Source organism: Nicotiana sylvestris, chromosome 11, assembly GCF_000393655.2.
Source record: "Nicotiana sylvestris chromosome 11, ASM39365v2, whole genome shotgun sequence".
In the NCBI taxonomy this organism is placed as follows: domain Eukaryota; kingdom Viridiplantae; phylum Streptophyta; class Magnoliopsida; order Solanales; family Solanaceae; genus Nicotiana; species Nicotiana sylvestris.
The window spans coordinates 148,698,531-148,770,619 of NC_091067.1; the positions used below are offsets into that span (position 1 = coordinate 148,698,531).

General features: G+C 37.3%; 6 protein-coding genes across 6 annotated transcripts; 1 reads left to right on the top strand and 5 right to left on the bottom strand.

The window, feature by feature from the left end:
- Positions 1 to 11,627: 11,627 nt before the first annotated feature.
- On the top strand, positions 11,628 to 13,478 carry LOC104227120 (dof zinc finger protein DOF2.4-like). The gene is made up of 2 exons (XM_009779278.2): positions 11,628 to 11,955; positions 12,152 to 13,478. Exons 1-2 carry the CDS (start codon positions 11,905 to 11,907, stop codon positions 12,980 to 12,982), a joined length of 882 nt encoding a protein of 293 aa, XP_009777580.1. The 5' UTR covers positions 11,628 to 11,904; the 3' UTR covers positions 12,983 to 13,478.
- A 12,932-nt stretch (positions 13,479 to 26,410) lies between these two features.
- On the bottom strand, positions 26,411 to 28,156 carry LOC104227122 (uncharacterized). Its single transcript, XM_009779280.1, has 5 exons — positions 27,863 to 28,156; positions 27,686 to 27,814; positions 27,418 to 27,580; positions 26,708 to 27,282; positions 26,411 to 26,602 (listed from the first exon to the last, which is right to left on the bottom strand). Exons 1-5 carry the CDS (start codon positions 28,154 to 28,156, stop codon positions 26,411 to 26,413), a joined length of 1,353 nt encoding a protein of 450 aa, XP_009777582.1.
- A 2,635-nt stretch (positions 28,157 to 30,791) lies between these two features.
- On the bottom strand, positions 30,792 to 31,813 carry LOC138881825 (GRIP domain-containing protein RUD3-like). The gene is made up of 3 exons (XM_070162107.1): positions 31,659 to 31,813; positions 31,236 to 31,460; positions 30,792 to 31,143 (listed from the first exon to the last, which is right to left on the bottom strand). The coding sequence occupies exons 1-3, from the start codon at positions 31,811 to 31,813 to the stop codon at positions 30,792 to 30,794; spliced, it is 732 nt and encodes a 243-aa protein (XP_070018208.1).
- An 83-nt stretch (positions 31,814 to 31,896) lies between these two features.
- LOC138881826 (uncharacterized) lies at positions 31,897 to 32,418 on the bottom strand. Its single transcript, XM_070162108.1, has one exon. It carries the CDS (start codon positions 32,416 to 32,418, stop codon positions 31,897 to 31,899), a length of 522 nt encoding a protein of 173 aa, XP_070018209.1.
- A 9,247-nt stretch (positions 32,419 to 41,665) lies between these two features.
- On the bottom strand, positions 41,666 to 48,536 carry LOC104227121 (U-box domain-containing protein 13-like). Its single transcript, XM_009779279.2, has 4 exons — positions 48,048 to 48,536; positions 44,726 to 44,842; positions 43,850 to 44,299; positions 41,666 to 43,231 (listed from the first exon to the last, which is right to left on the bottom strand). Exons 1-4 carry the CDS (start codon positions 48,318 to 48,320, stop codon positions 42,080 to 42,082), a joined length of 1,992 nt encoding a protein of 663 aa, XP_009777581.1. The 5' UTR covers positions 48,321 to 48,536; the 3' UTR covers positions 41,666 to 42,079.
- A 6,286-nt stretch (positions 48,537 to 54,822) lies between these two features.
- LOC138881827 (uncharacterized mitochondrial protein AtMg00860-like) lies at positions 54,823 to 55,848 on the bottom strand. Its single transcript, XM_070162109.1, has 2 exons — positions 55,774 to 55,848; positions 54,823 to 55,272 (listed from the first exon to the last, which is right to left on the bottom strand). Exons 1-2 carry the CDS (start codon positions 55,846 to 55,848, stop codon positions 54,823 to 54,825), a joined length of 525 nt encoding a protein of 174 aa, XP_070018210.1.
- Positions 55,849 to 72,089: the final 16,241 nt, after the last annotated feature.

A 72,089-nucleotide genomic window follows, 5' to 3' on the forward strand; every position in this document is an offset into this window, starting at 1 on the left:
ATCTGGGAGAGATACTACACTGATATGCAATAATTATTTCAAATAATGTGAGCAACAATAGAGCATTTAATAACAATGAATAACAATAAATGGCATTTGAGTAAATAGAAGGAGTGATTCGCCCAATAAAGGATGAACTAGGTGGTTGTTCCTCCTGATAATGATGAGTGACAGACAAATCCTTGAATCTTCGAATTATTCTCGGATCTGATCGAAAGCAGGGAATAATTCGGACAAGAATCTTGATGAAAAGGTCATGCTTGTTTCTTAGCAAGAGAGAGAATATTTAGTCAAAAGTTTGTTCTTACAGATGAATCTCACACCCCCATCCTATTGGCCCCTCTTTGTATATATATGAGACATATTTCTAGCAAACCCTAATAGTACAAACTGCAGAAAATATTTGCTAGAATATTCCTTTTAATATCTTATTTAAAAAACTAGCTACAGCTTCATCAATGATGCTCGACCTCGACCATTGTCGACATCTCGACCATGGATCCCGTCGACTCTTCGGCTACGAGTATTTCTGTTTCCTGGCCCACCTCGGCTAATGACGGCTCGAGAATTCTTCCTTCTAGGCAATCTTATTTTGAATATTATTATGCAGATTTCGACCCATATAGTTAATCCCTCCGCTTATTGAGGCCGGCCTTAGGCGGGCTTTATGAGCGGATCCTGTTTGTCATGGTCGAGATGATTGGACGAGTGGGTTGGGTTGTGATGTTTGAGGCAAGCTGGAAACGCGGCCTTTCATGAGCCGCACCGTTTGGGATTACGTTGTTCCTGGATAAAGTGACGTCATGACGTCATACGTCATTATGGTGCGCTTTCCCGATGCGTTGTGTTATTTCGCGTGCTTTTCTTGGTTGGATCTGCTGCTTCGATAGTGGTGCCAAGTAATGATGACCTAATTTCTCGGTTTCGATGCCCGAGATTCTATAAATAGGGTTGTGAAGATACATACTCAAGTTTTATAGATTTCCCATATCGAAACCTTGTTTCTTCTTCTTCTTCTTCTTCTTCTTCTTCTTCTTCTTTCATTATTGTGCATCTTTTTTCCCTGCCTTAGTGATCCCTGTTATTTTTAACTCCCCGTTACTTTGAATACCTTCTCTTTCATTTAAACTATGTCTAACGCATTTTCTGGTCCCGACGAGGAAAGTTACCCGGTTCCCTTAGTGATGGTTTCCCCCTTCATGCAGAGGGCGTCTCCGCTGTCATGGAGGATGAGAATATTCGTACAACGGAGGAGATAATTCCTTCTAGTGAGAAAGTCAGGTCTGATTTTACAAAGGCGCTTGAGGCTGAGCCCAAAATCTCTGAGTCGGGGATGAAGAAGGCCAATTTATTAGAGCTTAGGGCTAAATACGACATTCCTACTCACATCGAGTTGGTCCCTACCGGGCGGGAAGTGGTATAAATCCACCGCCCTGGGTACTATGCGTTCTACACTTACCCCTTTTATGTCGGCTATACTTTTCCCCTTCTTCCATTGGCAAAGGAGTTTTACCATTTTTATGGTGTTTACCCGGATCAGATCGCACCTTATTTCTATAAACTCATAAGGATGCTTACTAAGTTTGTGGGGTTATCCGGGGTTGAGATCACACTTCGACATTTGATGCATTTATTCGCCCCCAGTTTTTATAGGGGACGATATTAAAACTTCGCAATTGGGGGGCAAGTGCCTGGTGGTGAAGATGGATAACAAGGCTAACCGCCAATTCTGGTGGCATAATTTTTTCTTCGTAAAAACTAAGGACGTGGTTTTCTCCTGATCCTCTTTTTCCATGAGGATTTGATTATAACCTGAATAGGCATCCAAAAAGCTCAGTAGTTCATGCCTTGCTATTGCATTGATGAGTTGGTTGATATAGGGTAATGGGAACGGATCCTTGGGGCATGTTTTGTTCAAATATGTGAAATCCACGCATATCCACATTTCCAATTATTCTTTTTTATCATGACCACGTTAGCGATCCACTGGGGGTACTTCGACTCCTTGATGGAGTCGCTCTTCAACAGTTTTACTATCTCTTCACATACTGCGTCATAATTGCGGAGTTAAACTTACGTTTGAACTGTTTTACTGTGGGCGGAATAGGTTGATGCTCCGTTTGTGAGTGGCGATTTCCTTTGGGATACCTGGCATATCTACATGGCTGAAAGCAAACAAATCTGCGTTAGTAGTTAAGAATTGATAGAATTTACAAGGTTCCTGGAGTTTGCAACCGATGTAAGCTTTCCTTTTGTGGTCGTTTAGGTCTAATTGAATGGGGTCGAGTTCTTCTATGGTCAATCCTACAGCTTCGACCATATCAGCGTCTCTGATGATGTCCTCACTATCGTCACATATCGACCTCAACCCTATTGATTGCTATGTCTCCTTTTTTCTTTGTCCTCCATTTGTTGAGTGACTGTGCTGTCTAGGGCGATGCGGTAGTATTCCAGGATGTGCGTTGTTCCCCTCATATGCTGAATATTCCCCACGGGGTCCGGAACTTGATGGCCTGGTATAAGATGGAAGGGGCGGCTCTTATAGTATGTATCCATACCCGCCCTATTATGGCGTTGTATACTGTGTCTTGGTCTATGATGTGGAACATGATTTCTAGAGTGATGCCACCGGCTATAACATGGAGTATGATTTCACCAGATGTTCGCTCGATTGCATTATTAAAACTAGTTAGCGTGATGTAACGTGATACTATCTTATCTTCGAGTTTTATTTGTGCAAGTATCAAGGATGGATAATGCATGCCCCACTCCTATTGTCTACCGTTGCATCTCACATCGGTATATAAAATTTGTAAAGTAATAACAAGGGCATCATAGTGAGAGAAAGCCAAACCATTGGTATCTGACTTATTGAAGATGATACTCTCTTCGAGTTTGTCATACCATTCGTAGGTGATTGACCGTTTGAGATTGTGGGTAGTAGTGAACTTCATGCTGTTGATGGAAGCATCATCACTGCCACCGATGATCATGTGGATAGTGCGAGTTAGTGAAGGCGACTTTGGTGGTCCTTGGTGTTGTTCGCATCCTCTAGCAAAGTTGGTCATTCCCAATTGCTCAACAACTCTTTGAGGTGTCCTTGTTGTAACATGTTTACGACCTTATACCTTAGAGCAATGAAATCTTTTGTTTTGTGCCCTCGTTCTTGATGGAACTCGTAGAGGGCGTCTGACTTTCTAGTGCTTGGATCTAGCCTCATCTGCTGTGGACACTTTATCTTTGGTCCGAGCTTCTCTAGGGCATAGATTATTTCTGTAGATAACACACAAAATTTGTGAACGGATAATAAATAGGGCATACCTTTTTCATTTCGGTGAGTCCCTGTCCTTGGTCTAAGCGGTCTTTCTTCGTGACGGGAGGAGGGTGCAACGGTCGTCCTGACATACGGTTAATGTCGTTCCTTGTTAGATCGCGGAGCTACGAGATATCTCGTGGCATCATTTCTTCGATTTTTCCTGGATTCGACTTGTACCGAGGTCAGTTAGTGAGTCGGTCCATTGAGGTTGTCCTTATCTACTCGGACCTCGACACAATATGCATTGTGTATCTCGTCCCAAGTGGTTGGAGGGTACTTCATCAGTCGACTTAATAACTTTCTTGTCGCCTTCGAACCATCCCTGCTCAGCCCGTTCTAGAAGGCTGCGACCACCATCCCTTTCAATACGTTCGGTAGGGTCATCCTTACTCAGTTGAACTGGGAAAGGAAATCCCTCAATCCCTCTCCCGAAGACTGTTTGATAGAAAATATGTTGTTCACTCTCGCTTAAGCCTTCTTGGCCCCATCATAGACTGTTACGAACTTATCAGCCATCTTTTTGAAAGTTTCAACGGAACGCGCAGGTAGTTGTGAATACCATGTTAATGCTTCTCCTGTGAGGGTTTCACCAAATTTTTTCAACACATTGGAAGATACTTGTTCTTTAATTTGGTGAAGTTATTGCCTTTCACAACGGTGACGTAGTGAGTCACATGATCTTCATGGTCAGTTGTGCCATCATATATCCTAAGGTAGGGTGGAATTTTAAAGGTTTTTGGTATGGCATATGGGGGCGGAATCATCACTATACGACTGCTCGACGAACCGTCCGACATCTCTCTTCGGAAAGAGCTTAGGGGCGCCTGATATCTTATCGACCCTTTCTTTGTGTTCTCTCATTTGGTCCTGGAGTGCTCTGTTCTTAATTTCCATTTCCTTCATCCTTTTCAGAATGGCTGCGATAGTGTCATCGCCTGCACTATTAACGATATTGTGAGTAATACTTGTCATTGGAGGAGGAGGAGTTGGTTGTGTTGCTCGTCGGTTGGTTGTATGACGCAAGTTATTGCATTTTCTGTAGCCGTGTCCTGAGTGGGCTTATGGAGGACGCTGGTGAGTGTGTCAGTTAGCCATGCCTCAAGGGGATTTTTTATGGCTGGTGGTGTTTCTTCCACCACAGATGTGGAGGCTCCCTTACCGAGAAATTTTATAATGTTGCAGTGAGGAGGAGGTGATCCATATTATCTAGGGGAGGCATTAGGCGTTGCGTCTTCGTCTGCTATTTCACAGCTTTCATTGATGACGTTCATGAGGTTGGTTGGGAGGTCACTTATTATTCTCGTCCTTTCTTCCCTGTTACCTGCCATATTGGGATTTGTGTACCCAAAGAAAGGAGATATTGGTCCTGCTTTTGTTTTTTATGTTAGTGATCCGTGTTAGTGATAGATCTAGAAGAAACTAAAAATTTAATTAGGCTATCCCCACAGAAGGTGCCAAATTGTTTGACCAAAAAATATTATCCTTGGTTCAAATAATTGAATTTACGATATAAGAGGTTAAATCTAGTTAACAATAATTTTTCTAGATGCGAATTCTGAAAGTAGGGTCAATGATGGACATATCTGGGAAAGATATTATATTGATATGCAATAATTATTCCAAATAGTATGAGCAAAAATAGAGCTTTTAATAACAATGAATAACAACAAAAGGCATTTGAGTAAATATTAGGAGTGATTCACCCAATAAAGGATGAACTAGGTGGTTGTCCCTCTTGACAGTGATAAGTGACAGACAAATCCTTGAATATTCGAATTATTCTCGGATCTGATGGAAAGTAGGGAATAATTCAGACAAGAATCTTGATGAAAAGGTCCTGCTTGTTTCACAGTAAGAGAGAGAATATTTAGTCAAAAGTTTATTCTTACAGATGAATCTCACGTCCCCCCATTATTAGCCTCTCTTTCTATAAATATATGAGACATATTTCTAGCAAACACTAATAGTACAAACTGCAGAGAATGTTCCATTTAGTATCTTATTTCAAAACCTAGTTGTTACAGCTTCATCAATGATGCTGGACCTCGACCATTGTCGATATCTTGACCACGATTCCCGTCGACTCTTCGGCTACGAGTATTTCTGCTTCCTGGCCCACTTCGGCTATTGACGGCTTGAGAATTTTTCCTTCTGGGCAATCTTATTTTGAATAATATTATGCAGATTTCGACCCATACAAGAGTTAGACTCATCCCAATCAAAGGCGGATCCAGGATTTTAATTCTATGAATTCAGCCTCTACGGTTCTTAGTATGGAACCTATTTTATTTTGAAAGTTATGGGTTTATACCCACTATATATATGTGCAAGTTTAGTGAATTTCTATACTAAATTTATACTTCATATGGGTTCAAATATATCCGGTACTATAACACCACATACGCCTCTAATCCCAATCATAATTTACTAGATCAATGTTGGACTTCTATCTTGCATTACCATGCTCTAGATGTCCAATCAGGAACGTACAAGAGGTGTTGAGTTCCCATATCGGTGAGTGACGAGTTATTTGGGCTCCGTATATCATCTTGAACAATTTTCTCATGAGCTAACTTTTGAGATTAAGTTATATATAATATCCATTTTCTTAATACAAGCTTTCATTGTTTTATTATTTAGTTAAAATTTATGTGAACATACAACTAGCTAGTTGACTTACAATAATAGGTGACTCTCTATTGCAAGCAAGTTGACTTACAAAATAGGTGATTCTCCATATTATAATTTCTCCATGCAATTTCTGATTAATTGGGCCACTGAATTCCAACCGTGAATGGTTAGAAAAAAAGAAGAAGGGAAAAGCTATAATAAAACGCAGAAACTTATACATCCCTCTAATAGTCACACACACACACACACACACACACACATATATATATATATATATTTATGTGTGTGAGTGTGTGTTAACCACTCATGAGTGTTAAGCACTCATGAGTATTAGAAATGATTTTCTGTAGAGAATATTAAACATAGAGATTAGAGAAAATTTTCTATTTGGTCGAGTTGATTCAAGTAATAAGCCATGATATACTGAAATTTTTATTTTAAACTTTCTAATTCTTATATTTTTTCCTATATGGCATAGAAATTTTCTTCACACACGTAATTATAAAAATAAAAACTTTCTTATACTGCTTTTGGTGTTTAGAGCAATGTATGATTCATCTTAGTTTAAGCACACTACTCAAATTCTACTCGATACCGAGTCAATAATTCGGTACCAATTTGATCCTATCGAGTTTTTTATGTATTAATACAACAAAATATATTTAAGCTAATTAATGAAGTCTTTTAGTTTGCTTCTTAGCAAAATAAAAGATAGAAAATTATTGGATATGCAAACTATTGAAGATAATGATCAGGTTACCAAACCAGATAATTATGCGATCACTTAGCCTCAGTTTACAAGAATTAGGACTCTTTGTATTATCTATCCTAGAAGAGTCCTACTCTATGTTGTATAGCTAAAATATAGGATCAATATTCTGTATAAATACATATGACACATGTAACCGAAAATATATCAATACACTGCCTTCTTGATATTGTCTTTGTAGCATAATTTCACATAGTATCAGAGCTTCTTTGAAGCCAATCCTACTGCCAAAATTCAGTTCTTACTACACAATATCAACTTTGTCCATATGGCTTCCAACACCTTTTCAACAGTCTCTCATCATCATCTCATTGCTTCATGTCTTGTGAGATTGAAGCCCTCTAACTATCTAATATGGAGAACACAAATGATGCAACTTATCCAAGTAATGAGGTTGAATTATCTCATTGAAAGAAAGCCATAAATTATAAACATAGAAGGCACCAATGAAAGTAGTGATAAGGACAGTGGCAAGGGAGTTGACAAAGCCAGTAAGAAAAAGGCTGATATTGTTGATGACTAAGTTGAAAAAGATGTCTTGTTAAGGAGCTAGATATGTGGGGAAATGTCAAAATAGAACATGTATCTCATTGTAGGATGCATGACTGCTAAACAGATGTGGGAATACCTGAAAGAAACCTATCTGCAAGCAACAAAGGCAAGGAATTCCAGCTGAAGCAACAACTTCAAATGATCAAGCTTGGCAGTAGTACCATCGATGAGTATCTGAAGAAATTTAAAGGCATTTGTGATGGCTTGACTGCCATACACAAGCCTGTAGATGATGATAGCAAGGTCATCAACTTTGCTAGAGGTTTGGGTCCTAAATATAAAACTTTTAGGACAATGATGCTTGAAAAATCACCTTATCCAACTCTAAGCCAGTTGGTCACTTCCCTAAAAGGCTTTGATCCCAGAGAAGATGAATGAGATGATCCACAACAAGTGAATCACAATATGGCATTTGCAGCACAAAGGACATACGACAACAAAGGTAGAGAAAGTTTCTCAAAGAGGTAACATGAACTACAGTTCAAGAGGTAGATGCTTCAGGACTACTGGACAGAACAACAATCAAAACATTCAAGGATCTGGAAATACTGCTAAGGGACAGGAAACCATAGAATCATCAGCCTGCCAGATATGTGGCAGGAACAATCACACCGTAATAAAGTGCTTTTACAGATGGTACTTCTCTTATCAAGTACCAGAAGATTTGCCACAGGCTCTTGCTATACTCAATGTGAATAGTCAGAGTGGTGGAGACAATGCTCACTCTATGGATTCTGGAGCAAGCACTTACATGACCAACAATTCATGTAACTTATCCTACCTTAAACCTTACAATGAAATGATAAAATTGTAGTAGGAAATGGACAAGAACTGGATATCACACATGTTGGAAAAGGAACAATTTTTGGTTTAAGGATGAGTGAAGTGCTAGTAGTTCCTAAGCTCAAAAAGAATTTGTTATGTGTAAGTAAGATTACTAGAGATAATTGCTGCTCCATTGAGTTTGATGATTCATCTTTTGTTGTAAAGGTTAAGAGGACAGGGAAACTGATGGCCAAGGGTGCTAAAAAGGAGAGATATATGCCTTGAATGTGGACAACCTACTTGCTTTGAGTGCAACACAGACAACGAGAAGCTCTAGTGATATTTGGCATGCCAGACTTGGCATCCAAATTCTAGATCCTTAGAAGTACTTAGTAACAATAAGTCTATCAATGTCACATGTTAGAATAAAACTCTTACAGTTTGTGTTAGTTGTCAAATGGGAAAAGGTTGTAAACTACCATTCAAGTTGAGAAATAAAGTTTAGAATGAACCTCTATTGAAAATTCACTGTGACTTATGGGGTCCTGCTCCTGTTGAATCTTCCCAACATATAAAATACTATACTTTATTTGTTGATGATCACAGTAGATATACTTGGTTGTATCCTTTAAAAAGAAAATCTGACTTCTTTGTAACATTTGTCAAATTTCACAAAATGGTTGAGAAATAGTATTCAAAGAGTATCAAGATTTTTCAATGTGATGGTAGAGGTGAATTTTCAAGTTCTGAATTTGTTAAGTACTTAGAAGACTTTGGCATCGTAAGACATATTTCATGTCCTCACACTCCTGAGTAAAATGGTATGCAGAAAGGAAATATAGACATGTAGTGGAAATAGGATTGACACTACTACTACATGCTAGATTACCTTTATATTTATGGATTGAAGCATTTCTCACAGCATTATTCTTGATAAATAGATTGCCATCATCTGTGCTTAAAAAGGAAACACCATTTCACAAATTGCGTGGTTCACACCCTGATTACAATAGTTTGAAAGTGTTTGGGTGCATGTGTTTCCCTTACTTAAAGGGAAAACACAAGTTCTCGCCTAAGTCCTATTCATGTGTGTTCATTGATTACAACAATTTGCATAAAGGCTATAGGTGCTATCATCGAACCACAAGGAAGGTCTTTGTGTCAAGACATGTTGTCTTTGATGAACTAACACTTCCCTATGTGCAGGAAAACACGACAGACAGTGCACCAAATGACTCTAGTCATATGGCCACCTTCTTTGAATTTTTCTTAGAATCACAGGCTAAGTCTGGTTCATCAGACCCCACTCCTGCAGCAGAAGTGTTGGGAGCTGAACATGATATTGTTGCAGCTGGTGTTTCAAATAATCAAAGTGCTGTGTTGGGAGCTGATCATGATGTTGTTCCAATTGATATTTCAAATGATCAGGATGATGATATTACTGCTCAAACAGTTGTTCCAATTGCTGATCACAGTGATGTTGTTGAGTCTGATCAGGATGAGGTTGTAGAGGTCACAAATAGTGTTGCTCATCCGTCTGCAGACATGCAAAACTTAGACACTGATGAATTGCACTCAGAAAAATTCTATTATGGGTCTGAACATAAATGAACTGCAAGATCTAAAGGGCGCAACGGACATTTTTCAAACAATAACAATTGAAAGAAATCTTGTTTAAATTTTAATTTTTTCGGTTAAATAAATACATCTTTTTATCAAACAGTAATAATGACTTCAACCGCCTGAAAATTTTGACTCTTTTTCGGATCTTCCTGTCTCCTGATATCACTATGAGTCTTGTCAAAGGGCAGGATGCAATATTCTTTACGTATGTTGATATACTCCTAATATATTCCTTATAAAGTCAAATATAACCTTATATTATAGTATAGTGGGATGATTGTGATTTCTTCATCCTTAACAATTTCAGGAAGATTTCAAGTTTGATCAATTTTGGAAATGAAGAACTTTTTGACAGGAAATACTTTATTGATCCTTAATAGGTTTATCTACTATGAATTCAAATTACCAGATCAGTGAACTTAGGATACTGAATGATTATCTAAAGGAAGAAGAAATTTGTCTAACCTCATATCATCCTAGGCAGTGTTATACTAAAGAATTAATGATAAATACTGTTGAAGTGTATTATTATTTCATTTAAAATCTTAAAGCTATTAGAGAGACTATTTTTTAATAATATAATTATATTTTTGACATGCTCCCTCACGCGCATGCCTTTTTATTTTTCATCAGCCACACATCTGAAAATACTTTTGATAATGAATGTCGGTCAGACTAGAATTCATGCCTCTTCCTGCTCCAATACTATGTTAAAGTGTGTTACGTACCAACAACAACAACAAAAGTTTAAGTACCATCTCATTTAAAAAGTTAAGTTGTTAAATAGAACAAACTTTTTAATTACTTAATTATATTTTTAACGCAAATAAAACATAGATTAAATTAGTGCAGCCGCATATAATAATGATATTCTTGCTCAATATCATGGAAGAAATGATCTCTAGCTCCTCTCGTACTAATTAAGAGTTCAATGAAATGAAGTTCACGTAGTCGAGACACTTCTAAAAAAAACACTTGCTACTAGAATACTCTATTAAATATTAAAAAATTCCAAAACGTCTCTCCACGACTCCACGTGTTAATTGAAACCAAATTGCATGCACGTATATACAAATCGAACGTTTAAAGTAAATTAAAGCTAGCCATCAACTTAAAAAGATAGAAAACAGACAAGAGCAAAAAGAGAAAAGAAGAAGATGAAGATGAGAAGAAGAAACCTAAACAATAATAGTGGCTTAGCTTTTACCATTGTACCATAAAAAAGTAGTATAGTACTATAGTAGTAAGGTAGTAATAGCCATTACTTATCCCAACACAAGGCAAACACAAAGCTAAAAAGGGGGTCCAAAGAATATCACTCTCTTGATAATTGTAAAGCTTCTATGATTTGTTCACTACCCCATTTAGAATTTCTATTACGTAAGAGGATCCCACCATAAACAAATTGATAATGTGCACATTTTTTATCTCTTTATTCATGCAAGTGAGGAGTCACAACAAATAAACAACGATTGAGGTGGAATGGATAAGTTACTCCTTCATTATTAACCAGAAGTCTATAGAAGTCTAGAAATCGAGTCTTGGATACAGATTTGTCTTTGTTAGAGAGCGTTTTACCTTCCATGTAAAATTTTTCGACACAAATCTAAATTTAATCGGGTTCCAATATAAGTATCGAACACCGGATAAAAAACTAAATAAGTAAGGAGTCACAACAAATAAACAACGATTGTGGTGGAATGGATAAGTTACTCTTTCATGCTTAACCAAAGGTCTCGGGATCGAGCCCTAGACATGGAGTCATCTTTGCTAGAGAATGTTTTACTTTTAGTATAAGATTTCATATTCGAATTTAATCGAATACCAATACAGATATCGAACAACGTATCAAAAACAAAAAAAGTGAGGAGTCACGACACTACTTTTCTCAAGCACTATTATGAATGTAGTAGTCCAAGGGCATCAACAAAGAAAGCTTAAATACGAAGGAACTTCGCCCACTCAAATTTACATTACAAAACCCTAAAAAGATAGTAATAAAAACAAAAAGAGAAAGAGAGAATGTGATGAGGGAAAAGTAAATTAAACTAAACAAAGTTCTCTTCAATTCTCCTCTGTATCTTTAATTCCTCCATTTTCTTTCTTCTTTTTCATCCTTTCTCTTTGTTGGGGGGCTCTGGTATTCCCTTCTTCTCTCTTTATTGTGATTCTCCACTCATATATTTCCAAAAAACCCATCAACCTTTATAAAAGATAAAGAGTAAAGAGATCAAAGAAAAAATAAACCATGATTTTCTCATCTTTTCCAGTCTATTTAGATCATCCTAATTTGCAACAGGTATGGCCTTAATCTTCAATTTCCACTTTGATACATCTTCATCCTTTAAAAAAAAAAAGCAGATTAAAAAAGAGTAATATTCATATTCCTTTTTTCTGCTAGTCTTTTTGTTGAATATACCAAATATATATATGACTACTTGAGTTGTGAACAAGTTTCCTAACTTGCTTCTTTTTTCCTTGTTTTTTTTCCTCAGTTACAACAGTCAGATCATCAACAAGGAAACTCTGGCCTTGAAAATCCTCAGCTCCCACCACACCAGCTACCCGCTCAGGTGGGTGGCGGGCTGGGCTCGATCAGGCCCGGTTCCATGGTCGATCGAGCCCGGATGGCAAAAATTCCACTGCCAGAAGCTGGACTAAAGTGTCCTAGGTGTGATTCAACAAATACTAAGTTTTGTTACTTCAATAATTATAGCCTTACACAGCCACGTCACTTCTGTAAGAGTTGTCGTCGTTATTGGACCAAAGGAGGTGCCATGAGAAACGTGCCAGTTGGAGGCGGCTGCCGGAGGAATAAAAGAAGTAAAAGCAGTAACAACAACAGCAACAATAATATTTCAAAATCAACCGGAGGACAAATGGGTAATTCTAATGTTATTATTTCAACAAGTGCAAGTCCTTCAAGTTGTAGCATGGAAATTATTGGCCATCAATTTTCACAACCATCTACACAATTTACACCACTTATGGCTGCTTTCCATAACCTAAATAATTATGGAGGAGGATTTGGTACTGAAATGGGATTTCAGATAGCGAACAACAACAACAACAACAACAATTTATTGCCGTCTTTGGCAGCTAACTTTGAGCATACAACAAATTTATACTCTTTTCAAGTTCAAGGTGAAAGTACTATTGAAGCATCAAATGGGGTTTCTCAAGTTACACCACCAGTGAAAATGGAGTCAAATTCTACCAAACAGTTTTTGGGTAGTTTGGAAAATAATCAATATTGGGGTGGTGCAAATTCTTGGATAGGGTTTTCTGGTCTAAATAACTCTTCTACCACCAGCCATCTTCTATGATCTCTTAACCTTAATCCATATGTTAATTAACTTCATTAATCTTGAAGTTTCTCACTTTGTTCTCAATCTAAACTGGAAATGACTCAATGGAATTATTAACTACTCAAAATGTTCAACCCTAATATTATAAGAAAGTGAAGGTTTTCTTAAAGCTGGCGCTTGCTATGTGGAGGATGCAGTGGAGATACATATTTATTCCTGGTAGGTTTTGTATTAATCTAAATTAAATGTGTATCTACTGTACTTAAGTTTGTTATCTTTGTTTTTAATTATCTCTAGGTTGTTGTAATTTTTTGGAGGTTCTTTTACAATGTGTGTGAAGTTATATATGTGTGTGTTTTCTTTCTGATTATTATGCTATTTTGTATCCATTGGAATAGTTATAGTTAATTAATTTGTAATATTAACTTATTTCCCAAGTCTCAGCCCTAGCTGCTGCAAGTTCACTAATTATATGTTTAGCATTGGATTTACGATATAATTCTCGAGTTATATATATGCTCACCGGCCTCTTTCATGCAAGATGATATCAGAATCTTATAAGAGGGATCCAAGCTTTGAACTAGGTGATTTCTTCCCGTCGGTTTAAGTTTTAGTGGAGCCTTAACGCAACTGGTAAAGTTGCTACCATGCGACCAGGAGGTTACGGGTTCGAGCCGTGAAAACAACCTCTTGCAAAAATGTAGGGTAAGATTACGTACAATAGCCGTATAAAAATATTTACACGATCAGGTTCTTTATTAGGTAATTTCAGCTGGTAAATTTTTCGTAAGCATTAATCCGTAATCTGGTAAAAAAGATAACTTATCACAACATAAAATTTACCGATAGTGTTAGAAAAAGCTTTACGCTGTATCGTCAATGCATATAAGTCAAATCTATTTTTCTAAGAGTTTAAGTGCTATGCATTAATAATGCAAAAAATATTTAAACAATTAGTTCATTTACTAGGTAAGTAAAGGTGAATCTCTTGATGAACATTAAATTGATAATTTGGTAAAATAAAAATTAACATGATATCACATGTTAAAAGTTATTGATAGTATAAACGAAATTTTACATAGTGCATAACTTAAATTCTTTCTCTAAATGGCTTAACTTTTATAGATTGATAATGTAACATAGTTTTTAATTATGCTATCACGTAATACAGAAGATAACTAAAGATAATCATCCATTAAAAATGAATTAGGAACCTGAAAAATAAGAAAAATTAACTACTGTAACATGTTAAAGTACACACATATTATAAGAAATCTATATTTTCCACATGACCATATACGTATGTTAAATGTGAGATCCTCTATTGCGATGCAGTGCTTGGCTATAGTCAATTAAAAGGACAGTCCGATGCACAAAATGTTTCGGATTCACGCAGGATTGAATTACACTCTAAGAGGGCGTTAAGTAAATCATTGATCTACCCTAATATAAGCATTAATGGCTGATTCTAAGGCTCGAACCCATGACCTGTAGATCATGCAAAGCCAGTAGTCAATTAACTGAATTAAAATTCGGAAAGGAACAGACAAGAAAAAAGGTAGTTGTCAAAGAAAGAAAACGCCAAAGTTCCACTAAAAACCATGCTAACTATTTAACTGCAGGCAACCATAAAAACACAATGAAAGAAAAGCAGGATTTCTCATCATATTCCGTTAAAAGACAGATAGAAGAGAATAATACAGTAACATGGGTTGTAGTGGGATGAATAGGATCCCTCCACCCTTAACCAGAGACCTCGGGTCTGAATCCTAGGTATAGAAAAAGTCTTGTTAGGGAGCGCTTCCCCCTTAAATGGATCTTGCACAATGCGAATCTGGCTATAGTCGGGCTCCAAGGCGAATACGAACACAGGGCGGGAACCAAAAAAGAAGAAGAGAATAATACTATCATGATATGATGACACCATCCCCTTCCCCACAAACCAAAAAACCTACGTCAAACCTCTATCTCTCTATCTTTCTCGTTTTCAATTCCTCTTATTGTGTGTCCACTTCAATTAGTAGTAATATTAAAGCCTATACTAAAGGGATAATTTGGAGGCCAAAATCTTCAAGATTCATGATTACATGAAAACATCACAAAAAGAAGTGGTAGTCTAAAAGAGAAAAAGAAAGGACCAAAGAAGAGGATCTTTACTTTTTGCAAGGACCAATGTTACATCTCGAGCAAATAAGGGTTTGATTAAAGTGATAGGAAACCTGCTGTATAAATGAGGTAAAAATCTAAAGCTGACACTGTTAAAAACAATAAATTAAAGCAAGTCCCTAGCTCCTTTAATTTAATCCCAAGCACCCACTCCCCAAAATACTGTGTACCAAAAAAAGAGAGAATAAATAAAGAGAAAAAGAGAAGGGTTCTACGCTTTTCTTGTCTGTTTATAAGACTTGAGCAGGGAATACAGTTAGCATTTGGAAATTGTAAATAAACTAGAGGTGGAGTTGTTACTATAGCTTGGTTTAATGTTGCAAGTACAAGTGGATAAGTGACTTTAAGTTATAGCATTATCAGCGGGTAATTTTGGGCTTTGAGAGGCGTGCCAAATACTTAGAGCCCGTTTGGACATAAGAATTTTTTTTCTTTTTTTCGAAAATTTTCCACTTTTTTTCGAAATCAGCGTTTGTTTATAAAAAATTTAATTTTCACTTAAAGATGCATTTTGGAAATTTTTCAAAAATTTGAAAAACTCCAAAAAGTTGTTTTTCAAAGTTTTAACTCAGATCACTCACAAAACTTCAAAAACAACCCAAAATTATATTTATGTCCAAACACAACTCTAATTTTCAAATACCATTTTCACTTGAATTTTTTTTTTAACTTTTTATTTTTGTGGAATTTTACAATTCTTATGTCCAAACACCCACTTAGTTTAAGGTATTAATTGCCCCCACTACAAGTCGATTGCGATTGAAATTGGCAATAAACCTTATAGGTAAGGGTATTCATGGTTCGATTTGGTTGATTTTCCCCTAAAATAAAAGTAAACCAATTAAGTTTATTTTTCAAATATGAGAACCAAATCAAATTAATTGAGTCGATTTTTATCGATCAGATTTTTGTCGGCCTTTTTTGGTATTTATGAGTTTTTTTTCTCAAAATATGTTACATGGACTATCAAACACATATTCCACCAATTATATTATAGCATAATACTATCAAGCCATTTATTTTTAAGAAAAGTTATCTTCTAATATATCTTGATGAAAATTAAATTAAAATGTGATAAATATTTTAAGAATACAATTAAAGATAAGTTATTTTTAACATGAAATATATTCTTGAACTTATCAAAATAAAGACTATAAATAAAACTAGAGAGTAATGGCAAATATCTTATAAATTACTATAAAGATAAAGAACTAGATTATAAACTAATAGTACAAAAGATTAATATGTACTGTAGAATTATTCAAAATTTATATAAAAATATTCATATATATGTGTAATTAAATATTTTAAATAGGTATTTATATAGTCCGTTAGTTTTGATTTTTTCGGTAATTTTTTTCTTACACCCTAAATCAAACCAAATAAATTAAAAAACCAGAACCAAAGCAAAATAAAATAAAATATATTGACCGTTTCCATCAATTTTAGTCGATTTTCTATGTGCACCCCTACATACAGGATACAACACAGCCATATCTGGAGGCAGTAATTATTGAAAGTGGAGAACACAAATTGATTAAAATTTGTAATTAAACAACCGCATGCTTATAAGTTATAATGCCAAAGGGAGGAAGTTAAAATTTGAATTGCAATTATTCAGACTAATCGCCTTATATGTTCTTTTAAATGGTAACTTTTCAGAAAACAAAGTTTGTTAATGAAAGTTTTTACTTTTTCTTTCAACCAGAGACCACCCATGAAATTCAAACATTTTCTTATATATTCTTTATCGTGCGTATTTATTTATAAGCATTTACTTGTAATTATCATATAAATGACCTAATTATAGTAAGTATTTTCTACAAGGTGAATGCACGAAATTTAAACTCAAAAGGTATTATGTGCATGTCTGTGTCCATGCATGAAAGAATATACCCCACCTCCGCCCACGCAGATGCCTGAAATGTTTTGATTTTCCAGCTTTCGCTTTTTCTACCAGCTCTCTCTCTCTCAAGGGAGGCTGGCAAAGGACAGGCATACAAAGCCCGGATCTGAAGTTTATGGGCTGTGGACTTGTCACTACATATATACTCTTAGCACTCATTTAGTTACTAGGTATGCAATTAAATATTTGTACATATTTAATTGATTTTCAAGATCACTACTAGAAAATCGTAAATTTTCGTCTGGAATATATTATCGGCAATTTCCGATGGAATCCGTCGGAATTGTCAAAAAAATATCAACTATATATTTTCAAAAAATTTTCGACCATATTTTCGACCAAATCGGCCGCAACAACGCACATGCAAGTATACGCGATCGTCAAGTAATAAAGTGACTAGAAGTCGGATGTCGAACCCACGAGGACTTGTGATTAACTATTAACTAAATTAGACTATCCTAACTATCTAAACAAGAATTAAACCTAGAAGTATTTGATTCTAAATTAATTAAAATAAAGAAAAACAAATAGTAAACTCTCAACAAAAGGATAGCAACTTTTTATATTATGATTGTGATGAAAACGATCAAGGGTTATGGGCTATCTAATAATCATATTGTATTTTTCAATTGAAGTGACTAATTAATTTATCTGGTTTATAGGTTAACAGGGTTAATATTGCTCATAAGAATCTGTCGAGTTCTTACTCGCCTATTCAAGCTAACCTAACACCTATATGTTTATGGAGTTAGAATTAACAAGAACGCATTTATAATTCCTGTAAATCAACCAAGCAAGGCAATTAGGTATATGTCTATCCTAACCGCGAATCCATTCCCCGATGCCCAGGTTCAAGAACTTGCTCAACTCAATCCTATATGCAATCTAGAATTCCCACTTTCGAGTTCAATTCAAGATTCGTAAATAGTATTCAATTGGTGATCAAACAATCAAATAATTAAGTGCAAGATTGAATAAATAAACCAATATGATAAATTAAGAAGGCAAAATCAATATCCGAATAATAATAGTCATGAAAGAATCACAACCCTAGAACGTGAAGTTTAGCTCCACATAGACATGGTAGCAAAACAACAAATCATACAAAGAAACATAAAAATTACTAAGCTTGGTGGAAGAAAAGATGAAACTCGGCCTCCACAGCGGCTCTGTGCTTGTGTTTTCCTCTCAAAATGTTCTCCCTTCTCTCAAAATAGGTTTAGGTTGGCTTTTATATGAGTTGGGAGCATCTTAAGGTCAAAATGAGTCCTAGTCGAATTAGGACGTGTTTGCGTTTTGAGCATCCAGGGCAGCATGGGGCCCTGGCCCTCAACTTTTCAACATTATGTTTTGTGTGCCACAGGTAGCGCCCCATGCTGCCTGTGACCCTCAAATTCGCACTTTTGCCTTTTCATCTAATTTTCACTCCAATTCGCGCACTTTTATCCCAAATTGCATCTAAATAATTCCTACACATAGAAATACCACAAATTAGCACAATTTATTATATTATACATCTCAAATCTACGAGACATGAGTAAAATGTGAGGCAATATATATCAAAATATGCATACATTAAGCTAATCATCAACACCCCACACTTAAACGTTGCTCGTCCTCGAGTCAACCAATAAATAACTCTATCTTTGAGCACTCTACACCAATTAACATGGTTGATAACAACAATTAAACTCTAGAAAATACAATCACATACACTTCCCTTTACTCATGTCATTCTTTAAAAATATTCAAACAAAGACAACATACTCACAACAATCCCTAAACTCAAAAACCGACTCAACGTCACAATGCACTCATTGCTTGAACATCCAACGTCGTAGAGAAGTCTAATAAAGTTACCTATCCCCCGTGGAATCATGTGCCCTTACAACAAGAACAAGAACAAGAGAGCAAGTTCAATCCACACATTCAAATCTCATGATCAAATATTTTTTAATGACTCACATATATCAAAGAAAATCGCTCACTTTCACAAAGAAGTCACATGCATGCAATTGGTACCATAAGCTTGCCCTTAATGTAAATCTCTACTAATGTAAGCTCGCTCGATCTAAAATCAATTAGGACTTTTTCATGATTGTAATGTGGGCTAAGGGAAGAGTAAGATATATTTAAGGAATAGTGTCTCACCATCCTAAGGACTTTAACACATCACCAAATAACTTAAGCGCAAATTCTTCAACACCACTTCAATTTCACAAATAATATCACCCCCCCCCCCCCAAAAGCGTTCCCTTCTTCTTTAAGCACTACTTTACTTCATACCCACTAGCAAGAACAAGACAACAATTTATTCGTCTACATTTTTCCTTTTTTTTCCAAATTTTTCTCTCTTTTTTACCAACTATTTTTTTTCAATTTCCGCTAGTGGTGTATTATTTTACAAAACAAGTGCACATTTCTTCCTTTCATTGGTTCCACTCAAAAGTCACCCCATACTTAGTCCCTTTTTACTTCTTTTAGCGCTCATTTCACAATCAGAGTGCTTTAAAAGGTAAAAGGATCAAAACAATATCAATTAAATATAAAAAGGTAGAGGCTTGTAATGTGGGTGCCAAATAAAAGTCTATAGGCTCAAAAGAGTTAACTAGGGATAAATTTTATTTATGGTAAGCAATAAAGCTAAAAGAAGATCAAAGAAAGCCTAAAATTATTTTTCAAACCGAGCATCACCTAAAATTTCGCTTCAATTCACATACCGGGCAAGTTCTAGACACAAGTATAATACATAGACTACACAAAAACCTCACCACACATGGAACATGACTCACTAAGGATTCACGGAGCCATGGGATGCAAGTATTCACGGAGCCACGGGATATTAAGCATTCAGCACAAAGTGAACACAAGTCAAGAAAACGAGACATAAGCATCACAAAATATGCTATCCAAATAACCAAGGCATCATAAGCACTTTTAGCATATAAGGAAGATACTACGCATGCCTAAGCCTAAATATACTACTATCAAACAAGTCAAGGGTGCCTAGGACTCTCATCTTTCTTCCTCCATTTATTTCCTAAATTCTAATCTACTCTAAAAATAAAAAAAAATAAAAGGAGAAAGTACTACCCGGTTCAAACTACATCCCATGAAAAAAAAACGAGGCACAAAGAAAAATCACAGGGGATTATGTTAGAATATATGAATCCACCAAACTATAGAGTATCTGGTCCTCTATGAGTTTCCACTGAGAATTCTAATTAAAATAGTAAGTAAATGAGACAAGGAATTTTTACGTGGAAAAATCTTGACTCAAGGGGACAAAAACCATGACTTACACTTGTAGGCTTTCAACTTCACTAATTTGTAATCACACTATTACAAGCCACTTTGTAATGACTCTATTAGAAAGCTTCAACTCAACTAACTTGTGATACACTTATCACAAGCCACTTTGTCACTCACTAGTTACAAAGACTTTAACTTATGACTATCTCTAATCACAACAAACTCATAAGGTTTATCATTTTGAGTTTCCTAAAACAAGGCTTCTAAGAAATCAAGATAGGAGTTACAATGAAGAATAAACAACAAGATTGCAACTCAACTACGGATACACATAGACTCAATGTGGAACTGATCCTTAGTGGGGTTGTCTTCTTGTTCTTGACACACTTGTGACTTCAATGCTGGATCAGATCATTAATTTCTTGAGAGAATATCACTAAATGCTCAAGTAAAAATGTCATGTGCCTTGCACCATGTTGTTATACAATCAAAGACATCCCTAAGATGATGTCAATTCTTGGTTGGTACACGCCTCTTCCCAATGGGAAGTGACTGCTGCACTGTCTGCTGTACTGTCACGTGTACAATTGTAGGAAGTTACTTTCTGCAGTTGCTTTCCAGCTGTATAGTTGACTTGTACTTCTGTCAGAGAGCGTCCAGGGATCAGATCCTTGTCTTGTTCCTCTTTTCTCTTTATTTACAGTTGTCGCGCCACTTTTTTCTCACGAAATTGGGTTTATGACATTTGAGAGGACAACTCGTTCCCTTTTGGGAATTGGGTTTGAATTGAAGAGTCGCCACCTAATGATTAAAGTGCATTAGGACACTAAGAAGGGTTTGATTTAGAAAATCAGAGATTTGGGTAAGGGTTTGAAATTATCCCGAGGAGAAGGTGTTAGGCACCCCTCAGGATCCACTAGTATGGTTTCCGGCCAGGCTATAGTTGTAACTTTAAGTACAAATAACATATAGGCAAGTAAGGCTTTCAAATAAGAGGGGATTTTCACGTAATGGTTACAAATAAACAAAAGTAAGAAAAAGGAACTAAAAGAGTTGATTTTCTTAAAAGAAATGGTAAAAAAAAGATTTAAAAGAAACAAGAAAACAAAGGGAAGGGGGGTCCTAGGTTTATTAATAATATGGATCACTCCACACAACATTCAGTAATCACTCCTCAGTGAGGGGCTACACGTGATGTTATCGCGTGGTCATCATATCTATATCTACCCTTCCCACACCGTTAAGGTATTAAAGCGCAGATTGGTCTCGTTTACTTATTTGTATGCTATTACCCGCCCCCAATCCTATCAGCCCCGGAGGTACTTGGGACTAGTATTCCTAAAAGGGAGGAGAAGTTGGGCTTATTTGTGGTTTCAAAGGTAAAAATACTAAGGCGACAAGAAAAAAAAATATATAGCAAGTATGGGAAGCGCATAAGCAAATAAGTCTCAAACAGACCTCCTTAAATCAAAGAAAAACATATAGTTTAGCATGTCTTACACGTACTGATTAGGGTCTAATTAAACTTAAAAGTTGAGGCAGACTGATTTATTGCATATTTCATATAAGAAGCCCGAATTAGGCCTGCCTGCTAGTTGTAGTTAATAAAATCTGATTCAGTTTATAAACATTCCTATGGCTTGCCTAAGTGTTAGATGAAAACCTATAGGCATGATATATACTGATTTTAGAAAAGATGAAGTACACTGATTTTAGAAAAGGTTGTCAGTTATTCAGGAAAGACGAGTTTTGACAAAAGATCATAAATTCTGCAGACATTAGACATTGTTGTTACTGGTTTTAGACTTATAAGCGAGTGAAACGTTTCAGACTTGGTTGATAGTTCCTATAGGCATCCTTTCTATGTGTTGCTGATTTAAAAAAAACCTCTTGGACATAATAAGAATGCAGAAACCTTATAGGTATGACATCTAATTGTAGTTGATTTTCAGAACCTATAGACATGTTCTCTACATGCATATGCAGAAGTCACGATATCTACATGAAAGTGCAGTGTCCCTATAGTCATGGTATCTAAATGAGAATGCTGAAGTTCCTATAGACGTGGTAACTAAATGAGAATGCAGAAAATCTTATAGACATGACGACTAAATGAAAATGCAGAAATCTTATAGGCATGGTAGCTATATGAAAAATGCAGAAATCTTATGGGCATGGTAGCTATATGAAAAATGCAGAAATCTTATAAGCATGATAGTTATATGAAAAAATGTAGAAATCTTATAGGCATTGTAGCTATATGAAAAATGTAGGAATCTTATAGGCAAGTTATCTACCCTTTTTACATGCATGGTTACCCTTTCCTTTTTACTAACCGTCCCCAAAAGTTATTACAAGTTATTACAATCCAAATAAAATTAAGAAAAATACATCAGAAATTGAAAATTACAACCAAGGAGAGCCTGATTCAGACTTCTTGTCTGAAGTATGAAGTAAACTAACTCCAAAGATCATGTTTCAAAGCCTTTCTCCCACTTGGATGTGTCAGAGTTCCCTAAGAGTTTCATAAAAACTCCGGGCAGTGCTTACACCCAAATGTATCACCATATTAAGCCAAAGTGCAGTGTGGAAGGGCTAGCCCTCAGGTGTCCAAGTTTAGAGGGAACTCAAGGTCCCAAGGCAAGGCTCACAAGAGGGGGGCAGAACTTAGGAACTAAGAGAGAATGTAAGTGCAGAATTCTAAAAGGGGGAAAGGGAAAGGAAAACAGCACATATAAGGATATATGGAATGGGGAGTTGCAAGAGGTAAAAAGCAGGCTAATGGGCATAACCCAACAATGGGAGATGCTGGCACAACCATAAGCCTACTGGAACACATTGTTTAGAGGTCAAGTTCAATCCATAGACAATAACTTGTATATTTCCATGTTTTAAAATGTAACTCAAAGCACATAAAGGGAAATAGGGAATAGGGATTCATAGGAGAAACAAGCAAAAGGGAATCAACATGCTAGTTAAAGTATTTAACTCTGCAGAAGAAGTAAAGTAGACATAAATGCAGAAAGCTGTAAGTAAACACATTGTGGGGATGCCGACATTTGAAATTAGGACATACTAGTTTCAAAGAAATAAGTAGAGAAAAATGCAGTAGTCTGGTAAAAACTTCAGTACAGACAAGAAGAGAGAGTCCTATTATGTGAGTAAGAGTTCAGAAGAGATTGTGAATTGTCCGTCTAAAGTGTAGAAAGGTCGTGCCCTTTATAGTGTAAAAACCAAGTAGAAATAAGGTAAGAAATAATTGAAGAGCTGATTGTCAATCAATTACACAAGACTCCCTTTAGTTAAGGGATTCAGATTCAAATGGGTATAAACCAATTAAGGAAAGAAATTAATCAAACACTTTGTGCAAAGTAGGCAATTGGGGGTGAATACATAAAAGTTATTTAAGGACAGGATTTTTGAAATAAACGGTTTGTATAAATAAGGTAAGGAAATCAATTGACAACTACTAAATCAACAGTCAGGGATTTTGTATGAATGAACCTAGTCAAAAAGATAGGAAAGGTTTTTAACGTAAGGGAAATCAGCAAACAATGGAAAAGGAATCAATCAGACCATATTCAGAGGGAAGTATGAACTAGTCACAAATTTAAAAGCCACTTTAAAGGGAAGTCTATCATATATAAGGAGCATACAGACATGTTAAGCATGAAATAAAAGATTGTCATGTCACTGTATTATTAGTAGAAAAATCCAGAGTAGAAGGGTTTAGTAAAAAGGTCAGAATCATATGAAAACAAGGAATTGGTCTGAAAAAGTTGGGGGTTTTGAAATAAGACCCCTAGTTCAGGCAAATCGTAAAATCAAACTTGGCGGAACCCCCAAATTCTAGGGTTTCCACCTTGAATCAAGTACAGAGATGAGAAGGCAAGTAGTCGAAACAGGCTCAGAGGTTTCAGAACTGAAACCACTTGCATGCTTCTTTCATCAATAGAAACTCATGAGAAAACATGATAGCAAAGTAACATGCAAACATAGTAGAAGGATTCAAAGAACATAATGGAAAATACTGATAAGAACAGTAGAAGAAGCATGCTTAAGAGGCTTTCTAGAAGAAGCTTAAACAGGGCTCAACAGAAGAAAAAATAGTAAAAACACTTAAGAATACAGTAGAAAAATATAATAGACAGAACCTAATAGAACATGGTAGAATAAAATACTAGAACATAGTAGAAGAGCATACGAGAACATAGTATAGAAAACACAGTAGAAGAATATACAAGAACGGGGTATAGAAAACATAGTAGAAGAACATGCATGGTAGAAGGAAAACATAAGAACACAGTGGAGGCAAATACACACAAAAGAAAAAGGAGAGAAAGTCAGAGAAACACTTAAACATTTTCAGAAAATCCTAGATCGGAAACGAAGCGATTTTGAAAGTAATTTTTGAAAGAAAAGTTAGGGAAATCATTTGAAAACACAAGGAGAGCACAGATACACAACGGATCTAAGGAAATCGGAGAAAACCTTGAAGGGTTAGGGTTTCAGAAGAACCCTAGAAGTGAGATAGGCTTTGAAAGGTCACCGATCTGAGTCGAAGAGGTCGAAATCAGGCTCAAACCACCATGGTAGGCCGGAGATGACCGTGGAACCTCGAGTCGGCAGAGGTCTGGGTGCAAACCTTCGAGGTCAGGCCTCGAATCTTCAAGTATCAGGTGCGTGGGAGCAAGGGGAGGTGGGTATGAGACTCCCACATCCTGAGAAGCCATGGATTCCGGTGGGTTTCAAGGTAGAAGGGGTGGTAAGAGGCGGTTAGGGTTTGGGAATGTTCGAGAAAGTTTGAGAGAGTTTGAGAGTTCAGAGGCAGCTGGTTAGGTGAACTGATTTAGGGTTAAGGGGTGTTGGTAGATTAAAAAGGAAAGGAGGATTTGTGGCCGTTGATCATTTTGATCAACGACCTGGATTTAATGGGGGGCCGGACGGGTTAACTTAATTTAATCAGGGGCGGGTAGTTTAGAAATTGGGCCAGTCCATTTGAAATTGAAATTGGGGTCAATTGGGGGGGAAGGGTTGATTTAGGCTAAAATCGAAATAGTTAGGGCTAGTATTTAAATAGCCACTTTTTCCCTTTTTATTTTGTAAGAATAGTAAAATGATTTCTGAAAACAATTAAAAGTACTAAATTAATTAATTATACACAAATATTAGATTAAAAATAGTGGGATCAATTTTATAATTATAAACGCAATTAAATCTTAAGATAGGCTAAAATTGCAATTACGTGCAATTTAATTTTAAAAATACTCAATAAATTTGTAAAAAATGTGAAAAATTACCTTAGCTATATTTTGGTATAAATATGAGAATTCAATAAAGGAGTTACCAAAAATGATAATTTGGGAAATAATTATTGATTTTTTCTGATAAAATAAGGCAATAAATTGATTTAAAAATTATTTTTTAAAAATTGGAAAAAACACTTGGACATGCCTATATATGCATACATATGCTATTTTGAAAGTATTTTGCATATGAAAAATATATAGGGAAAAATTAGATATCAACAGTAGTAGTTCACATTAGCTGGAGTTCAGACTGGACTTCGTTCATTTGTAATGCGTACCAAGTGTGTCAGGTTCCCTATCTGGTTCTTGACAGTAAGTTTTTTAGATTATCAAAACATAAAGCAAATACATTGAACACCCATCAATTTCCTCATTTTGATGATGACAAAATTTAGACATTGATAACATTTATTTAGAGCAGAAATAACTAGATAAGGTAACAGGAACTTCACAAGTTCCCCCTGACCTTTTGCTTTTGATTCCCCCTTAATCAGATCCCCTGTTATTTAGATCCCCTCTTATACTTCTCCCTTTTGTCATCATTAAAAATACACAAGCAGGCAAAAAATATAAAGAAGTCTAACACAGTCAACTCATGCCATATATGTGCATATAACATGACATAAAAGAGAAGCAAAGGAAAATAACATTGTACAAGCAAAAAGAAGAGATGTTTCATTGATATGAAAATGGAAAGATTAAACAGGGGCAGTAACGGTGAGATCCAACATGCCAGCATAACAAAAAGGCAAACAAAATAAAACAACAACCACAAAACATTGTAACAGAAGACAGCTGGTCACTGAAAGGTTTCTAAGGGGCACTAGAAGAGGAAGACTTGGAGAGGGAGGTAGCAAGGGTTTTGAGAACCAGGTCCATACGGTCATTTGCAGATAGCTGTTCTTCAAGCAGTTTTGCACAAATCTCATCATTTTCCTTGGTCAAGCGGGCAACTTCTTCATGGGAAGAATTAACAAAACCAGGTGCCCCAACAGCTTGACTAAGCTGAGTTTCCAGTATGGCATTTTAAGTCCTCAATCTTCTGATCTCTTCGGTAGCAACATTTTGAGAATTGATCAGCTGAGAAATGGTCGATGTGCTTCCACCAACCTTTTCTACACACTCACATTCTTCCAGAGTGGTTTTGGAGAAAGTTTGCTTGCGGGTTCCCACTTTGGGATTATCCAAGGGAACCTTGTAGAACTTAAACACTCGAGTGAGGAGAAAGCCATATGGAAGCCCGTAATTGCCACCTTTAAAGTTTGCCACCTTTTGCATATGTTCTATCATGATTGCTTGCATATTGATCGGGACAAACTCATCAAGTGCCTCAATTAAGACCAGATCAGACTTTGAAGCGATAGACCGCCTCTCAGGACGAGGTAAAAACACCTTATTGATCAGCTCAAAGAGAAGCTGATACTCAGGCAGTAATGCCTTCTTATGCACCCGTTCCCCCTGCTGAATAGCTTGCTCTTTCATAATAGTTCTCCTAAAGTTAGCACTACAAGAACCCTTGACTGAGGATATCCCTTCACATGAAATTTGGAGAACTTTCCCCAATGCTGACGCGTCAAGCACAATGTCTACGGCATTTACTAGTACACAGATGTGGTCCCCCTCAACAGTGAAGAGAGATACGTAGAAATTTTGCACCGCGTCTTCGTACACCTTAAGCACATCCTCTAGAAACAAATGATCTCATTGCTGAAATTCCACCATCTCCCAAACTTGCCTCATACTTGCCATCCCTGAGATTGCCGAATCAAACATACGACCCTACAAGATTTTCTGAGTTCTCAATCTCTCATGCCAGATACCACTGTCACTGGGTATGACCTTCATAGAACTAGGTCCCCTTACAGTTTCCCGTTTTTGTTTTCTAGAAACTTTGACAGACTTCCCTTTCTGGCTTACAACCCCCACAGTATCCCCTTCAAACATAGTTTGCTCAATGACAACCTTCTTGGACTTACTGCAACCCTGCACAGAAGTTCTAGTTTGTTTTTCAATAGCTTCATCAGAAGCTCCAACCACAGACTTCTGGGTTTTTGTAGATCATTTTACTAAATAATTGGGTTCCTCTACAGTATCTTCGTCAGCCTCAAACACTGGAATGCTTTTGTCAATCACAAATTCCCCTTGTTTTGTCGATCTCTTTTTCTTTTTCTTGACACTCCTCTTACTTTTCTTCAAGGCAACCTCGAAAGTCTCTTTCTACTGCAAACTGGTAGTGGGTCATTTGGAAGAGAATTCAGGGGTTACTGCTGGTTTGCGCATCTTAAACCACGCGCTGAGAGCAATATCATCTTCATCAATAGGGACTTCACTGGGTGGAATGGATTCCAAGGGCTTAGAATAAACAAGAGGTTCCTGGGTTGATTCAGTTGGAAGAGAATCAGGTTCTCCAGCAGGTTTTTCTGTGACTATTTCATGGACTGGAGACTCGAAGAGTACCAAGGTTCTTTCATCTCCTAGGAATGGAGTCCCCCCCCCCTTCCGAGACTCAGACAAAAGGGAGGCTCCTTCATTCAAAAGACTCTCAACAGCAATAGCCATGATATTGTGAGCTGCTTTCTTTTTTGGTGACTACGTGAGAGCCACTGAGTCCAAAATGGAGGGGTTTAGATACTGATCAGGATCATCCTCAGAGATCTCTGACACCTGAGAGGTAACACTTCTGAGTGTTCTTTGGTAAGATCGGAAGAAGGAGGAGACATGGAGTTTTCAACACATGGTAAGGAGACAGAGTTTGAAGGAGAGAGGCAAGTGACAAGAGATAAGAAGGAAACAGGTGTGGGTGCAGTAGTATTGGGGATAATGGAAGAGTGGATTTCTAGGGGTGACTTTAAGGAATATGGAGAAGTGGGAGTGGTGTTGATGACAGAAGAAGGGAGAGATTGTTCGTTTTCCATTGTAGGAGAATTTGGTAGAGAATTGGAGTGAGAAAGAAGAGAGTCTTATGGGAAGAACGACTAATGATGAGAAAGGAGAGGAACGGGTTCCAAGGGGTTTTTTGAAATGACGGTAGGTTTGTAGGAATACGTAATGTGCAGAGGAGGTGAAAGGATTTGAAAGATTAGATGTGACATGCAGACTATGAAAAGTCGGATGATGTGGCAATTGAATTAATTTTGTTACCCCTTTTGAGAAAGCATGCGAAAAACACATTACTACTAACCTGTGGTACATGAACCTGATTCCTGAGCGGTTTTATAAAAGATTTTTGCAGCTCCTATTTCGCAGTTCAACATTGTACCTTTAGCTTCTATGATCGTCATGCGTGTTTACCTGCAATGGTATAGATGTGAGTTAGGCTAAGTCAAAAAACACTTTAGCCAATTTTACCTGAATGAGACTTTCACGGTCATGTAAGCAGAACTAGGTTCTCTCATAGGTTTAATTACCCCAAGTGCCATCCTATTTCTCTCAAAGAGTTCCCTGCTCACAACCTTTGTGAGGGAGCCTGCATCAGCTGTTGAGAGAGCCACTGGTTTGTGTTTTCTCGTACCCCATGAGGTTAGGCATGATCCAATAGAATGAGCCATTCTAGATGTGCTCTTCTTGACCACCAGATAACCTTGTTTCCTTCAAATTGATGCAGTTTCTCTTTTATTGTCTTTACCTGTCTCCTTCATCTAACTCATCGTATCAGCCTTGCCATTTGAAACATCATACATTTCCCTTGGAACCAAAAGTGGTTCATTATCTTGATCATCACTATTTCCTACTTTGTTAGAAGAGGGATTCTCGTTGAATAGCTCATGAACACTTTCTTCCACACATTGTGTCCTTTTGTCGTGGACTTTGTAGGCTTTGTTCTAAGAGGAATATCCCAGAAAGATTCCTTCATCGCTTTTTACATCAAACTTCCCAAGCTGGTCATTCCCGTTGCTGAGAACATAGCATTTACATTCAAAGGTTCTCAGATGAGTTATTTTTGGTTTTCTTCCATTGAGCAGCTCATAGGGGGTTTTGTTTAGGAGGGACTTGATTATACACCTGTTCTCCAAGTAGCAAGCAGTTTTTATTGCTTCTGCCCAGAGTTTTTTGGCGATTCCATTGTCAATGAGCATTGTTCGTGCCATGTCCTCCATAGTTCTATTCTTTCTTTCAACAACACCATTTTGCTATGGAGTCCTTGGTGCTTTTATTCCATCTTCACTTGGATCTTTCTTGACGAAGTCCACAGATACCTTGAAAGTATCATTCTTTGTTCTAACAACCAGTGACCAGGTGAATCTTGAATTTTGGCAGACTACGAACCAGGTCTCTCTAAATCAGTTCATTTAGAGGTGAGAAGCTTGCATGCCCCAATCTTCTTATGTCAAAGTCCTGCATCATCAACAACTGCCTTTAAGTAGCCCATATCACCCGCTTGTAGAGATTCAATGTTAGCAACGTAGATGTTCTTGTATCTTTTGGATACTAAAACCACTTTGATAATTACCAGATTAAAAATTGTGCACAATTTTAATACGAACTCTACTTTGTTCCCTTTATCACAAATTTGAGAAACACTCAAGAGACTGTGCTTCAGGCCCTCTATATAGTACACGTTCTCAATTGAGTGTGAAAGAGACTTCCAACTTTTCCAATACCGAGAATGTACCCCTTTTTCATTTCCAAAGGATACATTCCCCTCCCTACAGGACTTTCAGTGAGAGAAAATCCATGGTGTTTCTAGTTATGTACTTTTAGCAATCCGCTTCCTCTCACTGTTCCCTACACATATAAATTATGGGTTAGATTTAGGAACCCAAACTATTTTGGGTCCCTTGTTATGAGAAAAGGTATGAATAAGATCTTTTTTAATCCGTGCAGGCAATATTCGTTTCTTGCGAGTGGTACCTGGTCCCTCTTTAGTAGTCACTTTTCAGTAAACAATTTGTTTTTTTGAACAGGCTGAACCCTGGCCCGATAATTTTCTTTGAAGTGCCCATTGTTCCCACAGTGGGCACAAAGCCAGTTATCAGGAATTGTGACATACTTGTTGTGAGGGTTGTAAAGAGTTTTCTACTTTTGAAACCCGATTCTCTGCCTGTTTCCACTATTGTTGAAGTACATGGCAGTGACAGCATCTGAGGACTAGGTCCACTTGAGGGATTTCCCAAGATCAACTTTTACTTTCTTCAATTCAGCTTGAAACTGCCTATTTTTCTCGAGTTCACCACACAAACTATTTTAACATTATTTAATTCCTTTTGAAGCTTGATATTTCTTTCCCCTTCTCAATACTTGCAGGCCTAAGTTTTGATTTGAGTCCTTCAATAGTTCCCTCTAGGTCAGTGATTATCACTAAAAAGTCATCCCTCTCTTGCTCAGTAGCTAAAATTTTCTCTTCTAGAGTGTGTTTTTCATTGCTAAATCTTTCTATGGTTTCCTTCAAATCAGCAACCACTACCATCACGTCATCTCTCTCATTTTCTACGCTATTTATTTTTTCATTCAAAGCTTCCTTTTCTTTTTCAAGATTAGCTATGGTCTTATTTAGATCAACTACACAGACCACCAGATCATCTCTAGATTGTTCAACATCTCCTAGCCTATGGTCAAGATGTCCTTATCATTAATAAGGCTATAATATGCGTCAATTAGGACATTTGCTAATGATATTAATTTCTTAGAAGAGTAAGACTTCAGATTTCTCTGAACATCCCTGAAATTTACCTCATCATTTTCATCCTCTTCATCATCGACAGACTGAGCCATCAGTGCAAACAGTGAGTCAAATTTCGTTGCTTCAGTTTCCACTGCCTTCATGGAGTTGTTTTCTACATCAGGTTCCCCTTCTAATTCACTGGAGGAGTTTCCCCAAGCAGCAAGAGCTTGCTTCACAATATTGTCGATTGCACTTTTTCGACTGAATCATTTGTCAGGAACCAGGTTCCTTTTTGTCGCTTTGTCAATGTTTTGTTTGTATTGCTCCTATTTCAAAAGTGGGCAGTCTTTGATGAAATGCCCTGGCTTTCTACACTTGTGACAAAGATCATTGTTCCTTGCCTTACTTGAGCTGCCTCTTTTTGGTATACCACTATTTCTTCGAACCATCTTTTGAAACCTTTTAGTAAGATAGACCATATCACTATCTTCTTTACTTGAGTCACTGTTTTCAGCCTTGAGCACCAGGTTCTTCTCCTTCTTTGGCTCTCTCCTTTCAGTGTCTTTCTTTCTTTTCATCTTGTATGTCTTCATATTTCCAATCAGCTCATCCATGGTTAGAGTTTGCCCAGCTTTAGCTTCAGTGATGGCATTCACCTTACTCTCCCAAGAGCCAGGTAGAACACTAAGAATCTTCCTTATAAGCTTATTTCTAGGAATAACATCTCCAAGTGATGAAGCTCATTTATGATGGATGTGAATCTAGTGTGCATATCTTGTATAGACTCATCATCCTTCATCCTGAAGAGCTCATACTCGGTGATGAGCATGTCGATCTTGGACTGTTTAACTTGAGTAATTCCTTCATGTACGGTTTGTAATGCTTCCCATATTTCCTTAGCAGAATCACAAGCTGAGATTCTGTTGTACTCATCAGGTCCTAAACCACATACCAAGATTTTCTTGGCATGATAGTTCTTTTCTACGGCTTTTCTATCAATATCACTGTACTCTTTTCTATTTTTCGGCACCATTGGTCCAGTTTCTCCAAGCTTCTTCATAGGAACATGTGGACCATCACAAACAACGTCCTGCAGCTCGAAGTCTTCTGCCATTATAAAATCATGCATACATGTCATCCACCAACCGTAGTACTGACCATTGAATCTAGGAGGTCTGTAGGTTGATTGCCCTTCCTCAAAGTTAGGAGGAGCAGCCATTGAGATCCTTTCTAGGTGTTAACCTTTTAGAAATAACCTACTCTAATACCAATTATTAGAATATATAAATCCACCAAACTATAGAGTATCTGGTCCTCTATGAGTTTCCACTGAGAATACTAATTAAAATAGTAAGTAAATGAGACACGGAATTTTTACATGGAAAAACCCCAACTCAAGGGGATAAAAACCACGACCTACACTGGTAGGCTTTAAACATCACTAACTTGTAATCACACTATTACAAGACACTTCGTAATGACTCTATTACAAAGACTTCAACTCAACTAACTTGTGATACACTTATCACAAGCCACTTTGTCACTTACTAGTTAGAAATACTTTAACTTATGACTATCTCTAGTCACAACACAGACTCAGAAGGTTTATGATTTTGAGTTTCCTAAAACAAGGCTTCTAAGAAAGCAAGATAAGAGTTACAATGAAGAACAAACATTAAGATTACAACTCAACTACGGATACACATAGACTCATTGTGGAACTAGTCCTTAGTAGAGTTGTCTTCTTGTTCTTGACACACTTGTGACTTCAATGCTGGATCAGATCTTTAATTTCTTGAGAGAGTATCACTAAATGCTCAAGTAAAAATGTCATGTGCCTTGCACCATGTTGTTATACTATCAAAAACATCCCAAGAATGATATCAATTCTTGGTTGGTACACGCATCTTTCTAATGGGAAGTGACTGCTGCACTGTCTAATGTATTGTCGCGTGTGCAATTGCAGGCAATTACTTTCTGAAGTTGCTTTCTAGGTGTATATTTGACTTGTACTTCTGTTAGAGAACATCCAGGGATCAGGTCCCTATCTTGTTCATCTTTTCTCTTTATTTGCAGCAGTTCACATTAGCCGGAGTTTAGGCTGGACTTCATTCATTTGTAATGTGTACCAAGTATGTCAGGTTTCCTATCTAGTTCTTGACAGTAGGTTTGTTAGATCATCAAAACATAAGGCAAAGATATTGAACACCCATCAGATTATTACTACCTAAAAAAAGCTAAAAGACATATATATTTTTTTCTTCTTCTTTTTTCCTAATTTTTTTTAGACTTTAATCCCTGAAGAAACTATCTAGGAGATCCATCGTCAGGAAAAGTACAAATTATTTTAATTTTTTTGCATATGTAAAAAAATTCAAGTTATTAAAACTGTTACTAAAATACTACACTACCAAGAAAAATAAAAATAAGAAGTTAAACTCAAAATAAGAAGTTAACATTTATTTTTACTACTAACATACTACTACTACTAATTATCTAGAGGAATTTTCTCATCCCACACTTAAAAGAGTGCAGTGTACCCAATGCACAAATAAATCAAAAATAAATAGCGATGGTGAACAAGAAACTCCCTAAAAGGCCAAAGGCCGAAGAAATAGCGGCTCACGGGGTACTTAGACTTCTCCCAAGGATGGTACTTTGTACGGTACCTCATACTAGTTCCAACCATCTGACTCACTTTTGCACACTTCCTATGGCTTTGCTCCCATGCTCAAAATCCTACAAAATAAACCAACACTACAAAAATAATACAATAAGAAAAAAAAATAATCAAAACTAAAAGAAAGCAGTAAAGCTGGATTGCCTCCTAACAAGAGCCTAATTTAACGTCGCGGCACGACGTGAACCACTTTTTTCTCCACCTCGAACTTATGAATTGTACCCCTAACATGGAATCGAGTCTGCGGCTATGCTCCAGTGGTGGGGCTACAAAGATAACTAGGCCAAGCAATAAAATTTTCACTCTATACTTCTCAACCTTTAGATGGGGAATGTAATTTTTGTTTTTTGCCACAACAAATTCAAGAATATAGGCAATCTCATCCTCACCCTTTGACCCCCTCATTAGCTCAGATGGATCGATTACTATCTTACTATCTGAACACAATGTGGAAAATGATTGGAATGAGGTCTAATGTGCCCTAACTCATAAGTTGTACTACTATTTACATCCCCATATATACAGACACTCAAGTCTCCCCATATGGTCTAATGATTGGTGTATGCGGCGAAATCAGAGGGCTAAATTTCTCGCCTATCAAGCCACTTCGGAAGAATACCTCGAGACCCCGAGGACGTGGAGTTGCGACCGAGTCCTCTCCGTCGGGGCTCGTCGAGGCCCGACTCAAAGAAGACGAAGATCGAGGCTGGAACAAAAAGGGGAGTTTCCAAGGCACGCGGCTAAGTCTGACAGAGTCGGCCTACCCAAAGCCTGTGTCGAGGCGTCATGTCTAGCCGTCCCATCTCTATGCTTTTGTAATTAATGTATGTTGTACTATAAAGGGTTTCTCCTCCTATATAAAGGAAACCCATACTACTTTGTAATCGGCTGATGTTGCTCCAACTATTCTCTACAAGATCAATAATATCTCTCTCTTTCCTCTCTCTAACTTACTCGCTCTTACTAGCTCGAGGCCCCTCATAGCATTTATCACCTTCATACTTGTTCTTCATTTATTGCTTGGTATTGGCCATGAAGAGCCCTCTTTAATTATATTCAAACTATTATCTCATTCCCGACTATCCCCGATAGCTTGAGCTCGAGCCAGATATCGACCCCGAGGCCCCTCATCAACCAGACCGAAGCTAGGGTAGCAAGCCCCTCGGTTTGATTACTGCCCTATTTTAGCTTGTATCTCATCATTAAACTTTGTACTCTTAGCATCAACTGCTCTAATAACTAGCATAAAAATAGATCACGTATTTTTAGAATCCCATTTACAAATTTAATTGTTGGTACCATTTTCACGGTAAACAATTAGTATTCTCGTTTTTGCTTCTCAACTTGATCTACAAGATTTTTTTCAGTTTTACACAACTCATCATTAAGTTGTTGGGTGTTACGCGCATCAACCTTTGCACTCAAATCTGCATCCAAGTAATGCACGACCAAACCAAATTGTCAACTTCATGTGCAAGATCAACTCTCTCCTTAGACCAATCATTCACCAATATTGTTAGAAGACCACTTCGTTTAGTATATTCCCTTAATTGAGAATATTCGTTCCAATGCTAACCCTTACTCCCATATTCAAATTCAGACTTCCCAGAGTTCAGGTCATGACAAGCCTAAAAAGACAGGCCATAATAGTCTTCTGTCAACCAATCATCTTCATCAATAACCTTACTTCCGTATATTTCATCCCCAGATGTCATGTTGAAAGAACTAGAAACATACTAAGAGAAAAATCAAATAGTTATAAAAATATATACATACATACATACATACATACATACATACATATATATATACATATATATATATATATATATATATATATATATATATATATATATATATATATATATATACACACACAAAAAAAAGAAGATAAAATTAAAAGTCTAATCTAGAAAAATAACAAATTTCGAAGTCCCTGGTAACGGCGCCAAAAACTTGTTGCAGCCAAACGCACACACAAGTATACGCGGTTGTCAAGTATACGAGGACTTGTGATTAACTATTAACTAAATTAGACTATCCTAATTATATAAACAAGAATTAAACCTAGAAGTATTTGATTCTAAACTAATTAAAACAAAGAAAAATAAATACTAAACTCTGAACAAAAGGATAACAATTTTTTATGTTATCAATGCGATGAAAATGGTCTAGGGTTATGGGCTATCTAACAATCATATTATATTCTTCAATTGAATTGACTAATTAATTTATTGGTTTATTGGTTAACAGGGTTATATTGCTCATAAGAATCTATCAAGTTATTACTCGCCTATTCAAGCTAACCTAACGCCTATATGTCTATGGAGTTAGAATTAACAAGAATGCATTTATAATTCCTGTAAATCAACCAAGCAAAGCAATTAGGTATATGCCTATCCTAACCTTGAATCCATTCCCTGATGCCCAGGTTCAAGAACTTGCTCAACTCGATCCTATATGCAATCTAGAATTCTCACTTTGGAGTTCGATTTAAGATTCGTAGATAATATTCAATTGGTGATCAAGCAATCAAATAATTAAGTGCAAGATTGAATAAATAAACCAATATGATAAATCAAGAAGGCAAAATCAATATCTGAATAAAAATAGTCGTGAAAGAACCACAATCCTAGAATGTGAAGTTTAGCTCCACATAGACATGATAGAAAAATAATATCTCATACAAAGAAACATAAAAATTACTAAGTTTGGGGGAAGAAAACATAAAACCCGGCCTCCACGGCGGCTTTGTGCTTGTGTTTTCCTCTCAAAAACGTTCTTCCTTCTCTCAAATAGGTTTAGGTTGGCGTTTATATGAGTAGGCATAAGGATGCTAGACCGTTGCTCAATACTGTATATTCAACGTTCATCAATCTGCAGCAAGCACTGACTTTTAGGGGGAAGCATTCGAATGGTCTCCCCTAAGATTTACCTCTTTTCCAAATAAATCGAACATGTCTCTGCTGTGCTATTAGAGGCTCTGGGGAAGTCCCCGCCCTGATCGGTCACTTTTCTGGGCTGGGATCGGGTTTTTTATGAATAGTTTCAATCAATATTCCATTGATTGTAGCTAGTGATTGCTCAGGTCGCATCTTGGGGCGCTAAGAGGCTTTTGTTTTTAGAACAGGGTCATTTCTCCCATTCTTCGATCTCTAGATAGAGTTGCTAGCTTCTTGTCTACCAGTTCTAGGTATAGATTCTTGACGAATCAGCGGTATTTTTGGGGGCGCGTTAGGGTCGAAATAACTGAGTCCTAGTCGAATTAGGATGTGTTTGCATTTTGAGCATCCAGGGTAGCGTGGGGCACTGGCCCTGACCCTCAACTTTTCAACATTTTGTTTTGTGTGCCACAGGTAGCGCCCCACGCTGCATGTGGCCCTCAAATTCGCACTTTTGCCTTTTCGTCCGATTTTCGCTCCAATTCGAGCATTTTCATCCCAAATTGCACCCAAATAATTTCTACATATAGAAATACCACAAATTAGCATAAATTATTATATTATACATCTCAAATCTACGAGAAATGAGCAAAATATGAGGTAATATACATCAAAATATGCATACATTAAGCCAAACATCACAACTGTTGGCGCAGAAGTTAGTTTAACTCGTTTGACTTTCTTTTTTTAAATATTGAAAATGACAATTCCGACCGAATCAGTCAGATTTTTTTTAAAAACCCTACCCGAACTTCGTTCCCCAAAAACAGAAACATTTCTCTTTTCTTCCTCCTTCTTCTCTCATCCTCCTCTTCTCCCCCTCTCGTCCTTCTTCACCATACTCCTCGTTATAGGTAATATATTTTCGCTCGCTCGCTCTCTCTCTCTCTCTCTCTATCTCTCTCTCTCTCTCTCTCTCTCTCTCTTGTTTCCTCTTCCTTTTTCCCTTTCCTTCCTCCTCCCTTTTCCCCTTAATTTTTTTTATTTTATTTTTCGTTTTCAACATTTGTTCCGCGCGCAACGACGCATTTCTTCTCCAATCTTTTTTCCATCGAGGTAAGTAATTTGGTGACATATATATATATATATATCTTGTTTTTATTATTAAATTTGTGGTAAGTTTCTATATATGAACATCATAGCTAGTTGAATTAGGTATGGTTGAAATTTTAGGGATTTTAATTTTTTAATAATACTTAATATAAAATATAACGAGAGAAGAATATGTTGAATTAGGTATGGTTAAAATTTTGGGTTAAACAAGAATATGTTAAGAACTTAAATCTAATTTTAGTAACTAATTAACTTATTTTTGAAATAAAAAAAGATGACATGTTGGCATAAAGTAATTTAAAAAATAACGATAGGAAAGAAGGAAAACGAACTTTCACTTTCACTTCCAACGGTAATTATATAACTAGTTATAGCTTAAAGTTTTGGTGTAAAGTTTGTTGTTCTAGGTTCATTGTTGCTTGCTAGTTTTATTATTAGAATGATACTAAATTTAAATGTTTTCAATTTCAACATTAAGATTAATTTGTAAATTTGAAAAATTATTAGTTAATTTGGATTATATGAACATTTAAGAAGCTATTAAAATTTAATTATTTTAGTTAAAAACTTATATTATTTAGAATAGGGATTAATGTGAGATTTTGAGTGTTAAAAAATATTAATTTAAAAAATAAAATATACCATTAAAGTGTTTTGACACAATGATACGTATATATCTAAAATGAATCTTTGAAAGAGTATAACTTTGTAACCAGTTTAAATAAATCAGATTGTTTTAAATATCTCATTTCTAGATTTCTATTTGTGTAGATGAAATTTGTGCATCATAGATGGATGTATAATAGGAATTATCCTAATCGTACGGTGTTGAGGGATGAATTTATTGAAGGGGTTGTTGAATTTATTGCTAAGGCTCAAACACTTGATGATTTTCTTATTGGAGGAAGCATTAGGTGCCCTTGTGCGAAATGTAAGTGTGTTAAGTTATTGAAAACAAACGAAATTAAAGTTTATCTCTACAAGAAAGGGTTTGTAAAAAATTATTATATATGGATAGTTCACGGGGAGAATCATGCTAGGTTAGATGGTGTTATCTTTCACAATTTTTTTGGTGGTGAGGGTATCCCCATTGCGGAACATAATACAATGAAATGAATCAAAAATTAAATAAATGTTATTTTTTAATTATTAATTTTCGACTAATTCGGCCAAAATTATATATTTTTATTATTTAATTTTAAATAAATATTTGTTTTTATTTATATTATTACAACTGATTCGGTCGGTAAATTCCGACCACTTTGGTCGGAGATTTAAAAATAATTTGGTCGTCTGACCTTTTGAATGTTCCGACTACTTTGGTCGAAAATCACTGACGGATTCGGTCGGAAATTGTTTTCCGACCTACTATTTTCTTATCGACCAATTTGATCGGAAAGTAGTCGAAAATTCGTGATTTTCGACCGATTTTTTCGACCGTTTTCGACCAATCTTATATCAACAATCAAATATTAAGATGTCAATCTAGGCATAATTAATATACATTAAATCAAATTCTGGAGGGCAATTCAATTTTGTTAAAGCAACAAGACTGACAGTAAATTATACTAATATCTTGATGGAAGTGATTCTTATTATGAAACATATTCATCTGATAATTACAAGTTACACAATCGGAACCAAGATCATAAATATTGTAACCAAAAAGGGATAAAGGAAATGGAAAATGCTGGCACAGAATGTCTACACTAATCGTCTATTATATTCAAGGATTGAAATATAATAGAGCGCTTAAGAGAACTATGTCTTCCACAGTTAATTATGTATATACTTTTATTTATTTAATTAGGTCTTTAATATCTTATTTTTTTATTGATGAAGAGTGACGGCGAGACTTGAACAACCCACTACCCCTGCCTACTATATACCATGCATATGTAGCAGTCATTTGAAAGATGATTACGGAACTGGAGGGGCGGATAATCTCATTGACTACTAAGTTATGCTTTTTAACGGTGTTAAAGTGATTTAAAATATAATATATATATATATATATATAGGCAAGGGCGTGTCTATGTTATAAAATGCCTCTTTGCCAAATAAAACTATATTTTATGTACAAATTTTCAATGGTTTAGCCATATAGAGTAGATGGCACCCATGCTCAAATTTTGGCATTGGTGCCTCCGATCGAGACCCCATGGGCTCACATTAATATAATACTACGTATTTAGTTTGTATTTTGTAGCTCATTTTTATTTTAGTTCTATTTTTTTGTTTCCTTCTTATCATTCTTTCCTTTTTTATCTCCTTCTCCAAGTCTTCATGGTAAACAACAACTTAAGGAATCAGAGATTAAACTACTTATTACTTCCATTGAGATTTATTTTATCTTGAACCACTATAAATTGGTTTTATTAAAAATAATTTATGCGACAATAAAATCTAAGTCCATGATGAGACTTGTTTAAAAAAATTTATCCCAAATTATTGCTTAAACATATTTGAATTTTTACCAAATTATTGAAATTCTTTTTCAAAATTTTAAAATAAAATATACTTTCCTTTTTTTGGTTAAGCAAGTCACATATAAAGAGCTCGTCATATGCTCTGAGAGCTTTTTGACGAAGTTTCTTTTTACAGTATTATATTTTCATTAGTATTCTATTTTCCCTTTTTATTTTGAATTTTATGGTAAAACCTGAACAGGTTTTAATATAAACATTATGCAATGATTGTCAAATTATAATTGATAATATTAATGACAAACACATACTTAGATTAGCAAGATTATAGTTTATCTCGTTGAATAATGTGCAAAATTATTAATATATCATAAAACGCTAAAAAAATATGCATCACGTGATATTATGACAAGTATCGTATTGCACCCATGATCTTAAAATCCAGGATCCGCCTCTGTCAATAGAGGTAAAAAAAATAAATTTTGCTTTATATACACGGTGTAATTTTTGGACTAAGGGGGTTCGGGTGAACCCTTCCGCCCATAAATCCGCCCCTGCTTCTGAGTAATAAGAGTTGGGTGGACATTGTATACCTGTCTGATAAGATGGTGTATAAACTGTCTAGGATAGTTTTGTGGTGCAAATCGCTTAAAAACTACTATAAACTTAACATTGATGGTAGTTTCAAGGATGACAAAGAAATGGTAAGGGGTTTTGGTTTTTGTGGTTTACTTTCCTTGTTAAGTGTACATATGTTGTAGGAGGATCTCAAGAGTACATAAGATCACAGAATGTATAGATTTGGGTACGCCCAATCTCCTGATTTTTTTGGGAAAGGTCAGGCTACGTATACCTCTCGGGCATGTAATTTGCTACTGGTTAATTCTATCTAATACACATCCTAGGGGTCTAGCCTAACCCCCCATCTTTAAGGTGGCTTTGATTTATAAAAAATTGTGACTTTATTTGAACACTCAATCTAAAAGGTTATATATTTTTATTTACTTGATCATGTCTTCAACAAAAACTCAGCAAAATAATCTCACAACATTGGGAGAAAGGGATACTCTTCACTCTTCACTAAGAAAGCACATGTAGACGGGTAGAGGAAGAGTAGAAGCTACTAAACTCAATAGTCTTGGTTGAAACCATGTATTTATCTTAAGAAATTCTTTGAATATGTACAAATAATTAATTTAGAATCCAATTGCTTAAAAGATTTAGAATCCTAAATCCATAAGCTTCAATCCCGACTCCGCATCTGCATGTACAGGAGGGTGGCCAAGTTTTGAGCAGACTTGAACTGGCTCCTGTTTAGTAAGAAATTGAGTATTTGACTACCAAAGGCAAGACAACAAACGGGAATTTGTAATGGAAAGCATCTCCTTCTATAAAAACTGAGGAAGATAACACTTGTACAACTGTTACAATGATACATCAGACATTTTTGCATGTCAATTTTTTCCTTGTGTGTTTTTTCTGGGCTTACCCTCGTTCCCTGGCTTATTCTCATGGGAGTACAAGCCTCAACCCAAGAAAATCAAATAAATAACTTAATGAATGGGACTGGTGATCTTCCACCTTTCCCTCACCCCACCCTTTTCTTTCTCTAAGCCATGCTAAATGTCATCAAATGCTTATATAGTAAAAGAACCAAGAAAGAAAAGCCAAACAAACTAGAACAAAAAAAAAAGGAACAATAAGCATTCAATTGTCATATAGCCGACCACAACTTGTCTGGGGTTGTGGCTTAGATGTTGTTGTTGTTGTTGTAAGCAGTCAACTGTCAATGGTATTAGTCGATATGGGTGGTGACCGCGACAGCTGGTGATGAATTTGAGGCTCGGCTTGCGCCTGGGGCGATTTTTGCTGCTCAGCATATCTGTTCAGTCTTTCAAGCAATTGGGTTGCCTTCCTTCTACCCCTTTCTGTTCCATTTTGTACTAAATCCATCAAGGGGCCCATCAAACCTAGTTGCTGCGCTTCGACTAGATGATGTTGGTCCCCGGAGCATAGGTGTACTAAAACTGCAGCTGCATTTTCTTTGTTTCTTGGAGAACCACTTGAGATCACATCCACCAAAACAGGAATTGCTTCTGCAGCTCCAATAGCTGCCTTCCCTTCTGGGTGACTCGACAAGATTGCTAAAATAGCAAGTGCTTCATCAACCATACCACCTTGAGGTTCCGTGAGGAGTCGCATTAGTGTAGGTACAACACCAGACCTTATTGCCTTGCCCTTGTTCCCTTGATAAATGCACAGATTGAAAAGCGCTGTAGCAGCGTCTTTCTTACCCCTTTGGGTACCTTCACTTAATAATGCCACGAGTGGAGGAATTGCTCCAGAAGAACCAATGGTGACCTTATTTTCATCAATAACTGAAAGACTGAATAGGGTGGCTGCTGCATTTTCCCGTGCTTCCATGCTCCCCTTCTTGAGCACATGCACAATACCAGGCACTGCTCCGGAGGTTATGATATTTCCTTTATTATGCTCACATATGGAAAGGTTAAGAAGTGCTGTAACAGCATGCTCTTGGGTTCGAGAATCAGGTGTGGAGAGAAGGTGGACCAACAGAGGAATGGCACCCGCTTCAGCTATTGCAACACGATTATCAGCATTACGCTTAGCAAGAAGGCGGATTTCACCTGCAGCAGAGCGCTCCTCTTCAGGGCTGCCAGATTTGAGCTTTCTCAGGAGATTTTCAATCTTCGAGCGCTCAGCAGGGGTGCATGCTGATGCTGATTTATTGGGTCGAGAACTACCTGGTCTTTTGGGTGGTTCAATCCCATTTGCTTCACACCACTGTGCTATAAGGCTACGCAGCACGTAGTTGGGTGTCAGAGCTTTGCTTGTGAGGGCTTGTTGGGTCTTGGGACAAGTGCTATGCCCATCTTCCAGCCACTTCTCAATACAAGAACGTTCATAGGTCTGCAGTGAAGTAAAATATTAACCTGTTAAAAATGATAATATGACAACTCCATCTCTAAACGAAGTATGTCTAGAGGACATCTTCCAAGAGCAAGCAACCAATAAGCCACGAGGTATGAATATCTACCACATATCATTGCTGTATACAGAAAATCAGCATGACTGAAACAAAAGTCGTTTGGGATTTTTGGCAAAATGTCTTGTTTCCATTTTGATGATAGTCTGTGTACACAACATCAGTATTTTTGAATCATCTGACTAACTGTAACTTGTTCCTCATGGTGATCTAAACAACTTTGAAGCACTTCACTAGAAAAAAGTTATGCTACTCCAGTTGATGTGACAGTCTTCAAAAACACTTCTCAAAATGTGCATTTCAAATACTATGGTGTAATAGAAACGAGAGATAAGATATGCAGCTACCTTGGATGAAATTATAGGTCTGACTGACAACTAATAAATACACACAACCACCAGAGCAAAATATTGATTATCTATCCTCATAAATGTAAGTCGAAATGGAAGGGAAGAATCTGGTTTTTCTGTAATGAAAGAGTAATAAAAGATAGTTCAACTGATCTTTTACATCAATATGCTAAAAGGACCCAGTACCAATACCTGCCCAGTTGAAACAATGACTGGATCTCTCATCAACTCCAGGGATATAGGGCAACGAAAATCATCCGGTATAACTGGGGCCTTCTGGCTCTCGTCTGCAGATGCTTGTCCACAAGAAGTTGAAGACTTTTCCCTTGCAGAAGAATCAATGTTTGGGTTCTCAGTCAGTACGAAGTCCTTAATTTTCTTCAGTAGCATTGACATCTTCTCTATTCTCTCCTCGGGATCCCCATCTGTGGCAGTTACCATTTCATGCAAAGCTAGTGATTCTTGTTTAAGGTCATCTAATTCAGTCAGCTGTAGCTTATCAACTAACCGCCTTAGGACAGCGTGATCTACCACAGCATCATTACACTTGCTATAAAGAGAAAACAAATCTTCATGTAGTTCAACATCAGGTGTTTCAATCCTTCCTTTGGCTCTTCGGAACTGAGAAAGGACAAGTTCAACCTGGAAGCAGAAGAAGTGACAGATGGCAAACAACTGAAATATGTTTCTGAGGTAGGCCATCTAACCCATCAAGCTATATTGCTACAAAACTTGAATGCATTACTTGAACCACTTTAATTTCTGATAGACTAAAATAAGTAGCGAACCCGTTCACTTGTCTAGTTCTTATAGACAAATGTTCTTGAGTACTTAAGAGAAAATTAATAGATATATTATGCCAAATTAAGACATGCTTGATGCATCCTTTGACAGTGAAAAATAACTTTTTGCTAAGAATAATTATTCATAACATAAGATCTTGTAATCGTGAAATTTTAAAAACGAGTGACAGAATTACAGAAGAGAATGAGGTCCAGTACTTATGCTGCTGCTTCCAAAACAATCTCCCCCCTGGAATGGAAGAGTTAATTAGAAAATGATGTGCACCTGTTCTTTAACTTCGTCGGATATGTCAAGCTTTTCGTAATAAATTCCACTTAAAGCTTGTTCAAGCTGAGATGTCACCTCTTGAAATTTACTCATGATCTGCTCCCTTTCTAGCACCTGCAAATAGACACCAATTCTTGAGTGACTTACTTAAATTCTGTAGGACAGATTAGGAGTCATGGTTCAAAGAATCTCACTGCCACTCTACAAGGATTAAACATAATTGTTGCTCCTACTTGCAAGGAGTGTATTACACACAATGAAATTAGAAAACTGTCTGATATATGATACCAGCTTTAATTTAGAATAAGTTTATGAGAATGTGAATCGGTAGATGAAATTATACTTAGGGTACCTGCCAGGCGTTCAGACATGTCTCGGTATCCTAAAGAACAAGTCAGTTTATCGTGTCTGGATATCAGGCCAATCAAGCAGTTAATGTAAAGGTTCACGAGGGAACAAATTCCTAGTAAGAGCTATCAGCTAACAGAAGGCAGGTACGCGTACTTATTCTAGAAGTTTCATATCTTCACCAATGTACTCGGCAAAATGTGATGTTCTTCATAATCTAATTAATCTTATCAAGTAATTGTTGAGGCATAATCAAATATATTCAAGTGCATAATTATAGGCAATGACATACAAAATGCCCTTTTGATGTTTTCAAAAGAGCGTGCACCAATGCCCTTGAGGGGAACAGGGTAAAGAAGCAAAAATGTGATGACCTCGGACAACCAACATTACATTACTATGAGGGTGTTTGGTTGAGCTTATAAGCTGGTAAAACTAGCTTATAAACACATTTTGGCTTATCTACGCGTTTGGTAAACACTCAAAGTGCTTAGAAGCTAAAATCAACTATAAGTCATAAATTGGTCACCCCCAACTTATGGCTTTTCAGCTTATAAGTACTTTTAGTTTGACCAAGTCTATTACTAGTTTATACTTAATAATATTTTTTAGTTCACAAAATACTTTTTCCAAAACAAATGTCCTAACTTTCTCTTCATTCTATATCGTTGTTCATCCTTTTCTTCAGGAAGAAACTTTTTAATTTATGGTCTTTTGTAAAGTTTTTAAGGGATTTTAGTCATTGGAACAAAAGAACAGCTTATCAACTGCTTATTACCAGTTTCAGCACTTTTATCCAAACACGTAAATGCTTATTTAAAAAAACAGTTTCAGCACTTAAAAATGGTTTTCAGCACTTCAAGTTTATCAATTATTTACGGTTAGCTCATCCAAATGGGCTCTATGTATTGATGCTAGAACAGGTTGTAAAATATTTTTAGAATTTTTTGACCAGATATACCACAAGCCTTTAAATTAGTTCAGTGGCCATGTATTTATAGTTTTATACTAAAAAATCTTGAAACATTTTGTGCTCCTTGCTGGCAACTCTCTTCACTTGGCGGAGTAGAACATCCGTATAAAGATACTACATTTACAGCAGCAAGTGATTCTAAGATCCTGCCAAAGGTCTTCGGAAAGCTTGTTCAGTTATATGAGCAAATAATGAGCAGCCAATTTTGAAGGTAGAAATCACTAACTGGGTTAAACTTATCTACGCCGATTGTTTGTGCCAATTCAAAAATACGCGACATGTATGTTTTACACATACCTTTATCATTTAACCAATGATTAATTAATATGTATTCTCACCTTAATCTATCACTTAACCATAAATTAATATGCGATGGTGTAAACACCGGGGTGTAGGTAACTCTTTTCCTAAAGTAACCCAATAGCTAATGTCACATGATTAGAAATTTAACACACATAACATCAGTCTAGAGCCTAATCTCTGATCTTTGTTTCCTCTTCCATCTTTTTATGATATGTATGGGTTTATCCTCCTCCCCTTTTCATTTGCTTTTTCTTAACGTTTATTGCTAGCTGCTCACTTTTAGCATAGCAGGGAGAACGAATCACGTAAGTGCAATCAAGATATTGCCAGCTGCTCACTTTCACGAGTCCTTGTTGGTTTTCTTCACAAAATAAGTTAACAAAAGAAGCTTGCGTGGCAGAGTAGTGACTCCTGTGGAGCAAACTCCAGGAAGAAGTCCATAGACAAAGATATAGAAATTTACCAGAAGAACAGGAGCATCTCTCAGAGGCCAGGAAGAACAAGTAGTGGAATTTCTCCAAGAAATCTGAGTCATTAATTAGAGATAACGGCGTTCCATCCAGTAGTGTTCGATTAATGTATCAAGCCATAAAAGCATCCTCGGCAGGAATTAATTTCCTTGTTACCAAATTAAGTCAGGTTTTGTAGAATAAATGGAGATTTCAACTCTAAAGTTCAAAACTGGACCATCACATTTGGAAATCAAACTCTGCAAGAGGTTCGAATCTTAACTCAATCACTACATATTGAGGTAGTTATGCTTGATTACATTTATTAATAACCAGCAATCCAGAACCAGAGTCCATATCAGGGATTATCAAAATCCATCTGGCTCATGGATTATGCGAATCGGAAAGTACATCCAGAAGTAAAGCCATGTGAAACAAAATCAGACTCCATAAGTGAGCTACATCTACTATTAGAATCTTCAACTGCCTCGCCAACAAATTTGTCAGGACCGAAATATTCATTTGCTGCATATTCCCATGTAAGAAGAGAGTTTCATAAGGGTTTAAAAGAGAGTGAAAATATATAGGTCATACATAAAACCAGAGCCAACCCCATTCCCACGCAGAGGGTGAATCAGTTTACAGCCGACCTACTAACTTAAAGAAAAAATCTCTACCATAATCTTGAAAATCTTAGCTTACTGGCAGCCAAATTACACTGTACAAATAGGGCAAAAATAAACTTTTTGGCAACATATAAACGATTGAATAGTGCATTCAAAAATTGCTTTAGGTAATCGGTTCAAATCTCAGGTGTGACAATCTAGTTCTTTTTATTTTATTCCACTTGTATAAATTCCTGGCTCTGCGCCACTTGCATCAACAACAACCATGATAAAATAAAATGCAAATCTTTCACCTTTAAAGTGTACTCACTTTTTCTTTATAGCTAATTTGCAACTTCCTATCACTGATCTAACGATTTGTAATTACAGCAATTTCAAAAAAAAAAAAATCAAACTTCTCTAGATGATTTCATAAGCTCCTCCAAATGTGAAACACAACAATCTTAAGCAAATCAAACATAAATCCTATAAAATCATAAACAATTATAAAGAATTTACTAGAATTAATCTGTTTCTCTATTTGCTCTAATCATTTCAGAAAGTATATTAATACCAGACAAATAGGTCTAAAAAATCAGCTAAAAACGAGCTAATAATTGGAAGAAAAAAAACATACGCACCAGATAAATTTTGCTACCTTCGCTACCGAATTTGAGGACATCTTTAGCAGATTGAAGAGCTAATTTTAAAGAAACCAAAGCTTTTAATGAGTCAACAGGGAGTGGCTCTTTACAATCACGAATCTCTTCGAACATAGGAGTCAACAACTTAAGCCTCCTAGCTAAATTACAATACTGCTTCTTCACTGAATTTCTGAACTCATTAATGCTCGATATTTCATTCACTGTTTCAATCAGCTTTTGAACTATTTCTCCTTTATCTTCTTCTCCCATTGCTTTTTCAAAGATCCAAAAATTTCCACAAAAAAAAAAGGAATCTCTAAAAATGTTTGAAGATTTGAATGAATATATGAGACTCTCCTGCTAAAGTTGACAGGTCATGGTCGTCGTCGACTTGGTCGACTCCATTAGAGAGAGAAAATATAGAAGAGAAAATGGCGTTTTTTAGAGTATGAATTGAGACTATAGAGAGAGAGAGAGAGAGAAGGGGAGAAGGAGGTGTATTTGGATTTTATTTTATTTTATTTTAACAAATAAAAACGTACACACATCTGATATTAATATTAAAAATATATATAAATTTATTATGATTAAATTATAAATTAAAGGTGTAAGAATTCCAAAAAAAAATTATTAATAAAATCAGCTACCAATCCAAAGTAGTAAATTAGCTTTAAAAAGTTATTATATATTAAGGTTAAAATATATTAATTAATTATAATTTAGTGATAATAATATATATGAAGACGCATGTTATATATTCATTAAGCCAGTATAAATAGGATTTGGCGGGTAAATTTTTTTATCTTTTTTTTTTTTTGGTATTATTATCCTGGACACTTAACCAAGCTTTTGAATCAAAAATCTTGATCAATAATGTACTTTCACCTTATTTTTGCTCTTCAGTGAGATCATTTTGGATATGCAATTAGTATATAGCTTCTTCACAAATTTAAGAAAACAACCTTTTACTGTTATAAAGTCAGTAACTAATAATGAAATATATGAGCCTCTTACTGGTGCAGTGGATCTATAGTTTTGAGGGCGGATTTTATTGAAGGTAGTGGTTTTGCTATTAATATAAGAAACTAGATATTCCATCTAATCCACAATAAGTGATTATTTTATTTTTTTTATTTTGGTTCAAAATAAGTGTACATTTATATAATTAAAAAAAAATTAATTTTATTTTTTTCAAAATTTACCCTTATTTACATATTACAATGTGCCAAGTTCAATTAATTAAGGTTAATTTAGCGAATACATTTTTTTCTCTAAGAGTTAATATTTTCTTAGTATATCAAACATAAAGTAGTCACTTATTGTGAATAAGGGTAGCATATTCAATAATCCATAGCTGCAATGGGTAAATATTGTGGCTATAGTTGTCTAAAAATATCTAAGGAACAGAAGGAAAAAAGGTAGCTTGATGAGAGTGATAGCACTCCTAGGAATGTGTGCAGACAGTCTTCCTAAAGTAACTATTAGTGACTGCTTTCATACAATGGCGAAGGCAGGAATTTATTCAAGGATGTTCATACTTTAAAGAAGTGAAAAATATTTTTCGAGAAAGAGTGTTCAATATATATTATATACCTTTAAAATTTAATATTTTACCTGTATACGTAGTTTAATTTTCTGACAAAGGATAATCAGTTGACCACTTTTTATAGCATGTAGCTTCGCTCATGCTTCCACGGCACAAACCCATAATCTATAGTCGTAAATAAGAAGTAGATCAAAACTAAATTAGGTCGTGGAATTAATGATGACTTTCGAATAATTGTCTAGTTTGATGTATTTAAGTGTCTTTAATGATTGATCATTACTCATCTATGCATGAAAATTTGTCCAGGATATTATGTTTCATAAATATTTATTTTTATATCGAAAATGATATTTTTGTTACCTGATTCAATGATCGTATCAGATTGACTCGGTATTACTTTTTCAGTGAATTCGGAACCCATTAAATTGATTATCAAAATCTGCCTAGCAGAATAATCCAAAAATAAAGTTGTACATAATATACAATATTATCTGTGTGTGTGTGTGTGTGTTTTTTTTTTGCAGTAACCGATTGTCAGGTCAGCAAGAGTTTGACCCTAATAGGTGCTAAGCTGTCCGTAAATTTTTAGCTGAGTTTCCCTTTTTATCCTCAGGTGGACCTTTGAATTGATAAATGTAAAATATATATTGCCATAAATATGTGGTTACTTACTTGTAGTTAATTTATCTACAGTTTTGTTTTGATTTATAGCTTCTATGTTTTGATGATGAGCTGAGTGTAAATATCAAATTTGAATAAATGAAAAAATTTATATATGCACAAGTGCTGAGGCGGATCTATGTCACGATCCAAGTTCTCCATCTGTGAACTGTCGTGATGGCACCTAGTCTCTACGACTAGGTAAGCCCTAACAAATTGCGGAAAAAGGAAATGAAATACGAAACTAGCAAGTTACGGATAAAACATAATAAGAGAGTCTAAAATGGCGCTCGACATATACAATACATACTCTCAATGCTGAATCAAACTCCCAAAATCCGGAATCTCATGAAATTACAAGCTGTAGAAAAACTATATAGTGTTCTAACTCCAAAATGTCTAATCAAAAGTAAATACAGGAAGTCTAAAGCTAGAGGGGAGAATAGAGAGGGACTTCTGGATCTGCAGACGCGGCAGATATATCTCGAAGTCTCTGATATCATCCACCTCATTGGTAGAACGGCTTAGCATAAGAACCTGGATCTGCACACAAAAAATATGTGCAGGAAAGGGCATGAGTACACCACAGCGGTATCCAGTAAGTGTCAAGCCTAACCTCGGTCGAGTAGTGACGAGGAAGGTCATGGCCCTACTGGTTATATATATACACACACACACACAAAACAAGGTAAAACAGTATGAAGTGCGACAGAATAATTGAAAATACTAACAGTCGTTAAAGAGTAAAATCACAGACAGAATATACTCAGTACACAGAGATAGCAACAGGGGATCTCCCAGGATATCGTCCCGTAGTCCCGAACGTAAATGTGCAGCGGATCTCCCGGGATATCACCCCATAGTCCGAATCATAAATATGCAGGAGAATCTCCGAAATACTAATCTGTAGTCTCAAAGTAAATATCCAGTACACGGGAATCTCCCGGGATGTCGTCCCGTAGTCCCAAATATAAACGTGCAGGGGGATCTCCCGGAATATTGATCCGTAGTCCCAAAGTAAACATGCAGGGGGATCTCCCGGAATATCGTCCCGTAGTCCCAAAGTAAACACACAATAGTCTCAAGAAAGAATCTACAGTTCTATTTGAGAATAAACAGGAATTTCTACTCTAAATATGCTGCACAGAATACAAGTAAGCAGTTAAAGCATGTAAGACAATTAAGTCACATAAGCATGCTTTTCCTAAGCTAAACAAGAGGCTTCAAGTACAAGTATTGCTCAATTACAAGAAAAATACAAATATTTACTTAATGAAAACGGGTTTTTCCAACAATTAGCACGTGTACACACTCATCACCTCACGTACACAGCATTCATATAACAACAATACCAAATCCTAAGGGGAGTTTCCCCACACAAGGTTAAGCAAGCTACTTATCTCGAACCATCTCAAAATCAATCCAAAATCATGCTCTTGCCACGAGTATCCAACTCCGAGTGGCCCAAATCTAACCAAATCAATATCATAATGTAAATATAACTATGAACAACGAGTTTAGCTAAAAGAATCGAAGCTAAGGAAAGAAAATAAAAAAATGCCCAAAATCCTTCCCAGGCCCACGTCTCGGAATCGGTTAAAAATTACGGATTATGAACACTCATTCACTTACGAGCACACTCGAACAAAAATCACTAAAATCCGATACCAAAATCCTACTAAAAACTCTGATTTTTAATTGGAAACTTTTCTCCCATTTTCAAACTTTTGCCCTCAATTTTCTTAATTAGAAGAGAAAAACAACAATAAATTATAGCATTATGATCAAAATCGAGTTAGAATTCTTTATCCGATGATTCTCCTTCAAAACCCCTTGAAAGGTCGTCTCCAACCGAGTTCCAATTCAATTTTTGTGTTGTGAAATTTCAAACCCTCAAATTTTCTATATCTGCCCAGCGATTACCACATCTGCGGTTCATGGGGCCGCACCTGCGCTTCCTTCTCCGCAAATGCGGTCTGCTTCTGCAATCACTGTCCCTTGAGCTCCAGACCGCACCTGCGACCTCTTGCCTCGCTTCTACGGTCCGCACCTACGGGCTCCTCACTGCAGGTGCGAAAATACAGGAAGCAACAAACTTCAAAATAGCCTAAGTCCAAATTCAACTTCCGTTAAACATCCGAAACTCACCCGAGGCCCCTGGGACCTCGACTAAACATACCAACCAATCATAAAACATAATACGAACTTAATCCAACCCTCGAATCACATCAAACAACGCTAAAACCATCACCCTCTAATCCAAGCCTAATAAACTTGAAATCTCAAGAATTCTACAATCGATGCCGAAACCAACCAAACCATGTCCGATTGACCCCAAATTTTGCACACAAGTCACATTCAATACTACGGAGCTATTCTAACTTTTGGAATCGGATTCCGACCCCGATATCAAAATCTCACTATCGATTCGGAAACTTTAAAAATTCAACTTTCGGCATTTCAAGCCTAAATAAGCTACGAACCTCCAAAATACAATCCGAATATGCCCCTAAGCCCAAAATTACTCAACGGAGCTAACGGAATGGACGAAATTCCATTCTGAGACCGTTTTCACACTGCTCCGACTACGGTCCAAATTCTAAAGTTTAAGCTCTCATTTAGGGATTAAGTGCCCCAAAACACTCCGACATTCAAAACGAATCTTCCCAGCAACTCACAATAGCAGAAACAAACATGGAGAAAGCAGTTAATAGGGGATCGTGGCATTAATTCTCAAAATGACTGGCCAGTTCATTACATCTTCCCCCTCTTAAAATATTCGTTCGTCCCCGAACGAGCATAGAGACATACCTGAAGTGGTGAAAAGATGAGGGTAACGGCTGCGCATATCTTGCTCGGTCTCCCAAGTCGCCTCCTAGACCCGCTGACCCCGCCACTGAACCTTCGCTAATGTAATGTTCTTTGATCTTAGCTTTCGAACCTGGTTGTCCAATATCGCCACAGGCTCCTCAACATAAGATAGATCCTTTTCCAACTGGACTGAACTGAAATCCAACATGTGTGACAGATCACCGTGATACTTCCGGAGCATCGAAACATGAAATACTGGATGAACTCTTGCCAAGCTGGGAGGTAAGGCAAGCTCATAAGCAACCTCCCCAATACGTCGCAATACCTCAAAAGGACCAATAAACCTTGGACTCAATTTTCCCTTCTTCCCGAATCTCATAACGCTATAGGTGAAACCCGAAGCACGACCCGCTCTCCAACCATATAGGAAACATCCCGAACCTTCCGATCCACATAACTCTTCTATCTAGACTGGACTGTGCGAAGTCTATCCTAAATCACCTTAACCTTCTCCAAAGCATCTTGAACCAAGTCTGTGCCCAATAATCTAGCCTCGCCCGGCTTGAACCAACCCACCAGAGATCTACACCGCCTACCATACAAGGCCTCATACGGTGCCATATGAATGCTGGACTGATAACTGTTGTTGTAGGCAAACTCCGCCAGTGGTAGGAACTAAACCCAAGACCCTCCAAATGTCACACACACACGGAGCATATCCTCAAGAATTTGAATAGTGCGCTCGGACTGTTCGTTCGTCTGAGGGAGAAATATTGTGCTCAACTCCACCCGAGTATCCAACTCATGTTGTACGACCCTCCAGAACCGTGATGTGAACTGAGTACCTCTATCTGAAATGATGAAAACTGGAATGCCATGCAAACGAACAATCTCCTGGAAATAAATCTCCGCCAGCCGCTCCGAAGAATAGGTAGTACACACAGGAATGAAATGCGCGGACTTGGGAAGTCGATCCACAATCACCCAAATGGCATCGAACTTCCTCAAAGTCCGTGGGAGTCCAACTACGAAGTCCATGGTGATCTGCTCCCACTTGCACTCCGGAATCTCTATCTGCTGAAGCAAGCCACCCGGTCTCTGGTGCTCATACTTTACCTGCTGACAATTGAGGCAACGATCTACAAACCCAACTATATCTTTCTTCATCAGCCGCCACCAATAATGTTGTCTCAAATTCTGATACATCTTCGTGGCACCCGGATGGATGGAATACCGTGAACTGTGAGCCTCCTCTAGAATCAACTCCCGAAGCCTATCAACATTGGGTACACATATCCGACCCTGCATCCTCAATACCCCGTCTTCACCAATGGTCACATTTCTGGCATCACCATGCAGAACCTTGTCTTTGAGGACAAGCAAATGAGGATCATCAAACTGACGCTCCCTGATACGATCCAACAAGGAAGACCGAGAAATCACACAAGCTAGAACCCGAATGGGCTCTGAAAGATCCAATCGCACAAACTGGCTGGCTAAGGCCTGAACATCCATTGCCATGGGCCTCTTTGCTGCTGCTAAATAAGCCGAACTTACCAAACTCTCCACCCGATGACTTAAAGTATCGGCGACCACATTGGCCTTGCCCGGGTGATACAAGATAGTGATATCATAGTCCTTCAACAACTCTAACCACCTCCTTTGGCGCAGATTAAGGTCCTTCTGCTTGAACAGATATTGCAAACTCCGGTGATCAGTATAAATCTCACAAGGAACATCGTACAAATAATGACGTCAGTTCTTCAAGGCGTGAACAATGGCAGCTAACTCGAGATCATGGACAGGATAAGTCTTCTTATGTAGCTTCAACTGTCTGGACGCGTAGGCAATTACCCTACCGTCATGCATCAATACCGCTCCAAGGCCAATCCTCGAGGCAACACAATAGATAGTATAAGACCTTGAACCCATAGGCAATATCAATACTAGGGCTGTAGTCAAAGCTGTCTTGAGCTTCTGGAAGCTCTCCTCACACTCTTCCGTCCAATGGAACAGAGAACCCTTTTGGGTCAGCCTGGTCATAGGTGCTGCAATATATGAAAATCCCTTCACAAATCGACGGTAATAACCCACCAAGCCAAGAAAACTACGGATCTCTATAGCTGAGGATGGTCTGGGCCAACTCTGCACCGCTTCCACCTTCTTTGGATCCACCTTGATCCCTTCATTCGATACCACGTGACCCTAGAATGCCATGGAATACAACCAAAACTTACATTTAGAAAACTTCACATATAATTTCTTTTCTCTCAAAGTCTGAAGCACTGTCCTCAGGTGCTGCTCATGATCCTCCCGACTCCGGGAGTATACCAGAATGTCTTCAATAAAGACAATGATGAACGAGTCAAGATATGGCCGGAACACGATGTGCATCAAATGCATAAAGGTTGTTGAGGCATTGGTCAGCCCAAATGACATAACAAGGAACTCGTAATGACCATACCGAGTCCTGAAAGCAGTTTTCGGGATATCTGTCCCCCGAATCTTCAATTGATGGTAACCTGAACGCAAGTCAATCTTAGAAAACAGTCGTGCACCCTATAACTGGTCAAACAGATCATCAATACGAGGCAAAGGATACCGGTTCTTCACTGTAACTTTTTTCAACTGGCGATAGTCAATGCATATACGCATAGAACCATCCTTTTTCTACACAAACAAGAAAGGAGCACCCCAAGGTGATACACTGGACCGAATAAAACCTTTGTTAGGCAATTTCTGCAACTGCTCCTTTAATTCCTTCAACTCAGAAGGAGCCATACGATAAGGAGGAATAAAAATGGGCTGAGTACCCAACAACAAATCAATGCTGAAACCAACCAAACCATGTCCGATTGACCCTAAATTTTGCACACAAGTCATATTCAACACTACAGAGCTATTCTAACTTTCGGAATCGGATTCCGACCCCGATATCAAAATCTCACTATCGACCCGAAAACTTTAAAAATTCAACTTTCGGCATTTCACGCCTAAATAAGCTATGGACCTCCAAAACACAATCCGAACACGCCCTTAACCCCAAAATCACTCAACGGAGCTAACAAAATTCCATTCCGAAGCCGTCTTCGCACTGCTCCGACTATGGTCCAAATTCTAAAGCTTAAGCTCCCATTTAAGGACTAAGTGTCCTAAAACACTCTGACACTCAAAACGAATCTTCCCGGCAACTCACAATAGCAGAAACAAACATGAAAAAAGCAGTTAATAGGGGATCGGGGCGTTAATTCTCAAAACCACTGGCCGGATCGTTACAATCTAGTGTATAATTATGGATTTATCCGAATCATTAATTTTATCTCACACTTTGTTTATATTTCAGAAAATTTATTAAATAAGTGTAAAAGTATAATTAAAACTTAATAAATCAAATATAATTTAATATTTTTAATTTAAACTCATAAAGATCATAGTTTGAATCTTCCTCTACAAGTGGTTTAGTGAATTCCACACAAATACATCTTATTTCATTTGGCAAGTAAAATTACGATTCTAAAAAAAGTTATATAGGGGTCTCTTTCAAGTCGAAAAATCTTCTCTTTCCCAAATTAGATATTGAATTCTTCTAGTTAAGCATTAATTTAGCCACATTAAAATTACGCAAGCAGCCAATAGATATATAGTATAATGACATATGATAACGTGGCGTGTGAATTTATGGAAAGAAACAGATCATTCAAAAATTAGAATATATTTTATTTTTTAAACCTTGAGAGAAGAATGAAGGAAAAGAAAAAGTAATGGTTTACACAAGGAAAATTCATTGTATTTGTTTGATAAATTGGATTACCCTTGTTGACATGGTAAAACATTTAATATTTTCTAATTTATTACATAATTTTAGGCAATTGGCCGCCCCCAAAAGAATGTTTCGTTAACAAAAAGGAAATTATATTCCCTTTTATGAGCAAAGTGTAATTGTCAAGCAATACAATAAAACCTTGACTAAACAAAAGATAAACATAAACAAGAACCCCTTTTAAATGGCAAATTCAAAGAAAAAGGAAAAAACATAAAGAAAAAGCCCTATTGGAACTATTGATGAAAACAAAGGAAAAAGATGAAACTCATTAGCTAAGATATTACCGCCAAGGATTGTGGTAAGATGAATAATATTTTTTTATTTGTAAACATAGGTTTTGCGTTTGAACTTGTGGAATAAAAAAATCTTGATAGGGAGCATTTTACCTTTAATAGGTCTTATGCGACATATTTTGAATTAATCGAGGCTTTAAAATAGATACTAGACATTAAAGGGCAATCCAGTATACTAAGCTTCCGCTATGCGCAAGGTTCAGGGAAAGTCGGACCACAAGAGTCTATTGTATGCAGCCGTACCTTGCATTTCTGCAAGAAATTATTTTCACGACTTAAACATATGACCTCATGGTCACATGACAACAACTTTACTTGTTACGCCAACACTTTTCTTAAAATAATACACATTGGAAATGGAAAAAAAAAAGAAGAAGATATCTTTAACTTTTTCCTTTTGGAGAGTTAAAAAAACTAATAAAATAATAGTTGCAACTTAACTGTAGAACCGCGTTTTATGGTTAAAATAAATGATGATTAGATACGACAAATCCCACCTAAATGACTGCTATAATGACAGCTGTTTTCTCTAATTTCTTTAACCAAAAAGTGAGAAAAAAGGGGCATCCATCATGTGCTTAGCTAAGCCTTAAAATAATTAATCCATCCAGTTAGGCTTCTATGACTTGGCTTCTTTTCTCTTTCACAAAATTATTCGGAAAATAAAGAATATTTAACATTAATTATTAAACTTGAACTTTATACACACAAAAATTCGAATTATGACATTGTGACACCTAGTTTTGTCTTTGTACCTATAACTTGGCTACTTACATAATTATGGTCAAACCTTTTTATATAATATCGTTTATTTCGGTATTTTTTGACTGCTATAATAAAATATTGCTATATAAGATATATAGTATAACATAATATAAAAATCGGTTCCTAAAAAAATTTAACTTTTATTGTAAATGTTGTTACATGAGGATGTTATGATAGAAATGTCTAATTGTAGTTATATGACCCTTAGTTTTTTCCTTGTACCTATAGCTTGGCTTCTTATATTATATAACTGATATAATTATGAATATTCTTGTAATCATGATAACATAGAAATGAGAAAAGGCTTATGATAACAACTTTCAATAATATTTTTATTCCAGGATCTTTCGTCCTTTAAACCAAAGGCATAAGCATTAGAATCTCGAAAGCATGTGCTTCATTATGGATAAATCGATAAATTAATGGAAGTCTATTCATCTAATGATCTTATCCTTTTATTTGAAGGGAGTTTAACTCCCTTTCATCTAATGGGTGTGGCTCCTATTAATGACAAAATGCAGTAAGCGAGGTTTAAATGGTTCGAGTATGTACAAAGTAGAAATCCAAATGCATCGGTGAGGAGTTATGAGCGGCTGGCTATAGAAGGAACGACAAGAGGCAGGGGCGGCCTAAGAAGTATTGGGGAGAGGTGATCATGCAGGACATGGCGCGACTTCAGATTTTCGAGGACATGACCTTTGATAGGAAGATGTGGAGGTCGAGTATTAAGGTTGTAGGGTAGAGTCATACCTATGTGAGGCTAGTCTGATAGAATTTTTATCTCAGACTGCTAGTAGTTAATATTGTTTTCTCACTACTCTTTCGTTTTATAGTGCTGGGTCTATTTATTAGTTAGTGCTATTGTTTCCATCTGCTTTTCGGTTTTTATGTTGCAGTTATTATTCCTTTGGTTTATGTTGATGGTGCTGATATATTATCTCTTCTCGTTTTTTTGAGTCAAGGATCTTTCGGAAACAACCTCTCTACTCTCTCGGGGTAGGGGTAAGATCTGCGTACACACTACCCTCCTCAGACCCCACTATCACTGGGTCGTTGTTGTTGTTGTGGAGTTTAACTCTTATAAACTGGTAATATATATATAAAAGAATTTTTACACTATTGTCTAATTAAGCTAAATTAATTATAATATGAAAATTAGACAAATAACCTATTACAGTAAGTTAAGTTACATTAAGAATAATTTTTTTTACAATGATGCTATATTTAAATTAAATTCATAATTCATTTGCATTTCATTCATGGAGTAATGCATGAAGAATAAGAGAAAGCCAATCATGAAAGTCAAGCTGAATAAATTAAAAGCATCCAATTAAAAGACATGAAGATCCTCTTCAACAATGGGATTACAGTATGGTTTTTATGGGAAATTATGAGTGTCATGTTCAGTCCTACAATTATGGACAAACAATCTGCTCTGTTTGGTTACAGTGTCCTTTTATTGTTGGTGGGGATTTTGCCAGACTTGGTCGAGCCTTCCCTCGTTTCCTATGGTTTCGCCACGTACCATTTAACGGACGATTCAACAGTTGTATTTTTATATGAACGAAAAGGTCGGAAAAAATGATTGAAAGGGTTAAGTGTATTGTAAAATTAAGAATTTTAGGGGTCGTTTGGTTGTAATACGATTTATACCGGTATAAGTTATGTCGGTATAAGTTATATTGGGATAAGTTATGCTGGAATTGTTGTTTATTCATTGTTTGGTATGTTGTATTAAGAATGACAATTGAATAATTTCTGAGAAGAAAGTATAAGTTATACCGGTGCTAATTATCCCACCTTCTATAAGGTATAAGTTATCCCAATATTAAAATTAACACCCAAATAACTTATACATGGTTTGTTAACCAAACAGAGTATTAAGGTGGTATTAAATTTGTATATCACCCTTATACCTTCTTATACCTCATACCAAACGACCCCTTAATGTGTAATCGACGCTATAATTGGTACAAATGTGTACATAATAATTATTTATCCGTAAAACGGTACAATTGAATTTATACGTGGTTTCTAAACAAGTGAATTAATTTGATCCTGAAATAAAGAAATAACTGAAGAAATATACATTACTTAGCCTTAAAATGTAGATGAAATAGCAGAGTTGACGAATCCGGGAACAGGGTTTTCGGGCACAGCAATGATGAGATCAAAAGCAAGATAGTAAAACTATATTAAACTTTGTATAGAATGTAGTATAAGTTAGCCAGAAAATTCGTATTATTTACAATGATAACTGAGCTCTCTATTTATAGTTGTGTCTAGGGAAGGAGGTCCTAGGATCGTGCCCTCCTTTAATGTCAATTATGAGGCTATTGATGAAGATATAACGGTGGACATAAATGCCAAATTCCCTGTAACGGGTCGTCGCCCTTAATGCTGCAGAGTATTCCTTATTAAATGCTACCCGATGCAGAGCATTTAATACACATTTATGATCATTATTCCTTTCGGTGATAAGCGGAATAGCTGTGTTCAGTGGCCATCTCCGTCTTGGGTTCCACATGTCCTTCCTTTAGATGACCACATGTCATATCGTATTTTACCCTATACAGATAGTCCCCTTCTTTCCGGTGACATAACTTTGTGTTACCGGGAAGTTGGTAGAAATACTCTTTTTGGCAGGAATTACTATAACTCCCTTTGCAGGCTTCTGGCGGTTGATTAGACGCATGTCTCTCCGTATTTAATGCCCCCAACACACATCATCCCATGATTCAACACAGACTTTGCCGATTATCGAGGTAATCATGGCCATGAATTTAGCTGCCAAATTTTGACTTATACGCATCATCCTTTTTTCCTTTGTATTCTATAATTTTCCAAGCTCTGGATTTGCACATTTGTTTTCCATCTTCTTTCTAACTCTCTTCAAACAAAAACTTTTTCCTTTCTTCTTATTCAATGGCTTCTTTTTCCAAATGCTGGTTCTTCAAAGAACAAGAGCAAGGCTGAGGACTCTTCTCCTCCAACGGTGAGTTCCATCATCCCATGAAGACTCAGCACCACAAAGGATCTTGAGGAGAAATTTCCTACTGCTAACCCTCGTACATGTGTAGTTAGTAGGTATCCTTCTTCCATTCGTCCTTCCAGTATTCCTAATATGAAGGAAGACTGCTACTGCTATGAGTTGGACATGATTACTCCTGATCTATCAGAGCGAGTGACCCTTCCCAAAGAAGGTTTTACATATTTTTACACGTATCCCTTTACTTTGGGTCCATTTTCTTTCAGTGAAGAGCTTGATTCCATGATTTCGGAGTTTTGCCTTTGCTACCAAGTGTGCTTGGTAGTTGGCACAGGTAAGTGGAGGACAGTTGCCTGCCTTCGACATTTGTGTCATGAGACTGGAGAAGAGCTAACATTAGTTCATATGATGAACCTTTAATCTCCCAAGATTTTCCTTGGGGGTATGATAAACCTCTGCAAATGTGGCCACCATGCTATATTAACTAGCATGGATAATGATAACGATTGTGGGTGGACGGAACGGTACATTGCAATTGCCACCAATAATATCATTCTGTCAACGTCTTTATCCTTTCCAGCCGCTTGGAACCGTACTCGTAAGACCTCCATTTAGTCTATTTTCTTTCACTAAATATTCTTTCATGACCGTATTGATTCTTCATCCTTCGTATGTTTCAGCAACTCAATGGATCCTACCGGTGGTGGAAGGCTTGGACCGGTGGGTTCAAAAGATCTTGGATGTTACGATGCCCGGAACTTATTTGTGGAAAGAGTTGGACCTTAAATACGGGTGGAAGGCCAAAAATCATGGTAATTTTAATATATGTTGCCTCCATTTTTTATGTAAAGAACTTGGTTGAACCCTTCTTACTTGTTCATGAAATTAGGTCTACCTGCGGGCTCGGTTGTTGTCCCCTAGGAGGATATCTTGGTTGATCTTGCTGATGCAGCGAGGCTGCTTTAGGAGGCATTTACTCAAACAGGTATCTTCGGGCCTACTTCGGGCCCTAACGCTTCTTTACAGAGTCCCCGACCGGAGGACAAGCAACCAAAGAGAAAACGTTCCTCTGTGGTGGGGGAAAAGAATAAGAGGGAAAAGACTGATGCCCCTGAATCATCTTCGGTGGTGATAGTGACTGGTTCTCCTTCCGGGTCGGTCATAGATACCGTGATAATTGATGATGATGAAGAATCTAGTGATGAGAGAGCTTCTCTTAATAGAAGGCGACGATCCTCATCGTCTCAATAGGATGCTCAACCTCTTGAGGCAGTTACACCAACTAAAGAAGATGTCTCGGCACTTTGGGGAGAGTTCAATTTGGTAGATAACGCCAATTCTCATTTTCGGGTCCCAATTGTTGCATCCAGTACTGTGGGGATAAGTACCGAATCCTTGCCGTCTTTGGTTGGCGAGCATCCATCCTCCAGCACTACATTTGATGCTGCTGCTTCTCACCCTTCGACTCCATCAGCTTCATCTCCATCTTCATTAACACCAGCAACTGCTACATCATTTCCATCTCCATCATTTTCCACCACCAACAACTACATCTTCTCTGCCATCTGCACCTGATCACGGAGAGGGTACTCCTCTTCCCCAGTACCCAATTCACGGGAATTTGGGGAAAAATTATGATGCCCCTTTTGAAGATCCACAAAGGAGGAGGAGTGTTATCCTTTCGGTTTCTACCAGATGAAACTTGCTTTCCCGGCCGGCAAAGCTTGCTAATTATCTGAAGCCTTTGACTTCAAAAAAAGATTAGGAAACTATTCAAGCACTCTTGGGAGAGTGTTTGTCGAATAATGACATGCACAATGCCGCAGCGGTGCGTTCCTTTCTTCCTTTGTTATTTCTTCGACTTTTGCATGAATGTATTCTAAGGTTTACTTCTCTTGTTTTGCAGGCCAAATTTTTGCTTCTGAGGGACTTTAGAGGTTGATTCGCGAGAAAGAGGAACTTACTTCTGACGGAATCAGCTTTTGGCAGAACAGGACCACACTGTTCTCTGCCTCTCAGAACTGGAAACCAAAGCCACCGAGGTTGTTGTTTTGGAGGCTTGTTTGCAGCAAAATGAGCAAGAGGTGGTAATCCTTAGCTAAGAGATTGGCTCACTGAGGGTTAGATTTGATGAATCCAAGGACAAATGTGCTGAAGTCCAGGATGCCATTCTTGCTGCAACCAAGCGCGAGGTTGCTTTAGCCGAAAAGGATATTAGAAGCAGCCTTGGACTCCAAATCGAAGAGCTTGCTGCTATAGAGGCGAAGTGTGCCCAATGGGAAAAGAAGTACAAAAAGACCATCGAGCATAATAGGCTCTTTAGTTCAACTGTCCGCGACCTTGATGTTAGCCTCCAATCTGTTAGGTCCGCCTGAAAAAAGCCTCTCTGATGAGGTAACCCAACTCAAAAAACTCAAGCACCGAGCAGCTTCCTTCATTGTTGAAAAAACTTACGCCATGTACAACATAAGGAGAAGAACCTTGGAAGAAGCCAAAGCAGAAATCCTTGACTTTGATGCCGAAATTGCTAGGGCCTGAGAGCTTGAGTTGGTTGCTATAAATTAACTCCCAGTGCAGTTTGATGCTTCTGGTTCTTATGGTTCCGGTTTCGAGATTTCGGGAACTGAAGAGGAATCGGAGGATGATGATGCTGAAGACCAAACTAGGGAAAATGTCGAGCCATCGGGGGTCCCACCTACTTCTCCCAGGGATGCGGACACTTCTCTTTCTCCTGGTTCTGGAGATGCTGCAGTTTAGCTTTTCTTTTCTTTTCCCATTCTTGTACCCTTGCCTTTTTTGGCATTTTTTGTTAATAAAGACATGTCTTTTGCTCAATTACTGTTTGAATATACATGCAAGTCTTTAGCCTTTGCATTTGTTTAAGAATTCTGCGGGCGTTTCTCAGTTCACGTTTTTATTATGTGTAGTCTCGGATGCACTTTCTTTGAAGTACTTTGGTTCCAAGCATTATCCTTTTTACATGAGGGTATCTATAAGTATTTCCACAAGTTTACTTTTTGCGTCCTTTGTGTATGTCTTCGGGTGCGCTTTTCCCTGAAGGCATTTTGATTCCGAGCATATATTCTTCTGAAACTAGCCCTTTAACATGAGGGTTTTCATAAGAGAGGGCCCTCTTATGTTTATAGTGCTCTCGAAGAGGACGTCTGCTGTTCATTACGGCACTATCATTTGATGTTCTTGTTTAGCTTTCAAAAGACAAAGTTAGTTCATCGTTCAGACAAGAAACAAGATAAAAACAAAAGGATTTCATTTCATTTAATTCCTTCTATTTTCAAAAGTATAAAAGCATTTGTTATGCTAAAAAGAAATTGCCATTACTTGTGGCTATTTTGTACAACTTGTTTCTACGGGGTTGGCGGTGCAGTCTCTGGTCCCGATGATGCAGTTATATTTCTAAATTTTCGTTCTCGGTCGATGTGACATTAGTATTGATGCACCCTCATATCATTCCCCCTAGTGTTCGAATGCGAAGAACGCGAATTGGAACACTGAAAGTCTTGTGCCTTCAAAGATTCCACCAATGAATTGCTATATAATTCTTAACTCGGCAACACAACTTACTTCCCCTTAGGAATCCATGCTATCGAGAAAAAGACTATCTAACAATCCCTTAGTGGTTTGCGCTCGTTAATAGTCGGGTAACCTTTGTCCGATAGCAAACTTAACTTCCCAGTGGGAATTTGCTATCGAGCCAAAGATTATCTAACCGTCTGCCAGTGGAAGCTTGTTTGTTTGTGTTGTTATCGAAGGTCTTATTGTTGCTGTCTTCGTAGTATGTTGTCGCTGCCTCATTAAAAACCTTGCCAGAAAAGTTCAATTAGGACAAAAACTAATGAAGGAAAAAAGAGTGCAGCACATACTCCCCGCTCGGATAATGTCCATCAGCAATAATATCTTTTGAGGTGTGCCATGTTCCCATTACTAGGCAACTTATCTCCATTCTGGTTCTCCAACTCGTACGAACCTTTCCTAGTGATAGCTGAAATCCGGTACGGGCCACGTTGGACCCAGCTTCCCCGTGTTGAGCTCCTGGGTATTTTGAGTTACTTTCCTCAGAACCAAATCTCCTACTTTGAAATAACAAAAATTGTCTCTTCGATTATTGTCACGACCCGAAATTCTCACCGTCGGGACCGTGATGGCACCTAATATTTCACTTGCTAGGCAAGCCAATGTTAGAGATCATTAAGCCCATTTTTAAACCTTTTGGTGAATGACAGCAATAATACCATAACAAACTAAAAAGGAGTGCGGAAATCTATAACATTCTTAATAATTATACACAACTACCCAGAATCTTGTGTCACAATTCACGAACTTTTAAGATTAACTACAAGTAATTGGCTGAAAGAAGTACAATTGTTTTTGAATTTAAAAGAAATAGTAAACTGAAACAGCTAGAAGGGGACTCCAGGGTCTGCGGACGCCGATAAATCTACCTTGGGTCTCCTGTGGGATGAAGTCAGCAACTAGTCTCAAGATCAGCTCGGACCGACACCAAAATCTGCATAAAAAGTACAAAGTGCAATATCAGTACAACCGACCCCCTTTACTGGTAAGTGAGCCTAACCTCGGCGAAGTAGTGACGAGGCTAAGACAAAACACCCACAAACAACCTGTGCAATATAACAATACACATACCAATAACAATAGTAAAGGAAGAACAAGACAAACAATATTAGGAGTGGGACATACTGAGGGGATCACAAGGTAAAGAAACAAAGTGGTAATAAAGACTTGATCAATCAACATGCCCTAAACAAATAGAACAAGTAAAAATGATAAAGAAAACTGCACGGCATCACCCTTCGTGCTTTTACTCTCAATCTCACCATATGAAATAATAGAAATGACACGACATCACCCTTCGTGCATTAACTCTCTCATAACATAGCACGACATCACCCTTCATGCATTAACACTAACAATATAGCACGATATCACCCTTCGTGCATTAATACTCACAAAACATGGCATGATATCACCTTTCGTGCTTCTACACTCTCCCTCACCAAAAACAAGTAACAATAATAACATGGAGATAGAAATGACAATAACAAATCTTATTTCGACATTTGATTCCACAATATCAACCTCATCTTTGAGTCAATACTCAATCAATGCCAATGTTCATAAATATGATAGGAGTGTTCAACATAACACGTAGATAGTCTAAACAAGGAAAATATGATCAAAGAAAGCAATAATCACAAGAATAGGACCCACTCGCATGCTATAAATTGACAACAATGCATAGGTACTCGTCACCTCACATATACGTTGTACCTAACATTCAAACATGTAACAAATAGGCATATAAGACCTAATACCTCAAGCCAAAGTTAACCACAACACTTACCTCACTCCAACAGCCAACTCAAAGCTCAACCACCGCTTTTCCCTTCACACAAACCTCTAGACCAAGAGAATCTAGTAAATTACCAACCAAATGATTCAATTTAAGCCTTAGGAACTAACCATGACAGCAAGGATTCAATTTAGGCCATTTTTTGAAAAAGTCAACAAAAGTAAACACCCGAGCCCGCTTGGTCCAAACCTAAAATTCGGTCTAAATTCCCAAATTTCAAAATTCCTAGTTTCTACCCAAAAGATTCTCAATTCCACAATGAAAACCTTAGATTCTAGGTTGAAATCTTGTAAAATGAAGTGAAAGATTAAAAGAAACTAGTTTAGAATCATTTACCTATAATGTGGGGAAGAAAAACTCTTTGGAAAATCGCCTCTTGTGCTTTAGGTTTTGAAAATTTGAAGAATGGGAGAAAAATTCTGTCTAAGTCTCTTTTACACAGCTACAGATGTCGCAAATACGACCTGGGCTTCGCAAATGCGAGAAATCCATTGCATTTACTAGGTCCCCCATACTTATGATTCCTTCTCAAAAGCGATGAAATGCTCGCAAATGCAAGCTGAGCTGACCGCAAATGCGATCTAATGATCGCAAATGCGAAGACTGCCTCCCCCTGTCCTCATTGCAAATGCGGAGGAAAGTTCGCATATGCGAACATAAGGTGATCCTGATTCACTTCGCATTTGCGATGAGAATCTCGCAAATGCAAACTCTACAGAGATCGCAAATGCGATGATTGACCTCACATTTGCGAGGTCTGAGGCCTGCAACAAAATCTGATGCACCAACAGTGTTCTAAGTCCCATTTTCACTCCGTAGCCTATCCGAAACTCACCCGAGCCCTCGGGGCTCCAAACAAAACATGCACACAAGTTTTATAATATCATACAAACTTGCTTGTATAATCAAATCACCAATATAATACCTAGAACTACGAATTTAGCACCAAATCAATTTAAATTCTCAAGAACACTTTAAAATTTCTATTTTTCTCAACCGGAAGTCCGAATCACGTCAAACCAACTCCGTTTCTCACCAAATTTCACAAATAAGATATAAATATTATATTAGACCTGTACCGGGCTCTAGAACCAAAATATGGATCCGGTATCAATAAGGACAAACATCAATCAATTCTTTAAAACTATTAGATTTTCAGACTTTTAAATTTTTAATAAAAATTCATAACTCAAGCTAGAGACCTCGAAATTCGATTCCGGGCATATGCCCAGGTCCCATATTTTAGTACAGACCCACCGGAACTGTGAAACCACGGTTCCGGGTATGTTTACTCAAAATATTTTCCGAAAATACGCCTGGATTGCACACGTAAATCAAGGAGGGTAAAAATAAGATTTTAAGGCTTAAGAATGTAGAATCGAGTTCTAAAACATAAGATGACCTTTTGGGTCATCACAATTATAATATCACTTCATTCTCTACTTTTGAGCTGCCATTCTTACACGCGTCAAGTCCATGGGTTCTTCGAGCTCCTCCAAGTTGATTAATATTTCTTCGTTGCTCGATTCTTCATCTGCCTGAAAATATCTCAAGATGGATTCCCCTACTTCCCTTGGGATTAGAGCTAATGTATTGTACACAAGGGAAAAATGAGTCTATCCTATGCTTGAATTGGCCATTGTTCGGTAGGCCCATAGAACTCCGGGTAATTCTTCATGCCAATTTCCTTTTGCCGCTTCCAACCTATTCTTGAGGTTTTCAATAATCACTTTGTTTGTTGACTCCACTTGACTGTTTGCACTCGAATGATAAGGTGAAGAGGTGATCCTTTTTTCTTCAAATCTTCAAGGAACTTTGTAATTTTTGCGCCGATAAATTGCGACCTATTGTCGCATGCTATCTCTTTTGGTATTCCAAACCTGCAAATTATATATTCTCACAGGAAGTCAACCACTTCGCATTCTTTGATCTTCTGATAAGGACCTGCTTCAACCCATTTAGAAAAATAATCAGTCAGAATTAAAAGAAATCTTACCTTTCTAGGAGTTGGTGGCAGCGGTTCGACGATGTCCATCCCCCATTGTATGAACGACCATGGGGATAAAACCGAATGTAAGGGTTCTACCATTGATGTACTAGTGGTGCATAGCATTGGCACTTATCACATTTTCGTACGAAGTCTTTGGCGTCTTGTTCCATGCGGGGTCAATAATATCCTGCTCAAACTAATTTCAGCAACAAAGAATCTGCACCCGAGTGCTTACCGCATATCCTTTCATGGACCTCTCTCATGACATAATTAGGTTCTGACACTCCTAAGCACCGAGCAAACGGGCCTTCGAAGGATTTTCTATACAATTGGCCTTTCTTGAAGCTGTAACGTGCAACTTTGGCACGTAACGCTCGTGATGCTTTGGGGTCTTCGGGCAACTTTCCATGCTCGAGATAGTTGATTATTTCATTTCTCTAGTCCCAGACCAAACTAGTCGAATCACCTCATAGTAACCATCTGTATCCAGGACTGAATTTATCAGTTGTATTATCAACCTTGATTTTGATCCCTTGATTTTCGTCGATGACCCCAAGTTTGCCAATGAATCTGCTTCTATGTTATCCTCCCTTAGAATATGAGTAATTGACCGCTCCCAAAATCGTGCCAACATAGCCTAGACCTTTACCATGTATTCTTGCATACGTTTCTCTTTGGTGTCAAAGATCTTGTAGACCTGATTTACCAGCAACTGCGAATCACATTTGATTTCAATGACATCGAAGTCAAGTCCCCGAGCCAATTCGAGCCCTGCAATCAAAGCTTCGTACTCTTCTTCATTGTTAGTTAAAGGGATTGTTCTGATGGCTTAACTTAAGGTTTTCCCTGAAGGCGTGATTAAGAATATTCCGAGTCCGGACCCTTTTACATTGAAAAATCCGTCCGTAAATAAGGTCCAAACCCCCGATGTCGATTCTAACACCATTACTGCCTCATTAGCTGCCAGAGCCAATAGTCTTGGACTGAAATTGGCCACGAAGTCAACCAAGACTTGAAACTTAATTGCAGTCCTAGTTTACATTATATTTCAAACTCGCTCATTTCGACGGCCCATTTGGCCAACCTACCCAAGAGTTCGGTTTTATATAGGATGTTTCGTAAAGGAAAAGTAGTCACCACAGCTATCGAGTGGCATTTGAAGAAGGGCCTCAACTTCAGAGCAGCAACTACGAGAGCTAAGGCCAGCTTTTCAAAATGTGGGTAGCGAGTTTTTGCTCCCGTTAAAATTTTGCTAATGTAATAAATGGGAGATTGCATATCTTCGTCATCTCGGACTAAAATTGCACTTGCCGCAACTTCTGAAACTATGAGGTAGACTAGCAATGTTTCTGTCATGACCCAAGTTCTCCCTCCGTGAACTATCGTGACGACACCTAGTCTCTACAACTAGGTAAGCCTAACAAAATTTGAGCAAATAAAATAAAGATACGAAAATAACAATTTAACAGGTAAAAATAATAAAGGAGTTTAAAATGTCACTCGGCATATAGAATAATAACATTCTCGAACTGAACATAGCACTCCCAAAAACCGGAATCTCATGAAATCACAAGCTACAGAAGTACATAGTGTTTCAAATCTCCAGAAAGTCTAACAACAAAGAAAAATATAGAAATTCTGTAACTAAGGGAGGAATAGAGAGGGACTTCTAGGTCTGCGGACGTGGCAGATATACCTCAAAGTCTCTGGATCGCCTCGCCTCACTAGAAGTATGGCTGAGAAGAAGAACCTGGATCTGCACACGAGAAACATGTGTAGGAAAGGTATGAGTATACCACAGCGGTACCCACTAAGTGTCAAGCCTAAACTCGATCGAGAAGTGACGAGATCAGGCCAGGGCCCTACTGGTTATATATATAACAAGATAAAACAGTATGAAATATAGTAGTGAATATAATTGCTAACGGTCAATAAAATGAAAACACAGGAAAACATAACTCAGTACACAGATAAAAGCAACAGGGGATCTCCCGGGATACCGACCCGTAGTCCCAAACGTAAATGTATAAAGGATCTCCTGGGATACTGTCCCGTAGTCCAAATCGTAAATGTGCAGGGGGATCTCCCAGAATACCGTTCCGTAGTCCCAAAGTAAATATTCAGTATAGGGGGATCTCCCGGGATACCGTCCCGTAGTCCCAAATGTAAACACACAAACCAATCAATATACACAACAGTTTCAACAAGAAATATATAGTTCTATTCAAGTTCGTATCAAAGAGATTAGTAATTTCTACCCTAAACATGCTTCATAGAGTCCAAGTAGGGAGTTAAAGCAGATAAGGCAGTTAAGTCACGTAAACATGCTTTTCTATGCTTAAGAAGAGGCTGCATATACTGGTATTGCTCAATTCAAAAGGAAACATAGATATTTACTTAATGAAAACAGGGGGTTTCCAACAATTAGCACGTGTACGCACTCGTCACCTCACATACACGACATTCATATAACAATAGTACCAAAATTCTGAGGGGAGTTCCCCCACACAAGGTTAGGAAAGCCATTTACCTCAAACCAAGCTCAAAATCAATCTGATATCACGATCTTGCCACGAGTATACAACTCCGGATGGCCCAAATCTAATCAAATCAATTACGTAATGTAAATATAGCTACAAGAAACTAATTTAGCTAATGAATTTAAAGCTAAAGCGAGAAAATAGGAAAACGCCCAAAAATCCTCCCCGGACCCATATCTCGGAATTGGATAAAAGTTATCAATTTAGAACACCCATTCACTCACGAGATCACTCGTCCAAATTGCTCAATTCTGACGATTAAAACCCGATCAAAATTCAAAAATTTGATTGGGGAACGTTTCCCCAAAATTCCCACTTTTCCACTCAAATTCCTTGATTAGATTGAGAACATTACTATAGATTAATGAAATATAAACTAAATAGGGTTAGGAATTGTTACCCACTGACTCACTCTTCAAAATCCTCACAAAATCGCCTTCCCCCGAGGTAAAAATTGAATTTGGTGTTATGAACTTCAAACCCTCAAAATTTAATTTTTCTACCTAGTGATGCCCGCATTTGAGATCCCAGGACCACACCCTCGATCCCATTTCTGCGGCTAGGGCTCCATATCTGTGGAATTTAATTAATTCCCCAAGCACCGCACCTGCACTCAACTCTTCGTAGATGCAGTTCCGCTTTTGCGGTTCTTGAGTCGCATCTGCGACCACTGGTCCTCTTGTCTCAGACCGCACCTGCGACCTCCTTCCTCGTTTCTACAAGGACGAACCTGCAGTCTCCCCACCGCATGTGCGAAAATACCAGAAGCAACCAACTTCAGAATTTTGCTTAAGTCCCAATCAAGTCCGTTAAACATCTGAAACTCACCCGAGGCCTCCGGAACCTCAACCAAACATACCAGTCAATCCTAAAACACCATACGGACTTAGTCGAGTGCTCAAATCACATCAAACAATGCTAAAACCATGAATCACCCTCCAATTCAAACCTAAGGAGCTTGAATTTCCAAAAATCTACAATTGATGCCGAAATTAACCAAACCATGTCCGATTGACCCCAAATTTTGCACACAAGTCACATCCACCACTACAGACCTATTCCAATTTCCGGAATTGAATTCTGACCACGATATCAAAATTTCACTACCGGTCCGAAACTCCAAAAAATCAACTTTCGCCATTTCAAGCCTAAATAAGCTACGAACCTCCAAAACACAATACGAACATGCCCCTAAGCCCGAAATCACCCAACAGAGCTAACGGAATTGACGGA

Excerpts from the sequence above, each read along its gene's own strand:
- LOC104227120 (XM_009779278.2), top strand. The coding sequence starts at position 11,905 with ATGATTTTCTCATCTTTTCCAGTCTATTTAGATCATCCTAATTTGCAA. Across the intron at positions 11,956-12,151 it reads ATCATCCTAATTTGCAACAG|TTACAACAGTCAGATCATCA; the intron begins GTATGGCCTTAA and ends TTTTTTCCTCAG.
- LOC104227122 (XM_009779280.1), bottom strand. The coding sequence starts at position 28,156 with ATGGCTATTGCTGTTGAGAGTCTTTTGAATGAAGGAGCCTCCCTTTTG. Across the intron at positions 27,581-27,685 it reads TTGAGGCTGACGAAGATACT|GGTTGCAGTAAGTCCAAGAA; the intron begins GTAGAGGAACCC and ends ACTTCTGTGCAG. Across the intron at positions 27,283-27,417 it reads GGTCATACCCAGTGACAGTG|AGGATGTGCTTAAGGTGTAC; the intron begins GTATCTGGCATG and ends ATTTGTTTCTAG.
- LOC138881825 (XM_070162107.1), bottom strand. The coding sequence starts at position 31,813 with ATGGATGAGCTGATTGGAAATATGAAGACATACAAGATGAAAAGAAAG. Across the intron at positions 31,461-31,658 it reads ATGGTCTATCTTACTAAAAG|TCGAAAAAGTGCAATCGACA; the intron begins GTTTCAAAAGAT and ends CAAATGATTCAG. Across the intron at positions 31,144-31,235 it reads GATGTTCAGAGAAATCTGAA|GCTAGGAGATGTTGAACAAT; the intron begins GTCTTACTCTTC and ends TCTTGACCATAG.
- LOC138881826 (XM_070162108.1), bottom strand. The coding sequence starts at position 32,418 with ATGGCTGCTCCTCCTAACTTTGAGGAAGGGCAATCAACCTACAGACCT.
- LOC104227121 (XM_009779279.2), bottom strand. The coding sequence starts at position 48,320 with ATGGGAGAAGAAGATAAAGGAGAAATAGTTCAAAAGCTGATTGAAACA. Across the intron at positions 44,843-48,047 it reads AAGGTAGCAAAATTTATCTG|GTGCTAGAAAGGGAGCAGAT; the intron begins GTGCGTATGTTT and ends GTCTATTTGCAG. Across the intron at positions 44,300-44,725 it reads CCGACGAAGTTAAAGAACAG|GTTGAACTTGTCCTTTCTCA; the intron begins GTGCACATCATT and ends TTCTGCTTCCAG.
- LOC138881827 (XM_070162109.1), bottom strand. The coding sequence starts at position 55,848 with ATGGCTCCTTCTGAGTTGAAGGAATTAAAGGAGCAGTTGCAGAAATTG. Across the intron at positions 55,273-55,773 it reads AAGGTTTTATTCGGTCCAGT|GGTCACGTGGTATCGAATGA; the intron begins GTATCACCTTGG and ends ATGGCATTCTAG.